Below are 72,089 nucleotides of genomic sequence, written 5' to 3'. Positions count from 1 at the left end.
GAAGCTCAAAATTCTCATGGCAAGTTTTTGCAACTCCTTACCCTCTCCAACATAACTCTCCCACCAAACAGCTATCAAAAACAAATGTATATTATAGTTAGCATAAACAAAGTATGCTACACAAGTTATTGCTTTATGATGAATACAAAGTATATAAATTATAAAGAGGTACTAGGTTGTTTTTTGTCTCTAGTATTTATTGCCATACTCATTCCAAAATGTCTCCTAGTTGCCTTGGATTTTTCAAGTTGTTGATCAATTAAAAATCTTGTCCTTCTATTAGGAACCATTCTTTCAATGGTTTCATATAAACCAAACAACACCTCACTATCCAGATTGAAATTCTTGTCATAATGGAACCTAACCAAACAACAGATAAGACAATGTCATTACTTACTAAAGTGCATAAAACTTAAGAGAGTAAGAATGCAGTTACTTACTTAGGATTGAGATACTATTTAGCTGCGTAGAGAGGTCTATGTAGTTGTAAATTCCATCTAGTATCAATGATCATCCACACTTTCTTATACCTTGACTCTTGCTTTTGAAAGTTTTCAGCATTTTGCTCTTTGGCCTGTCGCAATCCAAAAATTTCCGATCTCGCGACTAATGATTTAGACATCATTTTAAAAGTCTCATCAATTAAGGAATGCTCGGACGCCAGACTAATCCTTAATCAATGGTTTTGAAAATAAGTTCATGGAGTCGCCACCAATGTTTTACTCAAAACATTGGAAAAAGAAAAGATTTTTAAAAGTCCAATAATGACCTTGATAACCAGAATTGGGTTCGGGGGTCGGTTACGTGTAGGGAAGGTATTAAGCACCCCTACAACGCCCTAAATTGGTACTCTATGATGAAGATAACATAATAAGAATTAATAGTTTAAATATTTAATCCCCTTTATTAATGATTATTTACATGAAAAGTAAATTACACGGTGAACCCTTAAGATATCTACATAATTACGTTTATTATAGTAATAAATAAAATAAAAGAAGAGAAAGATAGAACAAGAGATTGATGAGTAATACCTCGTAACAAGCTTTATTAGATCTTCAACTATGGAGGTTTTAGGTGCTTTGTGGCAACCTTTCACACTACAATGCCTCACAAAATCTCAAGAAATACAAAAGAGAGGGAGAAAGAGAAAAAAAAGAGAAATTTCGTGCTCTAAGGAGTCTGGACGAAATTTTTTGAGGTCCCGGAGAAATGAGCCCCAACTGTCTATTTATAGACTTCAGAAGGGGTCCAGAACGACCCGTTCCAAAATCGGAACGGCCCGTTCCAGTAGTGAGAATAACACCTAATTTCTTAGACCGGAACGACCTTGGAACGACCCGTTCCAGATTTAGGAACGGCCCGTTCCAGCCCCATTCCAGTTAAGCTTTTAGCCCTTTTTTGAGTGGTTTGGAACGGCCCGTTCCAATCTTGGAACGACCCGTTCCAATTTCAGAACAGCCCGTTCCAAATTAGGGTTTTTGGCCTTTTGGGAGCCTCGAAACGGCCCGTTTTGGACCTTGGAACGGCCCGTTCCGATTTTGGAACGGCCCGTTCTGGGCCAATAAAATATTTAATTTGTGCTTTTGGGCCTTCTGAAGTCCTGTCTTCTTGTTGGCATGCTTCGGGAGCTCCTTCCCTTCGTAACAGAGGTCCATGTCCTTGTTTGTATGCCCCCGGACGAAATTGGGTGTCTACAGCTGCCCCTCTTTACTTGTCCTTTGGAATAGTAATGTGTTGCTTTTCCAAAGGCAAGGAAAGACGTAGACATTTCATCCGGGTCTTCTCTTCGTCTCTTTGGTGCTTCTGCATTGTTTCCCTTGTGATAATGTGTTCCTTTATTTGTTGCTTGTTGAAGAGGGAGTATATGATGAGCTTAGCCTCTTCAGGCTGGACTGATATTTAGGGCTTCAGCCGGCCCATTGATGGAAGCTCGACGGAAATCCCGATTTTGACTTCAAGGAACTCGGCGGTACCCTCGTTGTCGTTCACTAATTTGAGAGGCTCGAAGGCGACTCTCAACCAAGTTGTGCTGATTTTTAAGGCTTCAACGGACCTATGGTGGGAGCTCGACGACGGTCCCGATTTTGACTTCGAGGAACTCGGCGGTACCCTCGTTGTCGTTCACTGATTTGAGAGGCTCGACGGCGACTCTCGATCAAGCTTGGCTGATTTTAAGGCTTCAACCGACCTACGGCGGGAGCTCGGCGGCATCCCGATTTCGACTTCGAGGAACTCGACGGTACCCTCGTTGTCATTCATTGATTTGAGCGGCTCGATGGTGGCTTTTAATCAAGCTTGGTTGATTTTAAGGCTTCAACCGACCTACGGTGGGAGCTCGGCGGCATCCCGATTTTGACTTCGAGGAACTCGGTGGTACCCTCGTTGTCATCCATTGATTTGAGCAGCTCGATGGCGGCTCTTGATCAAGCTTGGCTGATTTTACGGCTTTAACCGACCTACGGTGGGAGCTCAGCGACATCCCGGTTTCGACTTGAGGAACTCGACGGTACCCTCGTTGTCATTCATTTATTTGAGCGGCTCGACGGCGGCTCTCAACTTGGATGATTGTTGATATCCTTTGAGGTTTGGATGATTGTTGATGTTCTTTAAAGGAAGACCTTTGAAATCTTGGGTGGATACTCGACAGTGATCCTTCTTCGATTTAAGGTACTCGACGGTACCCTCGTTGTTGATTTGTGATGGAAAATGCCCCAAGGAGGATGGGCAAGATGTACTTGATGTGCCCATGTGTTGATGGGCGATAGATGGGTGATAGGGATTCTGGTGTTTTCCCTGCCATGTGAGTATTGTGATGCCTCTCCAGGCGTCTTCTTGTTGTAGGTTTTTTTTCATTTCTTTGTTTAGCTTCGGCTTTTTCACATTTGAAGCTTGCCTTTTTCTGTTATTTATTTTAAATGCTTCGACTTTTTAACATGTATGAAACTTGCCTTTTTTCTGTTTTATCTTTTGTTATCATCATTGGTGGAGGGATCCCAACCCATGATGATGTCATCTCCTTAATATTTATTGATGAGTATTATTTTGTAAGCCACTCCTGGCTTTGGTAAGGAAACCATTCTTAGTCTTGGCATTCTCTTGAATCATCCTTCATTCAATTGAGGAGTAGGGCGTGATGACCTCTTCATGCTTGTGGACTTGATTATTCTTCCTCGTCTGGTTCTATCCCGTCTTGCTGTTGACATGTCTTTTGTTTCTTGGTGGCTATATGAAACCATTTGTATGGAATGCCCTTGTTGGGGCTATGCTTTTTGACATGACCTTGGCTTTAAGGCACTGTCTAGTTGTTGATCTTTTCTTCGAGTGCTTCGACCTCTTGATTCCTCCGACAAGGGGGGTGGATAGACACACACAAAGAATGCAAGAATGCAAAAAAAAAATGCGAAGCAGGAATGGATTGGATTTTTTTTTATAAATAAACTTATACCCTTTTGTGCACGCTTGTGCCATATGCATGTTATGCAATGATGCTTCTATGCTAATGCTTAAAATGCAAATTTATTTTTACTTTCAAGAAATTAATCTATGCGCATTGATCAATGACATGGACTGGTAGCCTTTAACCTTGTCGAATTCTGTGTTGCTTCTTTGAACCTAAGGTTTGTGTAGTTCAGCCCTCTCGCTTGTGCTGGATATGATATGTTAGCCTTTAGATTAGGTGTACCTAGACTCTTTTCTAGGACACCTCCATCTTCTCCTTGTGAGTGTTCACTGTGCATACTCCGTGTATCTCTCAAATTTATCTTAATGCCATATAGGTCAAGAGGAAAGAGAGGAAGAGGATATATATATATTTTTTGTAAAAGTTTTGGTAGAAAGGATTTTTTCAAAAATGGTTTATAGAAGAATGGTTGGCCGAGGTAGGCTAGTGGTTTAGGCTGATGAACAAGCACATTCAAAGTGAGGAAATCATTTTTCGCGTTAGCTTATTATTTCCTTCAGAGTTAAGCGATGACTTGGGATTGCATATTGATTAAATGATCTTCTCGAGCCGCCTTTCGATTTTCAGCTCGGGATGCTGCTTTGTCCTAACTTTTGCCTAGGTTACTTGAGATGTGTTCCCTAGCGGACATTTTCTTTTGATCCTTATTTTTGCCTAGACTACCCTTGTTAATTGTGGGTTGCCTAGCAGATCTTGCCCTAACTTTTGCGCAACCCCCTTAGTGGGTTTCCTGCCGGGCCTTTGTCTTTGTAGCATTTGTGATCATTTTTCATTACTCCATTAGAGGGGGATGCCCCTTGCACTGATTTCATTTGGGATTTTATCCATAAGTCATGCCAAGTTTGATTGATCTTTATGTTTTTTTTTTGTATAAAGCCATTGTTTTTAATGACGTCCTTATTTCAAATGTACTTGTTCATTTAGGGTTTGTTGACGAGGCTTAAAGTAGATAAAAGGGAGAAGAGAAATGAAGTAGAAAAGTGTATGGCATTAAAATAGAATTGTCAATTTACACGTGCCCATTTAATGTAGCTTGAGGGCCCGGGCATGCCCCAAGTTCGTGATTTGTACACAAAGAAAAAGAAGAAGGTTTCCCCTTAAAGAGGCTTAGGTCATCTAACTGTAGAGCTAGTCCTCCACTTGCTTGGATGTGGCGCTTCAGAAGATTTCGTGTAGAGGGAGGGCCTTTGGCTTCTTCTCTCATGAAGGTTTTCTCAACCCGTATCTTTCCTGAGGTGTAGGAATGGGTAGAAGCGATGATAGAGCTTTCTATGAAATCTGAAGAGGAACATTCAAGCTGTCTCTCGATTTTCAGCTCGAACAAACATTGCCTTTCTCTTGATTTTCAGCTCGAACAAACATTACTTCTTCTTTTTTTTTGCCTAGAACGCCCTTTGCGGGTTTTCATTCTAGCAGCTTCTTAACAAGCAATGCTTCTCTCTTGTTGAAATCACCTTTTGAGAAAGCTCTAATCGTTTTGCCTTAGTGTTTGAGAGATTCGTCATCCTCGGGTTCTCTTTATTAGCTTGCAACTCGTTAAGAGTGTGGATCCATCCATTCCCTTTGGATTTCACGGTTGCACGACACGGCTTTATCCTCTTAGGGTAAGAGTTGGCATCTTAATGATTGTGGAGTTCTTTACCCTCAACTCTTTATGCATGACTTGTTTCCATTACTTCCGATTAACGTACATAGGTTAATTTTCCTTTTTATTCTTATTTATTCTTTTACAAGGAGGGATATGTTCTAAATGAATGCAATGCAGAATGTAAAGAAAGTTGAGAATAATAAATATCAGTCTCATTGATTTGTTTATTTGTGAATGCTCAAATAGATTTCAACAGTATTAAGTGAGAATCTATATTAGATTCTAAGAAGACTTACTTCAACGAACATATCAAAGCAAGGGCCCAACCATAGTATTTTTTTAAAAAATTGATTTGGGCCTTTTCTTTATAAATCAGATACTGTCGTATATTAGAGCATTCACTTTTCTTAACTTTCTACACATACGTCAACCTAATCCTCCTTAGCTAATAAAATAAAATGAATGAAATTAATGAGCTAATCTAGAATGCATGTCCTTTTTTTTTTGCCGAATCTTTATCATGTTTCTATTATCTAAAGGGGAATGATGCATGGTAAAGATGAGACTACCTATATTAATTTTTATTGATTCTTTTTTTTTTTTACAAAAAGGAAACTACCTATATGATGTTAATGGAATGCTGACCTAAGAATGTACAAAAGGGGTATAAAATTTTATTATTATTTTTTTATATTATTTTTTGCCTATTTGAAAATTCCAATCCACTCTTATTAGAACAAAATAATACAAACAAATGCACACACATATGCTCAATCAACGTACACCCACGAATGATCATGATCAAATCCTTGGTTTGTGGTCCCTATCAAGAAAAGTGCTTTGTATAGGATGGTTCTAATCTCACTGGTCTTTAAGGCCCCCAAGGTGCCCCCATTATAGGGACCCAGTATCTCTGTCACCGTCACCTGGAAAACTCTAAGGTCTGTCGCAATATTTCGGGCTAGAGTAACCGGTTATCACCTTGAGTGTGATTTCCGACAAGGCTCGCAGGCTCCAAGGCCAAACTTGGGCCGGTCGTACATCAACCACTCCCTATGTTTAATACCCTCATGCCCCCGGGTGTAGGGGGAACTGTTGTGTGCAAAGGTTTGTGTACAATTTTTTTTCAAACAGGTGCAGAATTTAAATAAGCAAACAGATATCAAAGCCAAACAAAGAAAACAAACAAGGTAATGGGGAAAAATATTTAAATTATTTTTTATTTTATTTTATTAACTTCATCAATTAAACGGGTCTGACACTCTTTAAACGTCCCCAGTGGAGTCGCCATCTGTCGCAATCTGAAAATTTCCGATCTCGCGACTAATGATTTAGACATCTTTTTAAAAGTTTCATCAATTAAGGAATGCCCGGACGCCAGACTAATCCTTAATCAATGGTTTTGAAAATAAGTTCATGGAGTCGCCACCAATGTTTTACTCAAAACATTGGAAAAAGAAAAGATTTTTAAAAGTCCAATAATGACCTTGATAACCAGAATTGGGTTCAGGGGTCGGTTACGTGTAGGGAAGGTATTAAGCACCCCTACAACGCCCTAAATTGGTACCCTATGATGAAGATAACATAATAAGAATTAATAGTTTAAATATTTAATCCCCTTTATTAATGATTATTTACATGAAAAGTAAATTACACGGTGAACCCTTAAGATATCTACATAATTACGTTTATTATAGTAATAAATAAAATAAAAGAAGAGAAAGATAGAACAAGAGATTGATGAGTAATACCTCGTAACAAGATTTATTAGATCTTCAACTATGGAGGTTTTAGGTGCTTTGTGGCAACCTTTCACACTACAATGCCTCACAAAATCTCAAGAAATACAAAAGAGAGGGAGAAAGAGAAAAAAAGAGAAATTTCGTGCTCTAAGGAGTCTGGACGAAATTTTTTGAGGTCCCGGAGAAATGAGCCCCAGCTGTCTATTTATAGACTTCAGAAGGGGTCCAGAACGGCCCGTTCCAAAATCGAAACGGCCCGTTCCAGTAGTGAGAATAACACCTAATTTCTTAGACCGGAACGACCTTTGAACGGCCCGTTCCAGATTTAGGAACGACACGTTCCATTATAGGAACAGCCCGTTCCAGTTAAGCTTATAGCCCTTTTTTGAGTGGTTTGGAACGGCCCGTTCCAATTTCAGAATAGCCCGTTCCAAATTAGGGTTTTTGGCCTTTTGGGAGCCTCGGAACGGCCCGTTTTGGACCTTGGAACGGCCCGTTCTGGGCCAATAAAAATATTTAATTTGTGCTTTTGGGCCCTCTGAAGCCCTGTCTTCTTGTTGGCATGCTTCGGGAGCTCCTTCCCTTCGTAACAGAGGTCCATGTCCTTGTTTGTATGCTCCCGGAAGAAATTGGGTGTCTACATGGCCCTATCAATTGCTTCATAAAATATATGGCATGGATGGTTTTGAATCACCATCGACAAGTCTTAATACTTTCACTACAAAAAGAAATACTTATTACCGACAGACTTTTTTCCACGGATAAATATCCGTCTGAAAAATAACATTACCGTCAGATTTTTCTGACGGATATGTGTCCGTCTGAAACATAATTGATTCCGACGGATATTACCCATGGATTTTTTTCGTGGAAAAATTATGATGTTTTAGACAGATATTTCCCACGGATTATCTGTCTAAAGAGGAGGGTTCAAACGACACCGGTATAACTTTTACTAAGTGTTACACTGCTCAATAACTTTATATTAAATGTGAATTTTGTAAATTCAACCGTTAGATTGAAAATTCATATTACTTTATATGTGTATATCAAATTTTGTTAAAATTGAACAACAACTTGAGGGTAATCAAAGTGTTCATATTTTGGTATATTTTGAAATAAATATATTATGTCAATTTTGTTTTATAAGAATGAAATATCAAATTATCTTGAATTAATATAAAATTTTGTATATATGATCTAAGAGTAAAAAACTTTTTATCTAACGATTGGATTTACAAAATTCACATTTAATATAAAGTTATTAAGTGGTATAACACTTAGTAAAAGTTACACGATGTCGTTTGAACCATCCTCCTGTCTAAAACATTGTTCATAAAAAATGAAAAAAAAAATCGTTGGTAACTTTAAAAAATTAATGATAAAAGATTAACAAATTAAATTCTTAAATACTTAACTAATTTTCTCATGCTAATTAATTTACCATACCAACTATTATATATATAAAATTTATAATTAAATGATAGTATAAAATAATAATTTACTATCAATATATTTTAATATTATATAGTTAATTTTATTTAAATTGAGAAATATATAATTAATGAAATGATATTGATGCATGATAGTCTAAAATTAAAAGATAATTTCTTAACATTTATAATAATTTTACCAATTTTGAACTATATTATTTTTAATAAAACAAGAGTATTATTTAATATAATTTTAAAATATTTTTTTTAAAATATTATCAACAATACCCACAAAATTACCGACGTTATTATCGATGGATGTATCGTGGGTATTTATTTTTTTATTAATAATTTATTTTAAAAATAATAAAATTAATTCATAAGTAATTATTATAAATAAAAATTAAATTAGATATCTGTGGATAATTATTTTTTATTAATAATTTATTTTAAAAATAATAAAATTAATTCATAAGTAATAAAAATTAAATTAGATAATTAACCACGAAATTACCCACGAATGTATCCACGGGTAATTATTTTTTATTAATAATTTATGTTAAAAATAATAAAATTAATTTATAAGTAATAATGATAAATAAAAACTAAATTAGATAAATTTTTTTTTAAAAAATATAAAAAATTATTATAGTTAAAGAAAAGTCTCTAAAAAGGCTATCATACAAGAAAAACATTTGTGCTTTATATATAGAAGTTAATTATTCTTTGATTAGTTACTAATTTCATTTAATATATTTTTATACAAATTTTAAATATGATTTATTGATTTAACTATAATATTTATTTTTATATATAATTTATTATAAATTTTAATTATAATATATAAAAATGTAACTTGTGAAATACACAAACTAAAATATTAATATTTTTAATTTAGATAAAAAATTATAGTATTATATTATATTGTAATTTGTGAAATATACTGGAATGAGAGGGATCTAAAGATTGTATAAGTATGAGATTGTATAGTTAAAGATGACTTAAATGAATTAATTTGTACTATTTATACCAATGAGATGCATCTACTCTTTGGTAGCTTATTCCTTAAGAATTTTACAGTTAAGTGTGCTTGACATGTGGTAATTTAGGGATGGGTGACCTTTTGGAAAGTTTTCTAGAAAAATGTGCAAGTGACGCAAGGCACGCTAAAAGGTCTTGTGTTAATTTGTGGAGTTTGTGAGGTCAATCTTTAATCCTAAAAGCATACGAATATCTTGAAAAGGATTACCCATGGAGAGCTCTGATTGGTGAAGGGTTCTGACCAACGAGGAATTGTGTGAAGTGTCATGGAGTGGAGCTGCTGAAAGGTCAGATATGAGGGATGGTTGCATTAAATAAGGATGTTATTTAATATAATTTTAAAATAATTTTTTTAAAAATATTATCAACAATATTCACGGATAAATCCGTGGGTAAAATCCATGGGTAAATTACCCACAGATAAAATCTGTGGGTAATTTCATCGGAAAGTTACCCACAGATTATAATCCGTCGGTAAATGTTTCAGACGAGTAATTTTTTGAAGAATTATTATCCGTATGTAATTCGTCGAAAATGAAGTGTTACTCACAAATTTTTTGGATTACCCATGAATTTTGGTCGTATGTAATTTCAAAATTTCTTGTAGTGTTTTACAAGTGGAATCACACACTTTAGGCAATATTTGATGGATCTCCAAAATCTATTATCACTTAACACTAGGTTCATCACAAACTTAGGCTCACTTTTACTAGCATATGAACTAGAAGCCCATTCCTCTGAAACAAACATAGATGTAATAACAGTCTTTTGTTGCATAATGCAATTTAATGTAAGAAAAGAAGTTGCAAAATCTTGTTATAGTTGGTCTTGCTAATTCTCTTCCCTTGGAATGCTTTCTATACAAGTTAAGAACCCAAGTTTTCCTATAAATGTAAGTGGTGATTTTCACTTAACACTAGGTTCATCACAAACTTAACCTCACTTTTACTAGCATATGAACTAAAAGCCCATTCCTCTGAAGCAAACATTGTAATAATAGTCTTTTGTTGCATAATGCAATTTAATGTAAGAAAAGAAGTTGCAAAATATTGTTATAGTTGGTCTTGCTAATTCTCTTCCCTTGGAATGCTTTCTATACAAGTTAAGAACCCAAGTTTGCCTATAAATGTAAGTGGTGTTTTTTTTTTTTTTTGCATTTGTAATGGTAGTGTAGGACACCAAAAGCTCACCAATATCCTCAAGAATTAGATCAAGGTAGTGAGCTGCACAAGGGGACCAAAATAATTTAGTCCTTTTGTCTTCTAACATTCTTCCTGCTGCCACAAGGTTAGAGGCACCATCGGTCACAACTTGCACCATATTGTCCTCCCCCATTTCTTCCACCATGTTGTCCAACAATTCAAACATTTGTCTAGCATCTTTAATTACATCACTAGTATCAACAAATACCAAAAAAATAGTCCCACTTGGACTGTTAACAAGAAAATTAGTGAATGACCTCCCTTTCCCATCGGTCTAACCATCACACATCAAAGTGCATCTCCATTTCTCCGATTCACTCTTATATTTCTCTAGGTTCTTTTGGATGTTATCAATCGCTTTCTTCAAGAAAGTCACCATCACCTCATGATAAGTAGGAGACTTCAAACCCCTACCATATTCTCCAACAAATTTCAACATTTGGATAAAAAGTGGACTCCTTACCAAATTGAATGGTAATGCATTACCATATATGCAATTACAAATTGCTTGAATGACAACATCCCTATCTTTCAACATTGCATTCATTGTCTTTTGTTTCAAAACTTTGGAGTCCCCTTCCTTTCCTTTACCAACAAATGAGTCCATTGTTCCTTTCTTTGCACCATTATCTTCATTTCTTACTTCTTGAAAACACTCAAGGCTATTTTCATCTTTCTTCTTTTCTCTACTTTCTAATAGCTTGGTAAATATTTCTCTAACATCATCTGGAACACTCGTGCAAACAACTACATTTTCTTTTGTTCCAGCAAGATGATGTTTCCTCCTTGCTATCCCACCTTAACAAATATGAGAGCAAAAGTTACATTTCAATTTAAGTCTATGTTGAGGGATACTTTCACAATACTGCCACATGATATCTGCATCCTTCTTCTTTTTTTGTTTGACTCATTCTTCAACAGTTCAACTAGACAATAGAGTCGACAACACAAAACATAAATAACAATAGGGCCAGCAACAAAGCACAAAAAATAGGGGAGGGGACAGTAGGACCAGCTAGAAGAAATAAGAAAATAGAAAGCAAGGGAGGGAAGTGGGGTGTGGACCACTAGTGGGAGAAAGTCAGCACAAAGAAGATAGTACTGCAGAAGACAACAACTGGTTACGCACTAACAGTCCCTCATGTTGCCTTGTTAAGGAAGAGATAAAATAAAAAGGTTTGTGTGTTTTTTATGAATATAATAGTGGGTGACTTTGGAGGGAAGGAATTGACACTTTTAAGCTCTATTCCACCATTTTTTTTAAAATGTCTTTTTTTGTGGGTTTTTAGAATCGGGTCGCGCATGACACGAATCTGTTTTCAGTCCCAACCTACCAAATAGGAATCACACTATACAAAGGGGAACTGTGATTCAAGGTGCGATTCAACACCAAAAATGATTCAAGTTGCGATTCGCATCGCCAAGACCCATAATCGTACCGTTACGATTAAAACTGCTTTAAGTTATATCAAAATATATAATTCAAAATATCCACCAATTAATCACTATGGCTATATTATATCTACCAAAATATCCACCAAGTCAAAGCAATTTGAGTCATAACAAGAATTACAATGTTCAAATCATATAACTAACTAAATAATCCATCTTCAATCATCACTAGGTGTAATAGAGTAGGTTGAATAAGCAACATTCGGTGGAAAAACATTTGTTGCAAAATAAAACAAAAAAAAACTTAGTTATCAATTACTGATCAAATTATAATAAGTATATAATACAATAATTTAGTATAAAATACATATAGCTTGTTAATTTGTTCAAATTTGTCCAACCCCTCAAAATCTTCATTTTCACTTGAAAACAATGATTACAATGTACCTTTAAGCCAATCATGCATGCAAATAAGTACTTCCATCATTTTTGGTGTAAGAGAACGATACGGATTGAAAATTCTTTTTGTGATACTAAGGGCAGATTTAGAAGCCATAGTAGAAACAGTTATAGCAAGCAAATATCTTGCCATGTTTGCAATATTTGGAAATCTACCCAAGTTGAGCTTCCACCAATTCAAAATATCCAAATCTCTGTAACTCTCTTCTAAGGCTTCCTCCAAGTATTTGCTTCATTTAGATTTATTAGAGCCAGTTGATTGAAAAAAATGGTTATAACTATGAGGATCATCACTACCTCCTTTACTGAGTCGAGTTCCTTGTAAGTTAACTTTTGCTTCATCTCTTCCACCATTGTACTCTTCAAAATATCATATTAGACTCTACTTTTTTCTTTTAAATTAGATGTCATGTCACCATCAAACCTTTGATTAATCAACAAATGCATGAATTGCAGTTTGTATCTTAGATACAACACAAACAATAAGTACAAACATATTTAAACAACTAGCATTTCCCAGATACATTATATTTCTTCTTCATATTTTCAACATGATCATATCCCTAGAATTATACATTTGATTGATTTTCTTGCCAATTCCAAAGGCCTCAAACATTTACATATTGCTAGTTACATAAATTGATCTAGACATACGCAAAGTAGAATTATAATTTTTTTTAGAAACGGTGGATTGCACATATGAGTTCCCCAATCACCATATGGAGGAACACTATTTACCTTTTCTCGAGCTCTTCAAAAGCCTTGTGAAGTTTCAATGCAACCTCTAACATCATTTAGGTGGAATTCCATCTAGTTCCACATCAAAGCAAACAAGACTTTTATATTCAATATTTTGTTGCTCAACACATTACATGTCCTGAATTTAGACAACCTAGTAGGAGAAGATCGTATATATTTCACAACACCACAAATTCTCAAAATAACATCAATGTTATCTTTAAAACCTTTTTTCACAATCAAATTTAGAATGTGCACACAACAATGCATGTGAATATAATCTCCCTTCATAACTAAACTATTCCAAGACATTAGCCTTTTTTTATATTAGATTCCAACATCATTTGATGAGGTGTTATCAATCATCAAAGTATGAACACGATTCAACACCCATTTACTCAAGCAATGTTCAACCTTCTTAGCTATGATTTTTCTTATGTGATTAGTGACTTGATAAAAGTTTAACATCTTCTTTTATAACTTCCAATTGTCAAGAAATGAGTAGTTAAGCACATATAACTCAAATTTTGAGATGAAGCCCATGTGTCTATGGTGAGGCAAGCCCTTTGACAGTATTAAGAAAGAAAATTTTGCAACTTTTCTCTTTCACTGTCCCAAAGTTAAAAAATATCACAAGCTAGAATAGTATGTGAAAAGACAATAAGAGAGGGTATTACAATACTCAAAACTCATGAAAAGCTTCATGCTCGATTCATCAAAAGAAGAACACCATTGTCGCAAACATTTTAACGATTGCAATTTTGCATGCTTGTTGGTCAATTTTGGGCCTTGCCAAGGAAGAAGAAGAAACCATGGTTCCAGATAAATCTAATGTTGTCTTTTTGCTCACCTTTTTATTCAATAAACCCTTGCATCTATGTACATGATTTCACATAACATTTGTTTCATTCTCAAACCTGATTAATGTATCACAATGGTTACATTTAGCCTTTTATTTATGTTGGGCTTCCTCAATGAAGTGATTTCATACATTAGACCGGTTCTTGTGCCCTTGAGAGTCACAAGGCAATATATTTGCTCAACTAGATGTTCTGCTATGTTAGAAACTAAAGTTTCATTCAGCTCGACCATGTAGTTATTTTACAATAGAAAAGAAAAAATAGTAAGAATTACACATGCTAAATTATACTATACATTTAAAAAAAATGGCAAAAATCTAAGGAAAATAAAAACAATTAGCACATATAATGTATTCATACATTGTGAAAATTTTCAAGATAGAAATAATAGAACCAACAAATGTATTCTAAGTACAAATACATAATATGTGTCTAGTGGTACTTTAAAATAGTCCAATCAAATACATAATTAAAGTCATAACCTGTATAGGCCAATGATTAGATTGCTTAGTTATGAGTACATCCACGTGCTTGTGTAACAAACTGTCACACGGTTAACAATTTTTCCCACCAAATGAAGGCTATTCAAAAGCTATGCGCCACTGAGTATTATTTGAATTTTCATTACTCACTCCCCTTATCATATATTGGCTTGAACGCTTTAGAATGTATCCAAGTGACCACCACTAATTTTAATTATCCTTGACACGCATTGCCAATAAAAAAATTGTCTCTGTTGTATCAGTTTCTCCCTAGCAATTCCAATTCAAACACCTTCACTATTAGACAAACCAATAGTCTAATCATGTTCTAACAATTAAACAAATTTTGGTGAACTAGCTAGCGACAAGGAAACAATAGTGTGCTTGTTAATTCTTTTGATATTGAACTAGCAATTTGAAATAACAACCTGCTAAATGTTGAATTTATGAAACTTTCCATTTTACCTTAAAGTATCTTGTGACTACATTTATTTTATGTTTGCTAGTTTCATTTGTAGTGTCATGGTTAAAATGATGTTTACTAATCATACTTAATCTAAATCGATAAACAATTGGGAGAGGGAGGGAGAGAGATCAATCGCATAAAATTATAAGATAAAAAAATTGTCGCGTTGATAAGAATTAGAGTTTATTTGAATACAAATTTAAAAATATTTCTTTAGGATTTTTTTATTAAAAAATAATCTTTACTTTTAGTAAAAAAAAAAAATCTAAAAAATATTTTTAATTTATATCTAAATAAGCTCCTAAACAATGTTAATCATATTGCTATCCACAATAGTTTTCATGGACTTGTGATTATACATCGAGTGAAAATCTCCATATATTTGTCCCGAATAAGTATATATATGGTTGATATTATAACTATTGTACTGGGAATATCGCATCGACCACGTGAAAGGGCACGTGACTATTCATTTATTACCATCGAGATTCGTGCTTGTCTTGACTTGAGCGTCGGAGTGTCTTTTACAGGTACCCTCCTTCTTCGAAACATCTATCTAGAGCTCTCGTTCGGCCTTCAGAACTACTAGAAGATTACGAATGTGTCCTTAAACGGGTACAACTATAATCATATCACTATGCACAATACTTTCATGGATATGTGATCATATACAAAGTGAAAGTCTCCATATACTTGTCCCAAATAAGTATATCGTTGAGATTAAAAGTTTATGAAATCTAAAGATTAGAATTTTGTGTTTGATAAATGATCGTTACATTATATTGTAATATTTTTAAATTGAAAAAATATCTCCAATTTTTTTGGTTTGTGTTTGACTGGGGTTAACAAAATAAGAAAATTCAAAATAAAGTTTTCAATTCAACGTGAAATTGAAAATAATTTTAGTTAAAATTGACTTTGAAATGATTTGATTTTTTTAAAGAATTTTTAATTCTAAAAACAAGTTAATTAAATCTCAGTATAATATTTTTTATTCAGTTAAAAAGTTAAATAAAATTGTTTCAATTCAAAATCAAAATTTCAGCGTGAAATAAAATATCTGAAAAATATTTATTGCCTCTTAAATACTTTGTTAGAATTCAGTTTCTAAATATTGTGTATAGAAAAATATTTGTTGGAAGAGATTGATATTTTAAATAAATATTAGTATTTGGAAAGATTAATTCTTAGCTTCTAATTAGGGGATTTGATTTTTTTTTTAAAAAAAGAAGACAACAACATTCTAAATCTAACTTGTAATATGGAAGTGCTCAGTTGTTAAGCAACATCAATATATATCATTTTCAGTTTACCTACCTGATGATGTCTTGAAGAAAAAAAAAACAGTACTTTCATGATATAATTTAATTTGTTAATTTTCCATTTATTTGAAAAAATGCTTTCAATACTCTTTACACAATTTATTCTTAACATATTATCATTAATTGAGTTTTATTTTAAGCATCTATAATGGGAGTTGCTTATAAGTAACTCCCAACCACTTTAAATGAGTCTCTGTACTACGTCACTCATAAGCAATTTATATTATATTTTTATAATTTTTGCTTCAATGGAAATTACTTATAAATACTCCTACTTTTTTACAACTCATATTACACTTTTTGACACCTTACACTACACTTTATGATAATTTTTTATAAAATTAATTATTTTGAATAATATATAAATATGAATAAAAAAGAAATTACATAATAAAAAAATTATAATTAATAAATAATATCTATATCTTATAAATAAAAAATAACCACCATATTTTGTATTTTGGTGAATATTTTGTATAACACAATCCATTGTTTTATATTATAGTAACTGTATGAGATGCAATGCAATTCTAATCTGAAGCCTAAGGGTAATTAAATTGATAGAAAAATAAATCTTTTGACAGACACCATTCATTTGATCAAAGAAACTAAATATAAAAACAAATAAAAAACGTCGCTGGATGTGCTCTTAAGCATTAATCCTATTATTAGACAAAGAAAATGAGAAATGAATGAGTGCCGGTTGTTCAGTCATGACTCATGAGTGAGACACGCATAACATTTACTCAAAATAGTAAATAGTGTAATGGGTGGCGTCTTTTAATTTTAAATATTATTTTTGGTATATAATTTTCCTAATTTATTTGAGAAATATGAATATTGATTTTCTCATGTTTTTATTTTTGTGAATAAAATTTTATCTATATGCATTCCTTTATCTTTATGTTTATTAATGGAGTAATGATGTGGTGTAGGTTTGTGCATCAAGAAATTCTTCCCACTCTTATTTTAATTAAACAAATAAATATCATTATTTTAAAAATAAATTCAAGGTTCAAACCCTTATTTGGTCTCTTATAATATTTTTTGTTTTAATTTAGTCCCACTTTAATTTTTGGTTTCAATTTGGTCCCTAATAATTTAAATTATTACAATTTGAGACTTCCGTCCAAATAATTTAAACGGAGTTAACTGTTGGTCACGTGGATGCCAGGATGCCATGTGGATGCATAGGTAGATGCCAAATTTCATGAATACACCTGGAATTAGAACGGTCCGTTCTGAAACCAGAACGGTCCGTTCTGAATCCAGAACGCCCGTTCTGCATGCACATGATATGTGTTAATTTTGTAATTGGAACGGGCCGTTCTAGTGTTAGAACGGGCCGTTCTAGATTCAGACGGCCCGTTCCAATTCCAAAATTTACACATTAATAATATAACCAGAACGACCCGTTCTAGTTCTAAGTATATTCGAGAAATTTGGCATTTATCTACGTGGCATCTACGTGGGATCTACGTGGCATCCACCTGACATCCACGTGACCAACAGTTAACTCCGTTTAAATCATTTGGACGGAAGTACCAAATTGTAATAATTTAAATTATTAAACTAAATTAAAACAAAAAATTAAAGTGAGACTAAATTGAAACAAAAAAATATTATAAGAGATCAAATAAAGGTTTTAACCTAAATTCAATTAATTAAAATGATGTCATAATTCCTAATCATATATACCTTCATAATATTTTTTTGGTAAAGGCTTTTTTTTTTTTTGGTAAAGATATACCTTCATAATATAAAAAATACATTTTTTCTTCATAATTTTAAGAAAACGACGCTCCACACGTGCGACAATTTCAAAACCCCACCAAACTCGCGCGTTAAGCTTGGAAGAGAAAAGGGTTTGGTTAGGTCGTGATTTCGCACAGATTCAAATTCTCTGCGATCTGACACCATCCACGATCGTCGTTTTCAGATTCTCCTATTCCCAATTCTGTTTGGTCTCTATCAATTTTTTTAATAAAGTTTGGGATTTGAGGGTTTTGGGCGATGAATGTGGGTGACCTCAACAAAGTTTGGGAAATCAGAGCACTGAAGAGGAAACCCGCGGCAGATGAAGCCACCAAAATGTTGGAGAAGATCGCCAAACAGGTCCAACCCATCATGCGCAAACACAAATGGAGGGTCAAGCTTCTCTCTGAATTTTGGTATTTTTTTTTAATTTTAATTATGTCATTCGTTTGTCTTTTGTATTTGTTGAAATGCTCGGATGAACTTGAATGGGACTGCTTCTTGTTGGTGTATGGACTGAAAAAAATGACTTGCCTTTGGTGTTTTGTTGATGGGTAATGAAGAGGAATTGAAACAATGGAGTTAGGGTGAGTAAAGTTTTTATCTTGGAGTAATCACCACTTTAATCACTAAAGATATGTTGGTACTAAATTAACTGCTTCTGTGTTTGGAACATTTTAGTTTGTGTAATTGTTGATTTTATTGAAAGTTTTTTAATTGTGCATTGGCAGAGTCGGACTTTTTTTTTTTTACCCCTTCATATTTATGGTTTTGATTTCGTCTAATCAAAACTTTAAGAGAATAGTTTGAATTGTGCTTTTGCTTAAACATGACAAATTGCTTTTCCATTTGGGAAATGAAATGAATTTTGATATTGGTTGTTTCATTATTTTGAATTTTCTTTTTTTGTGGAATGGCTAAAGAACTAGTATGCATGATTGTAGCCCGGGCAACCCGCGTCTTCTGGGGTTGAACGTTGGAGCTGGTATACATGTGAAGTTGCGGCTACGGAGACCAAACAGGGATTATGATTTTTACCCGTTTGATCAAGTGCTAGATACGATGCTTCACGAGCTTTGCCATAATGCCCATGGTCCTCATAATGCCAACTTCTACAAGCTCTGGGATGAGCTTAGAAAGGTTTTCCTTGTTCCTCTGATGTTGTTTTAATCTATGCAAAATGATATTTAGATTTCCTGCCTTTTGAAATGCACTCTCTCTGCTTTAGAGAAATAGCTTCTGGGTTTTATGAGGGGTTTATTTGTCATATTTCTGTAAAGTGTATTTTTTATCGGATTTTTTTTTGCTTCAGTCCTCAAGATTTTCTCTTTCTTGCTCCACAGAAAGATATTATCACACGAATCTGATTGTCAGGGTTCGTGTTCTATGTAAGGATCAAATTGTTATGAGCTACGTGTACTTATTGAAATTCACATATTGTCAATTTTAATTGATGAGAAATCTATTGGTTTTTGAGCATTTTTATTAACTAACAAAATAATAGTAATAGAAATGAATGCATAAATAAATAAGAAAGGAAATGAAATAGGATAACTTTATTTTCCTAGTAATTTATCTTCATCTTCTGCTCATGCTAAAAAATTCATGTTGGTAACAGGACAGACATTTACAGGATCCTTTCCATATAACATTCTCTTTGATGAATTGTGTTTACTTTTAATAAAAAATATTTTACAATGGGAATTTCTATTAGAATAATGATTGAAAAGTTGGTTTATTGTTGCTTATGATTGTTCTGAATATCTATTTACAGCTGTGGATTTTTAATGATTTTTTTATTCTTAAACAAGTTATACAAATTATGCATCTTGCATTTGTTTATTTGTCCTTCATATGCATCAATGTTTTTAATGATGCATAGGAATGTGAAGAGTTGATGGCTAAGGGAATAACTGGCGCAGGAGAAGGGTTTGATCTTCCAGGAAGGCGTTTAGGTGGCTATTCTCGGCAACCTCCACTTACCTCCCTCCGCAAAACAGCGCTGGAAGCTGCTGAAAAGAGAGCACAACTGGGATCTCTTCTTCCATCTGGACCAAAACGCCTAGGTGGTGATAGTGTTATAATGGAGGCACTTACTCCTGTACAAGCTGCTGCAATGGCTGCAGAAAGGAGATTACAGGATGATCTATGGTGTGGTTCTCAATCTTGTGAAAATGTGGATCACAGGGATGTTGATGATGAAGTTGATGAGAACATTGTGCATAAGGGGAAAGATGTGGGAAACTCAAGACTAGCAGATAATTCCACTCTACCTTCGAATCTGTCATCTCGAAAAAGAAGTCAGGCTATGGATTCAAGTTTACCTGTTAACTCATCATCTAGTGCTGCTGAATTTGTAGATTTGACTATGGATTCAGCGAAAATTAGATCTGTCATGGAGCATCAAACTGGATCTAAACGAAGATGCTGTGAATCTGAAAGCATTCCACATTCTCAATCCAATTCTCCCGCAGCATCTACTTCAGCAAATTTGTCAAGTGTGTCTGGGCCACTATCTGGTGATAATAGAACATTTCGTTCTGAAGAATCTGGAATGTGGGAGTGTACGATGTGCACTCTTTTGAATAAAGTAAGTGTATCCAAATATACTGCATTCATCATTACAGGCTTTATTTTTTCAATTGTTACAAAGTATAATAAAACTATTTTACAGTAGAATTTACTCATGAAAGTAAACTATTTTTTTCACTTTAGAAGATTAAACTCCTCTTAAATTAAAACATAATTAGCACTACCTATGGCCATATAGCATAATGTCTTTTCTAATGTATGTGAATGATGCTGGACCATTGCAGAGTTTGGCTCCTATATGTGAATTGTGTGGCACGCAACAGCCAAAAGATGTTAGTACCAAATACAACACCTGGTCTTGCAAATTCTGTACGTTGGAAAATAATGTGAAGGTGGAGAATTGTTCAGCCTGTGATCAGTGGAGATACTCTCATGGCCCTCCAGTATCAACCAGGACACCTAGCCTTGGTACTTAGCTGAACTGTGTACTTTGCTTAATGAGTCAGTGTTGATTCATTTTTGACTGTAGTATTTGGAAAATTGCATTACTTTCTCCACCTATTTAATTATGGTTGATTATTCATTTTTCTATGCAACTCTTTATATAAGATTTAAAACATATTTTTCCATTAAGGTGATAAAAGAGACAGGATAGAAAGATCCTTGAACTCTAGCATGAAGAACGTGATATGGGAGAATGCTAGGCACACCAAACTCTTGATATATATGCTTTTCCCATTAGTTCTAGTCCCTCATATCTCACTATTGGTATATTTTTTAGATGATCGTGATCTTTGTTGTGTACATATATATGTCAGTATTTTTCACAAAAATTCTTTTACATTTTTATGGTGGCTAGTTGTCAATTAAACAGGATGAACCAAAGAAAAATTACAATATGAAGGTTAAACATGTACAAATAATCTCAGTTCTAACAATTGACACAATTTGTGATAACATAAACTTGAACAAGTCACTCTCAATTTGCTATCCTCATAATAATAGACCAAATTTGTTGTGAATCATTCTCTTTAATATATCTAAAGTTATACCTCGTTTAATATACATTCCTTTTGTTGGTCCATCAAATGTTATACCTTGAGAACTTTCATACATCTTTCTAGTGTAAATATAAGCTATAATTTGATTCATAATATCTTAAAAAAAAAACAAACAAATAATTAGTACAAATAGCTATAATTTTTATTTCAACTACAACAAAATTTGACTCACAAATTTCAATCAGAGCTCCACCTATTATACTTATTGCTGTGATTTTAAATGTGAACAAAACGTAACTGTCAGCGGGTGTTTATATATTGCAAATGTCGCTATGGACCATGCACTCACTGTATCGCTATGGCCCATAACGATATCATTTTTTTTATAATAAAATTTTATACTTATTTCTGTGTTTTTTTTTCCAATTAAATCAAATAAATCTAGAAAACATGAAAATATATTAAATATCAAACGCAGAAAAATAAAACTATAAAATAAATATTAAAAATAATTTATACAATAATTATGCAAAATATAAATTAAAATAAATTAAATTAAAATACATGTCGCTATACATGCCTTTTTATTTATTTTTACATATTTTCTTTTTATTTTAAATAACAATTTTTATATTTTATTTTCCATATTTAATTTATCAATTCTTTTTGAATTATTTTATTTTAAACTTCTATTTTTATTAAGTTTTGTTTTTATTTTTTTTTCCTTCACTTAATTAAAATATTATATTATTAATAAAATATTATATTAATTACATTAAAAAAATATATTATGTAAAGGTGCTATGTCCCATAGCGATCCTGTTGTAAAATGTCCCAAAGGTATAAATAGTTTCAAAACAATCCCATTTACGTAAATAATTTTTAAAAGTGTTCCAAGTTGGTCAATGAGCCTATGATTAGGCCAATAGTTGCACACCAAACTGTTGATATATATGCTTTTCCCATTAGTTCTAGTCTTCATATATCACTATTGGTATTTTTTTTTTTTAGATGATCGTGATCTTTGTTGTGTACATATATGTGAATATTTTTCACAAAAATTCTTTTACATTTTTGTGGTGGCTAGTTGTCAATTAAACAGGAGGAACCAAAGAAAAATTACAATATGAAGGTTAAACATGCACAAATAATTATTAATCTCAGTTCTAACAATTGACACAATTTGTGATAATATAACTTGAACAAGTCACACTCTCAATTTGCTACACTCATAATAATAGAACAAACCGAACCATTTCTATAAATAATCAGTACTCTTATCACTTGCCAGTGGCACTTTCGTTGTAATGGCTCTCACAAGATCAACATAAAGTGGAAACTGGGCTATAGCATAGAAAGTCACAGGCATGCAAGTGACTGCATAAATGAGGATTAGAATCTGTTTGTATTTGTCATCAATCACAAAGAAATGGCCCGAGCAGAAAGTTGCAAACAATGCGGTAATGGATAAGAAAAGTGAACTTAAGCCGAGAAGCAATTTAACTGGCAAACTTGTTCTGAAGTCTTTGATTTCTTTTCTAGAAGTGAGTATAGACAGGAACATTACGAGGGCAGTGACGGAGAAGCATAGCCCCATCAATGAGAACAGTGCAAATGCCTGGAATGCAGGCCTTCCTTTTAATGCAGGATCACCTGTGTCAGTGTTGACACCACCAGGGACAGTGGTCGATGTAGCAAAGGAAACTCCGGCAAGGAGTGCTGCCACAACTGAGCAAGATTCTGATGTGTCCTTGAGCCACTCACTAGCATCTTTCACGAGTAATTTATGTGAATCTTTGAAGATTTCACCTGCGATTTTTTCCGCTTTGTTGGTTCTAATTGTGAAATGCTCCGGCGCTAGCCCCTTTATGTACTGCTTCATGTCAGAATCAAAGGGTGAAAATATGTTTATGTTGTTGAAAACCATATCAGATTAGTTAACTAATCAATTACTGGATAGTGTGTGCCTATGATAATGAAAACAGACGAGTGAATGGCAAAAAGAAACGAGAAAATGGCACCAACAATAATCTGTCTGAAATCTTTAGAACAGACAATAGTATTTGAAGATAAAGACTCGTATCATTTAATAAAGTTCTTATCAATTTTAATAATAAATGAGTTTAATGGATATACACAACATAACACTTCAAAATTAATTTTAGTGTGACTTTTAGGATGATTATTATCAAAGTTAATGAATTTATAATATATGATAGTTTGTAATATAATGAAATTTTACAAAAAGAGTAAGAATCTATTCGATAAATTTTAACTCCACTTATAAGAGAGATAAATAGGAAGAAAAATTAAAATGAACTTTCATATAAATTAAAATTAGTTTATGTATAAGCTAATGTGTAGAAGATTTCTCCTAAGTTTTGGAAGAAAATCTTTTTTATTTTTAACTTCTATATATAAGTTAGTTTTAATTTATAAAAAAATTTATTTTAATTTTAATCCCTATTTAATTTTTAGAAGTGCGTCTGAAAAAGTTTATCCAATCAGTTTCATTAATATAGTATATATACTAATAATGTAAAAGGTTTTTACACCATATCATTTAATCACAATTATTATATATAATAAGTTTGTTAACTTTTATATTAATAGGATATATCAGAAATTTAGACAAGTTCACAATGTGAAAATTTCTATGATGAAAATACATAGAAATTAAACTCTCAAGAAAAATCTCAAACAGTGTGCTGTTAGTATATATTCTTCTTGCATTACATACTAAGTCGCACAAGGTAAAGTTGAAGTTGCTGTTATCATAAATATATGTACCTGAAACCATTTGATATGCCACATCATTTGCAAGGCAGCACCAGATATCATCCAACCCTTATTGGTTCGTGACGCTGCCATGTGTAACACAGTGTTTTCTTGGTCATCTACACCAATAATTAGGTTATCCCATAACTTTGTTGTTGGATAATCTTAAATTTCTAGAGATATCCGAGATATTCGAGATATCCAAGATATCCGGGATATCCGATTTAGTTATCTGGAATTATTTGATTTTGAGTTATTTGGTTTCAGATTAGATAAGATAGTTTTTTGGTAAGTTTTGATTTGATAAGATATTTTATTATCTTCTTGTTAATTCAGTACGTTGTACAATGGCTATTTAAAGGCCATCTCTTATTCAATAAAAATCACAGTGAGTTGCTACGATCACCCACAATTTTAGTGTTACTCGTCTCTCTTAGTTTTTCTACAAATTGGTATCAGAGCTATATGCTCTGAGTGCCGAGTGTGAGGGGAAAACAGTGTGCGCCTGTGAAGGGGGAAGAAAGAAGAAAGAGAGAGTAATGGCAAAGGTTGTGAATGGAATGACCGTACCACAACTGTCAAAGAAAACCAATTATGATAATTGGTGTTTACAAATGAAGACCCTGTTGGGTTCCCAAAGTCTATGGGACATAGTGGAGAAGGGGTTCCAAGAACCCGAGGAGGACGAAGACCAATCTGTGGCTCAGATTGCCACATTGGAAAAGACACGAGTGAAGGACAAATCGGCTTTGTATTTTTTGTACAATGCCGTGGATGAGTCAGGTTTCGAGAAGATTGCAAACGCTGCATCTTCAAAGGAAGCATGGAAGATCTTAGAGGTTGCGCACAGAGGTAACCACCGTGTCAGACAGATCCGACTTCAAACTCTCCGAGGAGAGTTTGAGAGTTTGAAGATGGAGGATAAGGAACAAGTATCCGAGTACATAACTCGGGTGGAGAAGGTGGCTAACCAACTAGGAAGGAATGGGGAGCCAATGCCAGCAAGTAGAATTGTGGAGAAAATCTTGAGATCATTAACAGATGATTTCGAGAGTATTGCATGCGTAATTGAGGAGTCAAAGGACTTGTCAGTTCTCTCAGTGGAAGAGCTCGCTGGGTCACTCGAAGCCCACGAACAAAGGAGGAGGAAGATGAAGAATACTCTTGATCAAGCATTACAGGCGCAACTTGATTTGAATGAAACTCGGAACACTCAGGGCCGAAGATCAGGAGGACAAGGACGAGGTGATCATGGAGGACGAGGCAAAGGACGAGGTGATCATGGAGGTGATCAAGGACGAGGTCGAGGACGAGGTGACCATGGAGGTGGACAAGGACGAGGTGATCGTAGCCAAGGAAGTCAGCCGAGGTCCGAGGTGGAATGTTATAAGTGTGGCAAACTCGGCCACTACGCAAAGGAATGCAGATCGGCAAATTGCTACAACTGTGGCAAATACGGTCACATAGCAAAGTATTGCCGAGCTAAAAGCCGAAGTGAAGAAAAAGGGAAGAATCTTCTCACAGAAGAAGAGGACGAGGAAGCAGGAATTTTGATGATGACGCAGAGCTCGGAGACCAAGCTACGTCCGAGTTCTGCCTCCGAGGTCCAGCTAAACTTGAGTTGCGTCGAGAGATCAACAATTGAGCCTCCAAGCTCATATGAGAAGTCAGAAGCCGAGCTTGATTCGAGTTGCCTAAACAACTCGATCTGGTATTTGGACACTGGAGCGAGCAATCATATGTGTGGAGAAGAAAGTTTCTTCAATGAACTCATCAAGGTAAAGGCTGGATTCGTGTCATTTGGGGATGATTCCAAGGTGGCGGTAAAAGGGCGTGGAACCATCAAGTTTATACAGAAGGATGGACGAGTTGGAGAAATAAGGAATGCCTACTACGTTCCCGAACTTAAGAGCAACATCTTAAGCATGGGGCAGATGATGGAGAAAGGCAACTCGGTTCTGATGAAGGATCGAGTGCTTTATTTGAAGGACAAGCATGATCGTTTGATAGCCCGAGTGGAGATGAAAAAGAATAGGATGTATAAACTGGAGCTGAACATCCTTCAAAATAAGTGCTTGAAGCTGGACGTGAAGGATGAAGCCATGATGTGGCATTTTCGTTTTGGGCATTTAAACTTTGGAGGCTTGGCCGAGCTATCAAGGAAGGAGTTGGTACTCGGACTACGTGGTGTTGAGTTTGACAAGAAGTTTTGTGAAGCGTGTGTACTTGGAAAGCATACAAGGACAAGTTTTCCGAGCTCGTCCGAGCACAAAGCGAAGGAGCAACTTGGGCTGATACACACTGACTTGTGTGGACCAATCTCTCCAGCATCTTTCAGTGGTAAGAAATATTTCATCTCTTTCATAGATGATTTCTCTCGAAAGACCTGGGTATATTTTTTGCAAGAAAAATCAAAGGCATTTGAAGCTTTTAAGAAGTTTAAAGTCATGGTGGAGAAAGAGACTAACAAGCAAATTAAAGCTTTGAGGTCGGACAGAGGTGGAGAATTCACATCGGCAGAGTTTATGGAATACTGTGAAGAGCAAGGTATAAAGCGTCTTCTCACAGCTCCATATTCACCACAACAAAATGGAGTAGCTGAAAGAAAGAATCGTACTATTCTTGAAATGGTCCGAACCATGCTTAAAGGGAAGAATATGCCTGAGAAGTTTTGGGCAGAGGCAGTACAGTGTGCTATATATATACAGAACAGGTGCCCACATTCAAAATTGGATGATGTGACACCTCAAGAAGCATGGAGTGGACAAAAACCGAGTATACGTCACTTCAAGATCTTTGGAAGCCTTGCTTACGGTCATGTTCCAGCTCAGCTCAGAACGAAGCTTGATGATAGGAGCAAGAAGTACATTTTGATCGGGTATGATGAAAAGGCAAAAGCCTACAAATTGTATAACCCTGTTACAGGTAAAATTCTGGTAAGCCGAGATGTCCAAGTAGATGAGGAAAGTGAGTGGAGTTGGAGTAACTCGGAAACGACCTCGGGGAGCTCGAACTCTGAAAGGGAGAACTCGGAGATAATAGGGAGAAGCTCGGATAGGACCAATGAGCATTCCGAGGAAGATGATGAACCTGAGCAACTTAGAACTCAGAGCTTGCAAGACATCTACAACTCCACTGACGAGTTACATGTAGTATGTCTATTGACAAGAACAGAAGACATAAAATCTGAAGAGGTGGTACTTGATGAAAGATGGAAGAAAGCAACGGATGAGGAGATCGGATCAATTGAGAAGAGTGAGATGGGAAGTAAAGCTGAGCTAGTTGAGGAGTTTAAAGAAGTGAAGAGGGAGTTTGTGATGACCGATTTGGACATCATGAAGTACTTTCTGGGTTTAAAGGTGGACCAAAGAGCAACGGGTATTTTTGTGTCCCAAAAGAGGCATCGGCCACCTCGACGCAGGGGGTGCTGGACGTTGCATGGCTCGCGGGGCCATGGTACACAGAAGAGTATCGCGCTCGGGTGGAAGAAGCATCGAAATGAAAGAAGAAGGAGAAATTTAAGATTATGGGGGAGTTTTGTTGGATAATCTTAAATTTCTAGAGATATCCGAGATATCCGAGATATTCGAGATATCCAAGATATCCGGGATATCCGATTTAGTTATCTGGAATTATTTGATTTTGAGTTATTTGGTTTCAGATTAGATAAGATAGTTTTTTGGTAAGTTTTGATTTGATAAGATATTTTATTATCTTCTTGTTAATTCAGTACGTTGTACAATGGCTATTTAAAGGCCATCTCTTATTCAATAAAAATCACAGTGAGTTGCTACGATCACCCACAATTTTAGTGTTACTCGTCTCTCTTAGTTTTTCTACATTTGTTTCCTTCTCTCCAAACTTTTTTCTTAATGCCTCAACAACACGGGTTTGCCTGTTCTCCACTGCTACATGCAACACATTTTTCTTATTTGAGGTAGTTTCATGTACGGAACTTGGTATTTTATCTATAAGCTCATTCACCATTTCAGTTATGCCATTTTTCGCTGCCACCAAAATCACTGTCTCCTCTGTGTCAATATTCGCAGCCACTGTCTTCTCTTTGGGATCAGTATCTTCTGCAAGTTGCATTTTTAGATTTTCCAACAAGTTATGTTGTAAGGAAATTATAAGGCCATTATTCAACTATAAATATTGAAACCAAGAGTTTGTTTGAATTTTTTTTTTCAAACTAAATTCCTGAATGAGAAAAATAGTAAATCGGAAATGCAAGACTAAATAATTAAACCTTTTTAGCTAACACTTATAAGAAGATTTTGGCAGTTATATACAATATAAATTGCTTAATCATATATATTATTTATTTTAGAAGGTCTTGTTGGAAAATCTTAAATTTCTAGAGATTCCGAGATATCCGATTTAAGTTATCTGGAATTATTTGATTTATCTTTTGTGTTATTTTGTTTCAGATTAGATAAGATGGTTTTTTGATAAGTTTTGATTTGATAAGATATTTTATTATCTTCTTGTTAGTTCAGTACGTTGTAAAATGGCTATTTAAAGGCCATCTCTTATTCAATAAAAAATAACAGTGAGTTGCTACATTCACCCACAACATTAATATTACCTCGTCTCTCTTTTTTTTCTACAGGTCTCACATTAACATTATATATAAGTAGTTTATTACATTTTATATTTATGGTAAAATTTTAAACAATTCTTATTAAATCTTTTTATGGATATGATTTACTGATTTCTTAATTTGATGGAATAAAAATGATTTTTTTTATTCAAAAGTTACCATACCGAATCTTATATAAGATACTGAGTTTAAATATACCGTAAGTCAACTCAAATATATATATATATATATATATATATATATATATATATATATATATATATATATATATTATCTTCATGCATATATATTTATGTCCAATTCACAAAATTGAGGTGAAATATATTATAATACTATAATTTGCTTCAGTAGAATTTGTGTCAATCATATATGATGATCAAAAAGGCAAATAGGCTATTAATTCATTTTTCCTGTAATTTTTCTTCTTCTTTTTTAAGTATTTAATAAAAAGATTATCCAAATAAAATCAATAATTGAATACGTACCTTTGTTGAAAGAAATGAAATCTGTTTCAGAAGTACCCACGTCCGATGGTGGTGGACTTCCACTTCCCATATACATCTCATAAAGGTTATTCATAAATTCTTTTAGAAGTTGATTACTCCATAGCTTTTGTTTCATCTTCTTAGTGTCTTCAACCCCTTAACAAACAAACAAAAAAATATGAAAAAGAACACTATTAAAATGTTTGAATCATATGTAACAAAGGCAAGCGAACATTGCAACAGAAAAAATGTTATATTCTAATGGTAAAATGTTATAGTTGATAAGCTTCTACACCATGGTATACATTTTGTTAAGTAAAAACTAAACTGTTAGTGTAAACATCATTTGTTTATCATGAATAGTTGTAAACTCTTGAATCAATATAGTATCAAATTTGATTAATGTGGATTAAAACAAAACACTAATAATATAATAATACATTACACTAACATGGTGGTGATAATGTCCTGTACAAGCATAATTGTCTAATTAATATATATTTATTTATTTATTTGATACATTAATATAAATTATAAAATATATCGATGATGTAGACATACAATGTATTTGATGATAAAAAGCAAATAGGCTATTAATTCATTTTCCGTGTAATTTTTTTTTCTTCTTTAAGTATTTAATAAAAAGAGTATCCAAACAAAATCAATAACTGAATACGTACCTTTGTTGAAAGAAATGAAATCTGGTTTAAAAGTACTGACGTCCGATGGTGGTGGACCTCCACTTCCCATATACATCTCATTAGGGTTTTTCATAAATTCTTTTAGAAGTTGATTACTCCATACGTGCTTTTGCTTCATCTTCTTAATATTTTCAACCCCTTAACAAACAAACAAAAAATATATGAAAAAGAACACTATTACAAAGTTTGAATCATGTAACAAAGGCAATGAATATTATATTAGAAAAAAATTCAAGTCTCACATCGATTAAAAATAAGATAATTAAATAATATATAAGTAAGGTGTAATATCCTCACTTTATAGACCGGTTTTGTAGGGTTAAATTAGGTCTAAATTCACTTATCTAAGATGATATATCCTAAAGGGCCACGACCATTTATCCAGGTACTAAACTCAATAGTATTAGACGTGAAAGGAGTGTATTAGAAAAAATCCAAACCCAATAGACTCAAAATCCATTATTCTAAGACATTGAAAAAGAAAAAAAAATGTTATATTCTAATGGTAAAATGTTATAGTTGATAAGCTTCTAAACCATGGTATACATTTTGTTAAGCAAAATCTAAACTGTTAGCATAAACATATGTGTTTACCAAGAGGGTTTAATTCATGTTTTAAACTTTAATCAATACTTATCAAATTTGATTCATGTGGATTAAAAAAACACTAATAATATAATAATACATTTCACTAACACATTAATAAAAAAATATATCGATAATGTAGACATACAATGTTTAATATTAACAATTTAATTTCTATCAAACCCAATTATTCATACTCATTGTGACAACTTAATTAATTTTCATGACTAAATTTTTTTCTGTTAAGATATAGAGGAGACAAACGTGCATACCTACTCCCGAAAGGCCAAGAGTATAAATGTATGCAAGCCTCACAAACTGAAGACAAGTAACACAATTTGGTGGAACAACCTCATGAACTGAATCTTCTGGCATCGATATTTGACATTGTTGATGTTTTTGTTGAGCTTCTCGTTCCACTTTCTTGTTTCCTGATGCAGAAATTAGAGGTCTCAAAGGCAGTTTGCTTTCATTGGTAAGAAACAAACAGCGGTATCTCAAATAGATTTCTTATATAGTATTAACCATCAAATTAAAATCTATATATGGTGCATAAAACAAATAATTATATATAGAGTTAGTTCATACGAATAGGGAATGATAAAGTATATCCCACACATTAAAATTCTTACACATTTATAAATTTTGATTAAAGCATATTTTGATATAAGTTAGAAGTGTTTATGAGGATTTATCTATTAGAATAGAGATTTTTTTATCGTAAGTCCGTTGACATCTTTAAGATCAATTCATTAGAATTATTGTATCTGAGATATTATTTATTTTGACATTCACTAAATCATCATGATTTTATTCTTGAAAAGACGTTTCGATGGATTTGAAAAGAGAAAGTATTTATATATAAATTATCCTTAATTTTGATTCTTAAGTAATGTAAGAATTTTAGGCATATCGAAATAAGAGAAATTCTTAAAAGTTCTTCTAAACTTGTATCTAAACAAATTTTTTTGTTTAAGGTTAAACCATTTTGGTCAACCCTTGTCATACCTTATATTCATATATATCATTAGCTTTATTCATCTTATAATAATTTCATGAGTTGTTATGTTACCCTTAGAATGATACTTGGTAAATAAGTGCATGGTTTGATCACACCAAATAAGAGAATTTTGTCAATAACAATATCATTAAAGCCCTTAAATTATAAAATTAACATAGAATTTCTCCAATTTCATTTTCCTTATAAAAAAAAATAAGAGTTTCCTAGTCCACCTATATGTTTTTCTTATCTAAGAAAATAATAAGAAGCAAATAAGGAGAAAAATCTATACCAAGAAAGATAACATGGGATGCAAATCACATACCAAGTTTATTTAAAAGAGAATTCATTACTTCAGCAAGATGTCGCACTTGAAGAACAAGTTCCTTAATCAACTTTAGAAATTGATCATAAAGCTGATAACATGTGTCGTAGTTTCTTGGAAATTGATTGTTTTGATCAGGTTCATCCACTTTTTTGTACATTTCCTCTGCTTTTTCCACGTTTAGAGTTTCTGCAAATATACCTCCAGGAAGAAAATAATATAAATCAAAATACATTTAAAACTAATGCTAACGAGAAATACAATGAATTCAAAATGGGTAATAAGTAGCATATATTTTGTTTGATATTAGGGAAGAGATTAATTATATATATATAGTATAATCACAAAACTTAATCATGACTTTGTCATGTTTAAATTCAACATGCATGAGAGGATTGATTTTATAAAGAAGATAACTTACTATAATAATATTATTGATACTTTCTCCAGTTAGAATTAAAAATTTACTTTGATAACATATATTTGCAATAATTAAGACAAATATCGTTAATATACGTTTATGTATAATATTGATGTGAAACTTTAATAGTGTTGTACCTAAGTTTTTTTCATTTATAAAACCTAAATCGTTTCAAATTGATGAAGGATTGAAATGCTTAAACAAACTAAAAATGTTAATGTTAGAGTGGTATATAACCATGTGTACTGTAGTGTAAGAACTTCTGGGACTTACAATGGTATAGGATAGTCTTCCACCATCGCAGATTGCTTCCACTTTTGAAGGCTGAGGGCCTAGTGGCAAGAAGTTTGAGAGGACTGAATCCCTCTCTATTCTGAACGTCGTTAAGTTTAGGATACTTGTGCATTATTATAAGTGCCAAATCTGTTGCATCATGCGAAAACAGCACCGAAAATCATGAGCACATTAAACAAAGAGAAACGTGAGGCCAAGAAATGTGACAGGAAATAATTTCCACTTATTTGAGAATGTAAAAAGTGTTATTGATTGGATTTTGTTTTATGAAAAGAAGTGTGAAAATCATGTATGTTGCTTTGCATGCAAGAAATATTGTTTTAAATGAGTGAGGGAGAAGCAAAGCATGAAATATGCAAAGTGAAAAGGTTACCAAAGAATTCTCTCCGAATGGCACAGTGAAGAATACTATCCCCATTGTTCCGTACGAGATCTTTGCAATAGTTAGCACCTTGGGGCATCAAGGAACAAAGATACACAAACGTTTCTTTCTGCCACGACAATGCAGCATGGAACAGTGGTGTCTCTCCCTCGTTGTTGTGAATCTCAACCAAATGCTTCCTCTCATTATTCTCTCCTATGATCAACTCGCAGATATTCTGGAACCCCCTCGTTGCTGCAAGATGAAGAGGAGTGTCCCCTCTCTCGTTCCTCGATTCAAAGGCCTTGCTCATGTCGTGCTCTGTGATTGCTTTCACCACACTCTTCACCACTTCTTCCTTCCCCTCGTTCACTGCCACGTGGAGTACGGTGCCTCTGCTTTTGTTGATCTTCATCCGGCACAATGCCTTGTTTTCTTCCAACAATATGCCAGTCACTTCTTTCCACTTTCCTTTCATTGTTAACTCGCGAAACTTGTCCCCTTCAATCGCTTCTACTTCTTCCTCCTCCTTGTTTCCGCTTCCATTTTTCACCTTTTCCACTTCTGCCAAGAGATTCAAATGCAAGTACGCAGAGTTACTCATATATACAAGGAATTACTTAGCGTATAAAATAATTTTATAATTATCTATTAATTTGAATTAATAAAATAAAGTATTAAATAATTTTAATTTTTTATAAATTTAGAAACTTAATTTATACATTAAAATTTTTTAATTCAACAATGTAAAAAAAAAAAATTTAGATTAATTTACTCCTAAAATAAATAGATTCTTCCTTTATATATATAACACAAAAAGGATAAGAAAAGAAATAAAAAGTTTTAAATACAAATGTAACATGACATATCCACATAATTTCATAAATTTTAACTTTAGTAATTACATGATAAAATTAATAAAATTATAGAAATAAAATAAAATAGTTTTAGAAAAAATATCAAAAAGAGACTCATAAGTAGTAATTCAATGGTCCAACATGTTAGGTCATATATACTAGATTTTGAAAAAAATTGTCTTAATGATCAAATATGATAGATAAAAACAGTCAATATAAATCACTTATTTAGAGATTTGACACCTATCCATGGTATTAATTTGACACTTAAAAGAAGTTTCTTCCTTAGTAATTCTACATATATATATATATATATATATATATATACTAATTTGGACCTCACAATGCCTTTGTACTGATCTCTCATTTTGAGAAGACAATCACCATTTCACAGCAAGAGGAAATTATATTATGTAAGAAAGATTAAAGTATATACACAACAGACAGAATATACATGTAACATATATTGATCATCCATGTAATATGTTGGTGCGTATAATAATTTTGCAAGCTAGTTGTTCTACTTTTTCGGTTTTGATAGTGCACTGCATAAATATGAAGGAAATAAAGCTCAGGATTACTATTCACATTACCTTCTATCGTGGACATTTGGTCTTCATCATATTGTTTCTCTTCGAAATTTTTCATGTTACTGGTTGTGCATGCAAGGTTGAAACTGATATTTGATCGGTGCGTGAGATGGTAAGTGATAATTTGCTTATATGTTCCCAACCCAATTGGGTGTCCCCTTTTATATACCAAACCTCTAAATCAGATGCTTGTTTGTGTATTTCAGTGAATTGGAAGGTATATGGAAAAAAGTGATAAAGAAGAGAATGATCCATAAAGAAACATGCTTCGCTTTTTTAAAGCAGTAATGATATTTTGTGTGTATGAGAAATTGATAAATATTTTAAGTGATGATATTATTGATGTAGAATATTTATGGAATTTTGTAATTATTAATTTTTTTATTGAAAATTTGATTATTTTTAGTGTGATTTTTTAGTTAATTACTTTTTTTATTTATAAGATTTAAATTTAAGATTTTATTTAAAATTTGTAGTTAATGCAGCTCAAACCAACCACATGAAAACTTATGGGATTAAATAAGTGTTTCATCCCTTTAAATCGTCAAAAAATTTATTTTAGTATTTGATTTTTTGCATTTTTATTTATCAATGCAAGTTTTATGGGGAACCTAAAAATAAGTAACAAAAGAACAAAAATTTAAACTTACATCATTTAATATTAACTAGTGAAAAAAAAAGGTATTTTATCTTTTAATTTAATTATTCGTGTCAATATAATAGTGTGTAGTTATTATACATTTAAAAAAAATTGTAATCTTTCATAGTCTTTATATAATAATTTTTTATTTAAAATGTTAAAATTGTTTGAAATAAAGTGTATATGAAAACATAAAAAAATCCCTTTATATATATATGTATAAATTAAAAAAAAAAAAAACGGAGTTGAAAATGAGAAAAAAAAACTATAAAAACTAAATTAGAAGTTTAAAATTTTAGAAGGACAAAAACATATTTAATTAAAGAGAGATTATGTGTATATATGTTTTGGAATTTTTTTTTTTAAATACCACTTATATTCGAAGTCGATTAGGAATTATTTTTTATAAAAAAATATTTAAAAATTTAACTTGAAGTTGTATTTTAGAAAAATCAAACTCTTGAACATTTAAAACAATTTTTAATATTTAAAATAATTATTTTGAAACTCGATCATTTGAAAGGTTAATTTCAATTAACAATAATATTTATATATTGATAATATATCAAAATCAAATTTATTATGTTAAAATTCATATTTAAGATGATCAAATATTGGTTCTCTTAAATAAAATACATGTAAGATTATTTTTATTCCATTGATATATAGTTTGAAGTCATTACACTAGTAATATAATAAAGTAAAACTTTTTATAAAATATTATTATTTCTCCTTTTTATTATACTAATAATCTTATTTTATATTTTACTCTTTTACTCATTCTCTTTTCTCCATTAATTATTAAAATAAAATATGAATATAATTTACTGTTACATATATCGTATATATTAGAATATCCTGATTTAGAGAGTGACTAATCTTCATTCTAAATTTTGTCTTTTTTCTTTCCTTTGAAGAAGTTGTATTTTTCACTACTCTCTAGAAACTTTTCTCACAGTCATTTCAAACGATTATCTTTTTATCTTTATTTGTATAGTTGACATTCTTAATCATTTATTTTTCAATTTATTATTGTTTATCTATATCGTTAAATTGAATTTTATATTTCTAAATTATAAGTAACTAAAAATATATCTCATTATAAATCACTATAAATGTCATTTGTATATTTTAATTAAATATATTCATTTATTATAAATTTTAATCATAATATAATTAAATATTAAAAAATTATTTATTAAAATTTTAATTACATAAAAAATATCTATTATGTATGTAATCAAAAGACTAAAATATTAATTCAACTACTAGTGCCCATCTAATAATGAAAAATTTGAAATAATATACACTGTCGTTATTATAATTTTGATGAATTGGAAAAATTAAAATACTAATTTATGATAAAATAAAATATAATGAATTCGATCGGGATGGGACCATTTATTTTGCATTTTCCTTTTTATGTAATCCCTTCTTACTTCCCGAGCAAGCGAATGAAAGTGGTTGTTTCTTGGGTGCTTTTTAATTTTTTTACTTTTTAACTTTAGCCTAAGATACATGTCGAAGCTTCATATAAAGTGTAATGTGTGGACTTCTTTTTTATTTTATTTCTTAAACTTTAACCTAAGATACATGTTGAAGCTTCATAAAACGTGTAATGTGTGGACTTCTTTTTTCTTTTACTTTTTTTTTTTTTTTAACTTTAACCTAAGATACATGTTGAAGCTTCATACATAATCGTGTAATGTGTGTGCTTCATGGTCCCTTCTCGGGAACATGGCTCCAAATACGACATAATGAATGACATGCATAAAATGACGTATAATTTATTCAATTCTATTGATGAATGGTCGAGATATAAGAATAAAAACAATTTTATACGAGAAAAGAAAAAAGAAAAAAATAAAGTTGAGGCAAAATCTAAGATGGTGACGGGTAGTATTTAGCTTATGAGAACTAATAAAATAAAGTGTAATTCTTATCCATCTTCTCTGTTCATACTTATCTTCTGTGTTCATACTCCAATGCATATGACATGTCGGTAATATATATTATACCGGATAGTAGTTGATTAGGTCGAATACCCGAATACCCGACCTGGCCGACCCAAAACAACTCCGCCGAGGACGCTGACCACCTCGTACCTGAGCTGAACATGTCGGTGTGCTCGGCCAAGTCACGGACTTATGCCAAGACAATTAAGGAGAGGTTAATTTACGTAATGTGCCAGTTTAGTCCCCTAATTTTTTGGGGCCCAGTCCCTAATTACGACCTAACAAGAATCACTATAAATAGGACCCCAGTGAGGTACGTAACTAATTTTGAACTACCGCATTTATTACGCCGAACATTGACTTGAGCGTTGGAGTGTCTTTGCAGGCACCCCCCTCTCTCACTTCGGACTACCCGGAAAGGAATGAGAAGACCTAGACCCAGGATCAGACCCGCAATAACCAAGACAAGCAAAGTGTATATCCTAATACAGGAACATTTGGCACCCACCGTGGGGCCGAAGAGACGTTTTCAGCCCCTTTGAACTCTATCTGATTGAGACCGAGACATGGTAGTTACGCAAAGGACCATCAACATCGACTCAATCGATCCCTAACCCCGAGAACAATCTCGTCATGACTGGCCAAGAATGATACCTGTACGGAATACCTCAAACACAACCGGAGCCTGTAATACAAGAGGTTCGACCGAACGTCGACAGACCCTAGCCTGACCTCCACGATGACTTGCGCGCATTGCGCGAGGAAATGGCAGCCATACATAGACAGAGAGAAGTCGATGCCAGGGAGTTGGCCGAACTATGTCGGTAAAATGCCGAGCTTCGAAGTCTAAACCAAACCTACATGTCGTCCACTCCCACGCTCCTAGAGGAGTCAGCCTATCACGCCCCAACCGACCAGGTTACCCAAACATCGGTTACCTCTTTGATTCGTGGCAAGGCCGACACTACCACCCACTCGTTAAGACACCCTTTCTCCTGAAGGATAATGGAGGCGACCCTGTTGGACCACTGGAAGAGCATGTCGATCGAGAAGTATGATGGGTCTACCGACCCAGAGGAACACTTGAATGTTTTCCTGACACAAGCAACCCTCTCTACTCAAGACGATTCTACCTTGTGCTGAATATTCCCCACATCGTTGAAAGGAAGGGCTTTGAGCTGGTTCACGCGATTGCCGAGCTCTTCCATCGATTCGTTTAGTGAGTTGTCGTCCCAATTCACTCTTCAGTTCGCCACGAGCAAACCGTACAAGACGACCTCGCTAGCATTGGCGGGGGTTCGTCAAGAGAAGAAAGAAAGTTTGAGAAGCTTCATGGACTAATTCAACAAGATTGCCATGGAAATCGACGATCTCAACCCGGCCGTGGCGATGGACTGGCTGAGCACTGCCCTGAGGCCGGGGCCGTTTGTGAACAACTTGTGTAAGAAACCACCTGGTGATATGAACAATCTCTGACGCCGAGCTGAGAAGTACATGCAAATAGAGGAGTTGGCAGAGACTAGAAATCAAGCTAGGGCCGAAGAGGGATACAGCCGAAAAGAGTCCGGTTGAGAGCCGATGAGAAAAACGAACGCCGAGCCCTCAAATGCTCGCCCCCCGAGAGGACCACGCTACACAGCGTATACTCCCCTCAATGCGAGTAGGGCCAAGGTAATGGAGCAGGACCTTGCTTCGGAGATCCTTGTGATGCCGAAGAGGGCAAACACTCCCCCTAGAGCAGACAAGGCCAAGACATGCCAATTCCATCGAAATAGGGGACACTCGACTGAAGAATGCTCAGCACTGAAAGACAAGCTCGAGGACCTTATCAAGCAAGGTCACCTCAGGAGCTTCGTCACCCTCCAAGACCACCAGGAAAGAGGGAGAGACCATCACTCTTGCGAAGTCCCACAGCCGAGAGATCGACGCCACCGATCCCGTTCAGCCGAGAGGAGGGACCATTCTCAGCATTCCAGGGAAGACAGTGACCGACTAAGGAAGGTGATAAACACCATAGCTGGAGGCTTCGCCGGGGGAGGTTCCACCTCTTCGGCATGGAAGAGACACCTCCAGGCTGTGCGATCAGTGAATAGTGTGAATCAGCCGAAGACGCCGAGGATGCTGTTAAGTCTCAATTATACTTCTTTTTGGAAAAGACTTATTGAACAATTCCACTCATCTTATGCACCATTGCAAGATAATTATTCTCTTTTTGGTTCAATTTTTGTGCAGATATAGCTAACCCAATTTCATCTAACAATACCTTGATACACTTTATTTTTTGTGCAGGTATTGAGGGAAGAGTTGAAAGTTGAAGATCCACTAGATTGGAAATTAAAGGAGCTAAGGAGCAAGAGAAGAGTGACTGAGTCGGGCACAAAACTACCCGCGTCGAGCTTGAAAAGAACAGAGAGCCACTCTCTCTGCAATGCAGAAATGCGTCGGGCACAAGAAGACGCACCGGGTGCGCTCAAGACAGAGAGAAACTCAAACTCTCTGGAAGGTGTTGCGCCCGACTTAAAAGAAAATTGCGTCGGGCGTGCTCGAGACAGAGAGTAACCAAACTCTCTAGAAGGCCCTGCACCGGGCGCGGTAACCCTAATCTGATTCCCCATGTGGGGTTAGATGTAACCAACGATACTCTATTGTAATCCTTACGCTTTTAATGATATATACATGTTGTTCCATTCATTGTTGTGTATGTTTCTATTCTTAATGCTTGCTTTGGATTGATTCTCCTTGCATGATATAGGTTCCATTGGGTATTGGAAAATAACCATTGAAACTAGCTATGAAACAAATGCCTAGTGGGGAAATGTATCTAAGAATGGAGCTTGGCCCATTAGTAGTCTTAAACCCTAACCCGTAATGCGGGTGTAGGTATTGGATACTCAAGGAATGATATTCACTATCCGCACCTAGGCTCTTGCTCTAAGGGATTAGGTTTGAGTAAACTTATGGGTTGACTAAGCAATGGATGTAACAAGAGATTAAGGATTCATTAGTGTGACGTTTAGTGACATCTGACCCCACAATCTTACAAAATCATAATACCATTTCTACCCTTTTCCACTCACAAACAAATACTTTTATAGTTTAACATTCCAATAGTCATAACCTTTAATTCACATTTGCATGATAAACTATGAAATTGGAATTATTCTTTAGTCACGAATAGTCAATAAATGCTTATTTTACCTACTAGTCCCTGTGGATACGATATAATTTACTACTTGAACGACCGGTATACTTTCCGTGTTTGAGTCCGTTGATATAATTAAAATGATTTACAATGATAACAAAAGTAGTTTCAACGGAAATCTCAACAAGTTTTTGGCGTCGTTGCCGGGGATTAATAAGGCAATTTAGTATTTATAACTATTTGTGACTTGTTCCTTTAATGTTATTGTTATTTTTAAATTTAGCAATGAATTCTTTGGGCTGACTTGTGCACTCTAGTCTTTTGTTTTCTCTTGTATGCAAGGTACTATTCGAACTAGAGGTACTACTTCTTCTGAGCCGCTGTTGAACAATCCTGAGATTGAACGCACGACAAGGAGGAATAATAGCAACAGGAGGAGAAGGAGGAATAGAGCAAATCTAGTTGGCCAACCAACCACTCAGATTCCTGAAGTTTTTGTCTCTGCTATTCCTGAGTTCACTATGGAAGGTGGAGGTGAAGGTGGTGCTCACAATGAAAATCCAAATCGGAGGCGCACTATAGGTGATGCTTTCACCTACACTAGCCTGAGGGAATTCTCTAGCATTGTGAGGCCCACCATGAATGACAGACTAGCGAAAATGAAGCCCGCACTCCTACAGCTTATCAGCTCTCATCAATTTTCTGGCCTGGATCATGAAGACCCACATACTCATCTCTACACTTTCTATGAGTTGTGTAGTTCAGTTGGAGTTTCAGGGGCTGATGAAGAAGCATTGTTCATGAGGTTGTTTCCGTTCTCTCTGAATGGGAAGGCTAAGGCTTGGCTTCATTCTCAGCCAAACCAAAGCCTAACCACTTGGAGGGATGTAGAGACTAAATTCTTAGCCAGGTTCTTTCCCCCTTCCATGAACACTAAGGCCAGAACTACTATTGCTACTTTTGCTCAAGGTGCGGATGAGCCATTATGTGAAGCATGGGAGAGGTACAAATCACTGTTGAGGAAGTACCCTAATCATGGTTTTGAGGTTAAGCTTCAAGTTCAAACTTTTTGTAATGGGTTACAACCTCAAACCAAGATGATACTTGATGCTACGTTTGGAGGGTCAGTTATGTTCAGAACCGTCGAGGAGGCTATCACCATCATTGAGTCTATGGCCTCCACAACTATTAGGAGCTAGCACGGTAGAAGCTCTTCACACAAGATGGGAGTTTTGGAGTTGAGTACTCAAGATGCAGTGTTAGCTCAAAACAAATTACTTTCCCAACAAATTGAAGCTTTGAATCAACAAATGGCTAAGTTACCTCAACAACTTCAAGCTATGCAAACTAATGCTCCTCCTATGCAACAAGTGTTATCATGTGATTTTTGTGGAGGTGACCACCCTAATGGTTATTGTGCCGGACCACCTAGTTCCCAAGGTGAAGAAGTGAATTATATGGGGAATCAAGGGCGGCAAAATTTCTCTCAACACCCCTATCCTCAAAACTCAAATCAGGGGTGGAGAAATAATTATGGTGGACACAAGCAGAATATGAATGCTTCATCAAGTAGCAGGCCTCCACATCAACACCAACACCCACCTTTATATGAGAGAACCACCAAGTTGGAAGACACATTGCGACAATTCATGCAATTGTCTATGTCTAACCAAAAGAACACTGATGCTTCAATTAAAAATCTAGAGATACAGGTGGGGAAAATAGCAAAGTAGCTAGCAGAGCAGCAAAAAGGTTCTTTCTCAGCCAACACTAAGCAAAATCCGAAGGGGCACCTGAATGTAGTATCTACAAGGAGTGGTCGAGAATTTGTGGTGAAGGAGAGTGAGAAGAAGAATGAGGGAGATGAAAAGAATGACATGGGTGTGGAAGATGATGCTAGCATTGATGAAGAGATCATCTTAGAGGGCCCAGGAGTATGGAGAAGGAGTGAAGGAAGTGAGATGGTTAAAGAAAATAAAATGAAAAACGAAAATGACAAAAAGAGTGAGAAAAAGAAAGAAATTAAGAAAGAGAAAGAAGGAGTTAGTGGAGAAAAGAAGAAAGCACCCATGGAGGAGAGGAGTATTGTAAAAGTGCCACCCACCAAGAGTCTTCCATATCCTCATGCCCCTTCAAGAAGAGATAAGGAGAGGCAATATGCTCGGTTCTTTGAGATTTTCAAGACCTTGCAGATTAACATTCCGTTCTCCGAGGCATTAGAACAAATGCCTACTTATGCCAAGTTCATGAAGGAGATCTTCACCAAAAAGAGGAAATATTTTGAAGAGGAGACCATTACATTGGAGGGGGGATGTACATAGTGCCATTATTCAGAAGATGTTGCCAACTAAATCCAAGGACCCTGGTAGTTTCACTCTTCCAGTCACTATTGGGAGTTTAGCTATTGGGAATTCTTTACTTGATTTGGGGGCTAGCATCAATCTCATGCCCTTATCTATGCTTCAGAGGATTGGTGATTTGGAGGTGAAGCCCACTCGCATGACTTTGCAGTTGGCTGATCGATCTGTGAAGTATCCTCATGGCATAGTGGAGGATGTTCTGGTGAATGTGGACCTTTTCTTGTTTCCCGCTAATTTTGCAGTGATGGATATAGAAGAGAACATTGATGTACCTCTCATTCTTGGCCGACCATTCATGAAGACTACAAGAGTTCTAATTGATGTGGATGATGGGAAGCTTAAGGTGAGAGTGAATGATGAAGAAGTCAGCTTTGATGTTTTTGATGCCATGCACTACCCCAAGGACAAGAGTAGTTGCTTCCGGGTCGATGTAATTGATGGCCTTGTTGAAGATACTAGGAAGCATGTCTCTTTTTCTACTCCTTTGGAGAAAGTCTTAATCAATGTGGTAGAGTACCTCCATGAAGAAGAAGATAAAGAGATTGACCGCCATTAAAAATCTTGCCGCGCTCCCCCGTCTGTTGGATTGCAAGCTCGTTCTGTCGCTTGCAAATTTGCCTTATAGGGAGAGGGGCCTAGAGAGTGAGTATTGCGTGTTTTAATGGATTGCCAGGGCTTGTGTAGTTGCCTTTTACTGATGTGCTTCTGTTTCTTGTCTGCAGGCATTATGGGGAAAAACTTGTGGCGTGAGCTTAAGCATCGCTACAATGTTGCTGAGCTCGAGGTTCCCGAGCTCTCGGAGAAGGATGCTGCCCCCTGAAGACACACCGAAAAAGGAAAAGGGGGGAGAGAGAGGTCGGGGGGACCTCCGCCCCTCGTAGTGCCGAGGAGGTGACCTCCAAAACTACTGTTGTTGATACGGTGGACCTTACTGAGAGTCCGCCAGCCAAAGAGGTTCCCTCAGTGGTTGCTGAGGAAATGGCTCGGACTGCTGAGCCTGCTGTGTCGGTCACCAAGGTGAGTGTCTCATTTTATATGCGCCTTTTATTTTGACTTGGCTTGGTTTATTGAGGTGGAATGGGTTCTGTTGCAGGTCGGGGTGACTGCTGCCGAGGTAGGTGACCGGGCTGCTGAGCAAGTTGCTCGAGTTGCCGAGGTGGTGAGTATCTTGTTTCCTTTCTTTTTCGATTGTCTTCTATTACACTTTCTGGTCGTTTGACCTGGGGCCATTTTTCGCAGGCAGGAAATGCCGCCGAGGTGGCAACGCAGGCTGCTGGGCTGGTCGCCCAAGCTGCTGAGGAGGGGGTTCCAGCCACCGAGCATGTTGTTCATGTTGTTGAGGTAAGTAGTGTTTGTCTATTTGTTTCTGTGGTTCTCCGTATGTCGTCTTGTTTGTTTTTGACATGGGACTGGTCTTCGCAGGCGGGGTCGGGGGTCCCTACTGTTGACTGTCAGGATGTCGAGCAGGGGACGCCGGTCTCTGCTGCAGCTTCGGCGCCGCCAGCAGGTTCGTCGCAGGGGCCTTCCCGGACCCAGTATCTAGCTCACCCCTTCGGGAAGGGTTTGGACAAGGTGCGGCTGGACCACGCGAGTGCTTCCGCCGACATGAACTCGCTGTGGAGCGCGGGGGTGACTGCTGAGAAGTTCTTCCCTCAGGGCTCGTTGAGCTCCGACGACCAAGGATTGATAGACGAGGTTAGTCCTGAAGACAATTTTGATGCCGCCCAGGTCATGCTGTAGAGGGTTATGGGCATAGTGGGCCATTGGAAGCCGAAGTGGAGCTAGCAGCGGGAGGACCTGGCTAAGCAGCAAGAGGATCTGGCCAAGTTGAGGGGTCGACTTCGGCCGTGAAAGGAGGCGAACAGGATCCTGAGGGAGGAGAATAAAGTTCTCAATGCCTCCGTCGGCGAGGCGAAGCGGCGCGAAGCTGAGCTCCGGTCTGTGCGTGGCGATCTTGCCAGGGTACAGAAGTCTCTAGAGATCGCTTTGCGGTCTAATGAGACTTACGCTACCCAGGTGGGGGAGCTGCAGCGGCTCGCCGCCTTCTCTCGAGGCCGCGTCCGTTCCTTGGAGGACGAGGTGACGTCCTCTCGTGGTCAGGTGCGGGCTCTGGAGGACGTTGTGGCCTCTCTTAAGGGAGAATTGGCGGCGGCGGTGGCTGAGGAGCGCCTCCGTAGCGAGGTCATTCTTGGTGGCCGTGAGGACGAAATTACCACCTTGACGGCAGAGCTTGCGGAGCTAGCGATGGGGAAGGCGGCCACGGACAAGAGGCTCGCGGAGGTCGAACGCTCCGTTGTGGTCGAGCACAAGAGAGGCTTCCAAAAGGCTGCTCGTCAAGCTCGGCTTCTTGCTCCCGGATTCGACTTTTCTTCCATGCACGTGGAGAAAGTCGTCCGTTTTGGGAGGTTAGTCAAGGAGGACGATGTCAACGACAGTTCTAGCGGGGGTGCTTCAGCCTAGGCCGCCTTTGTAATAGCTTGGTTTATTTTTCTTTGTCTTGAATTGATGTACTGAATTTTGAGAACTTTGTTTGTATATATATATATATATATTTTGCTCTATCTTGTCCGTATTTGCGCTCAATTTTGGCTGTTCGCGCTGTTTGAGGCACATGTTTGTTATATGGTTTTGTATATGGTGATACTTCTACCTTGAGTTGGTGAAGTCGAGGTTCGTATCCGACCTTAGGCGTTGGTGGGATTCGGGTTTGATCTTAGGTTTGAGCAAAATGATTTAGCTAAGGTTCGAACTCGACTTTTAAGTGGGGGCATCGAGGTTCATACTCGACCTCGGTTTTGAATAAAACGAAGTTTTGGTGAGGTTCGTATTCGACCTCGGATCCGGATGCTGTGGCTCGTGCTCGGCCTCATATGTTAAGGGAGGTTCAGGCTCGACCTCGGACTTCTGTTTGGGTGAGCGTTTCTGTGGAGGTTCGATGACCTTAATTTATTAGCACCGAGGTTCTTAACCGACCCCAAACCGGAATGTAGTAAGTTGGATGGGTGGTCCGTATCCGCCCTTAAGTTTAGGGTCATGTATGTTTTGTTACGGTTTGAACTCGACCTCAGAGTAAGTTATTAAGGTTTGAACTCGACCCTTGGCAAGAGCGTCGAGGTTCGTATTCGACCTCGGAATTTGCGAACTGGTTCGATTAAGGTTCGGAATCGACCTTTAAAGAAAGCATTGGGGTTCGTACTCGACCTCGGATTTGCTATTTAATTGAGGTTCGAACTCGACCTTTAGCGGAAATGTCGAGGTTCGGATTCGACCTTAAATTTGAGATATGCTATTTAGTTAAGGTTCGAACTCGACCTTTAACGAGGGCGTCAAGGTTCGTACTCGATCTCAGGTTTGAGATAGATTATTAAGGTTCGAATTCGACCTTTGACTATCGAGGTTCGTACTCGACCCCGGAGTAACGTGTTTGAGGTTCGTGCTCGACCTCACTTTGAAATAAACGGCATAATTAAGGTTCGAATTCGACCTTTAACTGAGGATGTCGAGGTTCATGCTCGACCCCGGATTTACGTGTTTGAGGTTCGTGCTCGACCTCACTTTGAAATAAACGGCATAATTAAGGTTCAAATTCGACCTTTAACTGAGGATATCGAGGTTCGTACTCGACCCCGGATTTACGTGTTTGAGGTTCGTGCTCGACCTCACTTTGAAATAAAATGACATAATTAAGGTTCGAATTCGACCTTTAACTGAGGATATCGAGGTTCGTACTCGACCCCAGATTTACGTGTTTGAGGTTCGTGCTCGACCTTACTTTGAAATAAACGGCATAATTAAGGTTCGAATTCGACCTTTAATTGAGGATATCGAGGTTCGTACTCGACCCCAGATTTACGTGTTTGAGGTTCGTGCTCGACCTCACTTTAAAATAAACGACATAATTAAGGTTCGAATTCGACCTTTAATTGAGAATACCGAGGTTCGTACTCAACCTCGGATTGACGCGAAAGAGGCTAGTTTAACTTCGAGTTTTACAAAAGCAATGGGTAAGGAAATGGATTGAGCAAAACTTATAATTTTATTGATTTGTTCTTGTGTGCCTCATTAAAAACCCTCTCGGTCAGGGATTGAGGCGGGAAAAGAGTGCACATCTTGTTCGTACATTAAAGAAGGACGGGATCTAGTGGGTTACGGCGGGGAATCCCTCTTGCTCTCCTTGCTGGACGAGGAAATCCTCAGACTTTCGGCATAGCATTGCCAAGCTGTCTTCTGATTTGCTTTAACGGAGATGATCTTGCCGTCGTTCCCTGGGAATTTCATGGTAAGGTGCGGAGTGGATACCACCGTGCCGAGATGATTCAGGGTCGGCCTCCCGATGATGATGTTGTAGGAGGTGTTAGCTTCCACTAGGAGGTATCGAACCATGATCCTCCTTGCATCTGGGGGCACTCCGAAGGTTGTCAGCAGGTCCACGTATCCGCGGGTGTGAACTCGTTCGCCTGCAAAGCCGACTAGGGGCTCTGTGTGTGGTTGGATGAGAGAATGAGGGACGTCTAGCCTGAGAAACGTTGACCAGTACAGGACGTCGGCCGAGCTTCCTTGGTCGATGAGTGTCTTTTGTACTTCCCAGTTGGCGACCTCCACTACGATGACCATGGGATCATCTTGGCTAGGGCTAATGCTTGCGTAGTCCTCGTCGGAAAAAGAGATCGGCGACGAGCTGCTGTGCGGGATCGAAGCGGTAGAGTGGGCGCAGTTGATACTTCAAAGGTGCCTTTTCCGGGCTGAGCTGCTGGCGCCTCCTACAGCGAAGCCGCCCACAATTGTGTTGATTACTCCCCGCAAGGGGGCCGATTCCGTCTCTTGAGTTATTTCGGCCTGAACTGTGCCACTAGCATGTTGCTGGGACCCTGTGGGTAGGTCCGCGCGAGCTCCTGGCCCGCGGCCTCTCCCTCGTCCCCGGCCTCCAGAGCCACCTCAGTGACTTTGCTATCGTTGGACGTACTGGCCAAGGTGGCCTGCCTGGATGAGTTCTTCGATGCGATCCCGGAGCGTGCGACATTCCTCCGTGGTGTGGCCATAGTTCCTATGGTATCGACAGTGCTTGGACTTGTCGGCGCTGTTGGGCGTGTGGCCGGGTGGCGGAAGGGCTAGTAGGTTATTGTTGTTGGCTTCCTCCAGGATGTGGACTCTTGGAGCGTTCAGAGGAGTGTAGAAATCGTACCTCCCGCCTCTGTTTGCTCTGGCTGACTTCTTGAATTGGCTGTCATTATTGAATTTCATCTTGTCTTTGTGACCCTGTTCTGGTTTCATGGGGTCTTTTCCGTGAACCTGGTCACGGAAGGCCGCGTGCTCTTCCATCTGGATGTAGCCGGCGGCGCGGGGCGCGCAGTTCGTCCATGTCGCGGGGGGCGTCACGGCATAGGCTGTCAACGAATGAACCGGGTTTGAGTGCCATGAGCATGGCGTGCAGGGCGACCTCAGGGTTCAAGTTCCGGATTCTCACCGAGATGCTGGAGAAGCGTTCCATGAAAGCTCGCAGAGGTTCGTTGTCATTCTGCCTGAGGTTGGCCAAGGCGGCTGAGGTTGTATGGTGAGGTCGGCTGGTGGCGTACTGTGCCATGAATCGCCGTACCAGGGTGCCAAAACTGTCGATGGATCTGGCGGGTAGTTGGGTGTACCAGTGAAGCGCAGGTCCCTTGAGCGAGGTCAGAAAAACCCTACACAATATAGCGTCACTGTTAGTGTAGAGGTTTACCTGGGTTGTATATGAGTCGATGTGCTCATCGGGGTCCGTTGTGCCATCGTAGTGGTCGAGGTGGAGGGGCTTCCACCCGCGGGGCAATGGGGTCTCCATGATGCCGTCCACTAAAGGATGACGGCAGAAAGGTTCTTGGCCCTCGGAGACATGAGTGGGGGCTCTGCTGGTACTCTGCCCTGATTTGTGCGTCGATGCGCGAGATCGGTGCGTGGCAGGCCGTGAAGTTGGTGCCTTGGTCGTCGCCCGGGATTGGGAGGCTGAATGTGCCTCTTCCTCATGAGTGTCGCTCTCGTGCGGAGGTTGTTCGGAGTGGTGTCGAGGGAGCTGGGCGCGAATGCGCTCATTCTCGGCACGTAATGCTGCGAGGTCTGCTTCATTAGCGGTCTGCATCGCTGCAAGGTTATTTTCGTGCTGGGTGCGCATGTTTTGAAGGTCGGCGTCGTGTTGCTGTCGCATCTGCTCAACTTGGTCGATCAGCCACCTTAGGGTTGCAGCGTCGCTGTTCATGGTGATTGAGTGGCTTGCGTCGTCTGTCGCTCGTCTGATATGGCTTCTAGTAGAAACCATGCAGGTGGCCGATAAGAGCTGTCTTGATCGGCCCCACGGTGGGCGCCAAATGTTCTTACCGGAATTTGGTCGTAGAGGTGACCCGTCCAGTAAGATCGGTGAGCCTCCTTTGCCTGATGTATTGGTGCTCCAAGATGGGGGAGGTACCTGCAAAAGAGACTCCGATGCCAAAGTTAGGGTTTGTATGAATAATAGTCTCATATATATAATGCACGTACCTTGAAGTGATCTAGGTCTGCCTTGGGCTTTGGGCTTGAGGTGAGATGTATCGTGATATAGTGTAATGTGATATAATATGATATAGTTGAAGGGCGGATCTGGTTTGGGGCGAGATCCTCGGAATTAGGTGTGATTTGCTTAAATACCGGGCTGACGTCGTCTAGCTCGCGCTTGAGGTTGTCTCGCTTTGCCAATCCGGGCTGGGAGCCCGGATTCGAGGTACGGATAGTACAGTTTATTTATTGATTGATGATATTACATTTGTATTAAAATATGAAATAATTTGTATCTATTATGAAATATTTAAATTTTTATTAATAAATAAATAAATTTAGTTATATTGATTTGATTGACTTATCCCAATCTAACTTGTTCATGATTGAGTTAAGATAAATTGGATTAAAAAAATACACAAATTCAATTCAACCCAATTTCTCATCCTTAATCAAATTTGAAATTTTATATGATGTGTTATTAATGTTTCTTTCTCTCATGAAATAAAGTTTTAAATTTTGTTAGCGATACATTCGGTTAAATACTTTTTGTGAAAATACTTCATAATCTGTGGTATAAATTGAACACACAAAAATTATAATATGGTGTATAAATGATATAAATCGGACCAATTAGGTGCACTTCTACCGGCAGTTTAAATATATCATTGACGATTTATTTAATAAAATATTTACTTTATTGAAAGTGTCACTACAATAAAATGAACTTTTAGTAATATTTAATATGATTTTTAATGGCAATAAAAATTGTTGCAAAATATTTTATCTACATTTTCATATTAGCCACATTATATGTAGCTGCAGTGGTTCCTATACTTAGTGGAATCACACTAATAAATTAATGAACTAAGAAAAGATATTAAAACTGGATAACTCATACATACAGGTGTATATATATATATATATATATATATATATATATATATATATATATATATATATATATAATAACTAAGTTTCTATGAACAAAACATAATCCCATATATGTACAGTCATCCCAAAAATAATATCACCCTAGTGCCGATCAAGCACAGACATTACAGTCACCTAAAATGGTAACTTTAATACAAGGATAAAACTCCACTTCTCGCAGTGGTCACCTTAACTCCAAGCTAGCCCTGATCTGCTCTCATACAATGTATGATCATCGCAATCCATCCACATGGAAACAAAAGGGTAAGCTAGAGTTCAATAAACAACCATACAAGTCTAGAACAATAATCTATACTACTTAATCATTCAACTATCAATCATGAAGTCAAACACCATACACTTCATCATAATAGTAATCATACAATAAAATGCAACTCATGACAGATACAATGCATATCAATCATCTAATGCATCGTCACGCATTCACCTAGGAGATCTCCCTAACAGCAGAGCAGTATAAGTGACATCTCAATCCTACCGAAACCACCTGATCGAAGCTGTATCTGGTCAAATAAAATAATTAAATGCAGTACTAGGAAGTTGTCCTAGGTCGTCTCCCAAGGACCATTTTTCTCTGTCAAAGGCTTAAACACGAAGTGGGGGGGGGGTTTGGTTCAGATTTTTCAATTTATAACACAATAAAAGTAGATAACACAACAAGTAAAATAGATTGGCTCCTTGTTCAGATTGTAACTCTCTTATCCTTGGTTCACAATGAGATTACTCTGTTAACCACTTAATCATTGTTCCATACGAGTTAACCAACTAAGCGAAGATTAACTCAAGATTTCCCTACACGAATTAAGCAAACGTATACAACATCAACCTCTTCACAGATTAAGCAACGGTGGCATTGAGGACAACCCATTAAGCACGGACACATTGATACAGAGGTTAAATGAAAAATGACCAAGTAGAACAGAGATATACAAACATACCCAACCTCAAACAAAGATTACAATCCATAACAAGAAGCCAACCCCAAGGATTTTAGCCTTCCATTAAAACAAAATTGGATATAGAAACAAAAATGCAAGGAGAGGAGAGCAAAAAGAAAATGGATAATTTGTATTCTTCAATGCAAGGGTTCAAATACAAAACATAAACTGCAGATAAGAGGAGAGGAGAGCAAAACGTAAACTGCAGATACAAGAACAAAGAGCCAAAAAGAGAAAAACATAAAAACAAAGAGAAGGAAGGTGTCCCCAATGTGGTCACATCAGATGGGGGCTGCATGGTGCCTACCCTAGGACACTAAAATCCCTAGAAGAGTCAAAATGGGCCCCCAAGTCAGGTTTGACCCGAAAATACATAAAATAAACGAAAAATAAAATAAAACAAAATGCTGATGTGGGGCCGATGTGGTGCTAACGTGGCATTTATCTCTTGAAGTCCAAAAATAATATCTAAGCCCAAAAATGCTTTACAATTAACCTGAAAATAATTAATAGACAAAAATTATACCAAGTGAATTAGAATTAATTAAAATTCGAATTACTGGTGCAATGAAGCCCAAACAGCGAAACTGTACAATTAATAAGTGATTAAGCCCAAATCAACAATTAAAATAAGTACAGAAAGATAAATAAATAGGGGAAAATAATGACTCATCACCACCCCAACCGTTTTCACGTACAATGCGCCTGCTCGGTCATAGCTAAATCATGATCAATATCATATATCATATATTACCCATGGCCAATCCACCATCATGATCAATATCATCCTCATATGAACGTACACACATGTTAGATCATATTTAAACATTCATACATATCATTACCAAGCATACATATGAATCATACACCACCATATCTCATATATCATACATACATGATCAAATCTTTAACTTTAAACATGCATAAGCATCATTTTCAACCAATATTTCTAAACATATTTATGCCCGACACAGCCAGCTTGCGGCCGGCCTAACATCCAACCCGAGAGCTCTAAGGCTCATTCACGCCTGGCGCAATCAACTTATGCTTGACGCCATTCAAATAGAGACTCACAGGAGTCTCCACGCCCGGTGCGCCTTTCCTACGCTAGGTGCCAAATCAAACAGAGACCTCCAAGGGTCTCCACGCCCGGCACACCCACCCTACGCCCAGTGCCATAACAGTAAAACACCATCCAAAACACTATCTGATATTGCGCCCGGCGTGGTTCTCTTCACGCCGGGCATGAACTCATCCAGAGACTCCCACTTGCAATCGCGCCCGGGGTGACTAACCTCGCGCCCAGCGTGATCAAGAAATGGTTACTCCGATGAATGCACGCCTAGCGCCAAGAACATGTGCCCGACGCAAATTCATGCAGCAACCTCCCAAAACTTAAAAAATTCCTTCAAAACCTGAAAATCAAAAGATTTTCACCACATGCAATCCATGCAATATAATACTTAGACTCCATACAACTAGGAAACATTCTCAAATTCAACATATACCCACCCGATGCATCAAAATCACCAAAACCCCCCATTTTTCCCAAAACTCTAAAAAATGAGCAATTTCTCCAATCTAACCATGGATTCTCAAAATTCATGCATCAATTGTGTTCCTAAACTCACATTCAACTAAACAACATACATTCTAGCTTTCCTCACCTGAAAATTGGCTCAAAACAGCTAAGAATTGAGAAGAAGAAAATTCTCCCTCAAAGCTCGTCCCGCAAACTTCAACCCACCAAAAACAAGCTTCCTAACCTGAATCCCAAGAAAAGTTAGAAGGGATTAGTGATCTAGAGAAGAAGAAGAATCAAACAGAGAAATTTGGGAGAGAAAGGAGCTCATGGCCTCAGAGTCCTTCTCTCTAAAACTTCTCTCTAGATTTCTTTGAGAATGAGCTTATGAGGCTCTATTTTCAGAGAAAGCCTTATGTACTCTTCTCTCTAGCCTCAACTAAACCTCTGAATCAACTTACTACGTTACAATATTTAACGGTAATTATTCTGTATGTTGATAAATACCCTTATAATGGTCGAAAAAAATGTACAAGTTTTTGTGACATTTTTTTACAAGGATTTAATATTTTTTTACTATTGTCACTAAAAGTTTAAGATTTTTTGCTATTGTCACTAAAAGTTTAAGAAATGATTCGTAATACTCTTTAATTACCTTTTCATCAATTGAACTATTGGAATATAATTATATTTTAATGAAATTGAACAATAATAAATTGATAATTAAACTATTTTTATTTTCATAAATTTCAATATATATATATATATATATCATGTTAATTTAGAATAAATTGGATTTAAGGTAATGGGAAAGAATAAATAATTTGATTTCTTTATTTAGTTTGTTATGAAGAACCATGTACCAAAAAAGATTATGCATTAAATTAGTAAATATGAATATATACATGTTAATTAGTAATTTAATATGCACACTTTTTAATTGAAACTGAAAATTAAAATTTCAAGTAGATTATGCTTAAAAAATTATTTTATTATTTTATATTAAATAATTTATTATTTATTAATATCATCCATTTGAAAATAATTTTATTTATTTAATTAATTAATAGCCTTAAAAATTAAATTATAGAGGTGGATTTTGTACTGTAATATTATTCTCCATTATTTGGTCTCTTCTTCATCAATTGAACTATTGAAATTTATGAAAACAAGAATAGTTTAATTATATATCATGTTAATTTAAAATAAACTAGATTCAAGGTAATGGAAACTGTAAAGACCCGTCAGGTCTCACACTGTCTATAGCATCCAAATACAAGTATAAAAATAAAATCTCACTACTAAACAATTATATATATATTGAGGATACACAACTAAAAAAAATCTCATACTATATATAACTAAAAGTAGGGAAATAATATCCTATACAACAACTAGGTAGTCAAAAGCTACCAATCAACTAAATACAATGTCAGCCCTCCTCCTGAGTCCCAACGAAAAAAAAGCTCACCTAGTCTAGCAAAGTACTTACTCCTGATCTGCTCGCATACCAAGGTATGGTCATCACAGTCCCAACCACATAGGGAAAACATGCTAGGGTAAGCTCACAACAATAAACATAAAAAATAGCATCAACATATAATAAACAACAATATAATTCTACCTTCAACTTACAACTTAAAACAACACAACATCTACAACAATAGATATACAATATCATCTACTAGCAACAACATTTTCAACACATCACACTTTATTCAAATTGGCCACTTGTAATCGGTATAGCTCGACCTGACCCTTATACCGTGGTCACTTCATACATGTGTGCCTCGACCTTGCCCACACACGAGACCAACCAAGTTCTAGAGGAGAGAAACACATCATCCACTCCAAGGGACAACTTTCCAAGGAGGTTTTTCAAACAAATTGGGCTCTCAGAGCACCACAACTATCTCAATTTTCATAATGGGATGAGCAACTTTAAAAAACTTCTCCTCTAGTCCTAGTGATCAACAAATCATCACAACACAATCACATAGCTCAACTATCAACTCATTCATACAACATTATAAACAACTTCAATGCAACAACCCATGCAACATCAACTAATGCGCCGTCACGCATATACAACTAGGAGATCTCCAACAACTGAGGTTGAGCAGTCTAGGTGGCATAAACCCTATCGAATCAAACGTTTGACCTATCTTAACCAGATCAGGTATAGAACATCATTAGGAACTCCGAAGAGAACCAGGTATAGACAATAATAGGTGATTTCTTAGGTGTGCCACTTAGACTCGGAGGTCCAGTACTACTGTTAGGACAGAAGGGTTTGGGTATGAGCCTACCACGGCCTTGGCTAGCATCACCAATCCAAATATGGAGTTAGCCCACCCACTGTCCTCCAAGTACCATGCACCCTTCAGTACCTAGTCAAAGACTACATCTCTAACTAGATACCTTACTCAAATTGATCATTCAACCATGACATGGATCGACTACTTCTATGTCGCCTACACAGTACTAAGGGATTCAACTTTAAAACAACTTTCAACTTAATTATCTCCTTAGTACTATGTATCTCAACATAGGACATATATCTTCACCATATGTCCCCAACTTTTCAACTTTACTACAATAAGCAGCTTTACAAATTTACAACAATAGGCAACTTTTTACAAGTTTACAACTATAGACATCATAACAACTTCACAACTATAAGCATCATAACAACTTTACAACTATAGGGCATGATAATAACTTCAGCAACTTTAAGGCAACTTTCAACTTTACAGCTATAGGCATCTTTATGCTACTTAATTAAACAACAAGAGCAACTATAGTCGACATAAAATCAACTTTACAACAATGAACTACTTCAACTCATACATCTCAACTTATTAATAATTCAACAATAAATAACATAAAAATAACTTAGTTTCACGAAATACACAACATATAGCAACTTTTACAACATATCACATATTATCAACACACAACATATAAACAACTTAAGTCAACAATTACCCAACTCATCTTCATCAGGCAACTTAGCAACTTAACCACGTTATAAACAACTTCTAAAACACAAGAATAGCTACATGCAACCACTAATTTAAATCAATCATCTCTTTTTCTTTCAAACAACAAAACCCAACTTTTTAACTCAATCCGCACCAAATAAGTCAACCATTTTATGAAGCTTACCTAACCTGAAGATTGGCTCTAAAAGCCAAGAATCTGAGAGGAAGAAGAAGAAAAAGAAGAAATATCTGAGCTCAACTCTTGAACTTCAATCCTCCCAAAAATAAGCTTTCTAGTATGAAATTCAAGGAAGATAGGAGAATTAGTGACCTAGAGGAGAAGAAGAGTTATACAGAGAAAGTTGAGAGAGAAACGAGCTCACTGACCTAGAGTCCTTTTTTCTAGAACCTCTCTCTAAAACCTCTCCTCCTCATCTGCACATAGGTCCTATTTGTAGAAGTCTAGGAGTGGCCAGAATGGCCCGTTTCGAATCCAGAAAGGCCCGTTCTAGACTCTTTCATCATGTGTAAAATTCAAATGCAGAACGGCCCATTCTGAAACCAGAACGGCCCATTCTGGCACGTCTAGAACGGCCCGTTCCTAAACCAGAACGGCCCGTTCTGGAGTTAAATTTAACTCACAACAACCACGTTTGGAATGACCCGTTTCAGTCTAGGATTTATAAGCTTATTTAGTAGTATGGAACGGCCCGTTCCAGTTTGGGGACGACCCATTCTAGGCTACTAAATCACCCTTCTTTTAGTAAATTGGAATGGCCCGTTCCAATTTTGGAACACCCCGTTCCAGTCTACCAACTACGTTACAAAAACAATAAGTAATTTGACTTCTGAATTATTTAGTTTGTTATGAAGAACCATGTACCAAAAAGGATGATGCATTAAATTAGTAAATACGAATATATACATGTTAATTAGTAATTTAACATGCAAAATTTTTAATTGAAACTGAAAATTAAAATTTCAAGTAGATTATGCTTAAAAAACATTTTATTATTTTATATTAAATAATTGATTATTTATTAATATCATCCATTTATAAATAATTTTATTTATTTAATTAATTAATAGTCTTAAAAATTAAAATATAGAGGTGGACTTTTGTACTATAATATTATTCTCCATTATTTGGTCTCCTAATATTTATTTTGTTGAATATATGAATCTTTCATGTCCCTTTCTTTTAATACTAAAATTTTTAAAAAAATTCTTATATACTTTAAAACTTATCTTAAAGAATCTCAATATTATTATTCACTAATTATTATTTTTATATTCAAACAAGGAGCCTAAATCACAACCAATTTCTTCCTCGGATCAAGAACTCTTTGTAAGTATAAACAAACAACTACCCAAAAAGTCAAAAGATGAATCATCATCAAATAAAAAAGGCTCATTCATAGAGAAAGACATCTATACAAATTGTTGACAATTCCTCAAATGGAGAGCCAATTCTAATTCAAAGTTTAAAGAAATCAAACCAAAGAAAAAACAATTCAATAACCTAACACCAAAAAAGAAAATTACCAAATATCCATTTGAATAGTGACCTGTATTCATTTTAATATCATTTTTGTTTCATTGGTAGATTCTTATTTTGTAATGAATTTTTGGCTTCAATAATAAATTCTTATCTTTATCTACATTCATCTCAATTTCACTCTTAAAAACTAATTTTACGTAATGTTTATTTTTGTACATAATGTCAATATTTATTTTTAATAATTTTTGAATGTAGAAGTCACTACAAAAAAAACACTCATTAGCGATGGACTTTTTTCCATGGATAAATATCCGTCTGAAAAATGACATTATTGACGGATTTTTCTGACAGATATGTCTCTGTCTGAAACATAAACGATTCAGACGGATATTACCACGAATTTTTTCCATCTGAAATTTCATATGGATATTACCCACGGATTTTTTCCGTGAAAAAATTATGATGTTTCAGATATATATTTCCCACGGATTATCTATCTAAAACGTTGCTTGTAGAAAATGCAAAAAAATCTGTCGGTAACTTTAAACATTTAATGATAAAAAACTAACAAATTAAATTCTTAAATACTTAACTAATTTTCTCATGCTAATTAATTTACCATACCAACTATTATATATATAAAGTTTATAATTAAATGATAGTATAAAATAATAATTTACTATCAATATATTTTAATATTATATAGTTAATTTTATTTAAAATGAGAAGTATATAATTAGTGAAATGATATTGATGCATGATAGTCTAAAATTAAAAGATAATTTCTTAACATTTATAATAATTTTACCATTTTTGAACTATATTGTTTAGATAAAACAAGACTATTATTTAATACAATTTTAAAATAATTTTTTTTAAAATATTGTCAACAATACCCACGGAATTACCGACGTTATTACCAACGGATGTACCTGTGGGTAATTATTTTTTATTAATAATTTATTTTAAAAATAATAAAATTAATTCATAAGTAATTATGGTAAATAAAAATTAAATTAGATAATTACGCACAGATGTTTCTGTGGCTAATTACTGACAAATTTATCCGTGGGTAATTATCGACAGAAAAATTCATGGGTAATTACCGACAAAAAAATTACTACTAGAAAAATGAAAATTAGAGACAGAAATAATCCGTCACAAAATTAAAGAAAATCCGTCACAAAATTATTAGTGACGGAATTTGTGACGGATTTTGGGTCGTCACAAAAAATGGCGTCACAAAATATTTAATGACGGAAAAATTCAGTCTGTCACAATTAGTGACGAAAATATGCCGTCACTAACTAATAAATTTTCCATCACAAATTACTTAAATAAATGTTAATACTTGAGTAAAATTCTATCGCAATTTGTGACTGCCTAAGAAGTCGTCGCAATTTGTGAGGGAACTCATTCGTCACAAACTGTGAGGGATTCAAAATCCGTCACAAATTGTGAGGGATTTAAAATCCGTCACAAAATCTTAATTTTTTATTTTTACGAATTTTTAAATAAAAAATAATTAAATTATTCCAGATTTATTAATTAGACATTATATATTACTTTCACTTTTTTTTTCTAATCTACAAGTATTAAATATTAATTTTCAGATAACTGGCAGTTGTAAGATTTGAACCCCTTACCTTCTACTCATTCTAACCTTAACACTCCTTCTCCAACCATCTGAGCTACCTTATCAATTTAGTACTTATTTAACAATATATATATAAATATGAAAGAATATCAATTTTTATCACAATAATATCAAACATCATTAAATGTGACACCCTTACTACCCCAACACATAAATTATAATAATAAAATTAATGAATAAATTTTTCTTTTCAACGATGGTAAAAGGGTTCACATAAAAATCTTCACAATTGTTCTTCAATATCCAAAATGATTAAAAATAAAACTTGGAAAGTAAAGCTTAAGAGTTTACAAATTGTTTTCAAATTAATATTACAATACCAAATCCATATAGATATTTTGTCCTAGAATTCCTCTGCCCCGATGTCACAATATCATAACATTTCCCCATAATATAACTGTTGGCATTCTAGATGCCACTTGCAGTTGGATCTTCTTCACCTAAAATATCCACAATTTATACGGTGAGAAGAAAACATCTATATGCAAAGCACATACAAACACACCACAATGTAATCTCATCATAACTCATTACTTAATAAAATATTTATATATCATAATTTATCAATCATTCATCATCTTCACATCTTCAATTCACAATTACATCAATCCATCACAATCAACATAAATCTTACAATTAACATTATCAACTTCACATTCATAATTCACACTAATCACACTATGTCAAGGTCACGCTACCCTTTTTCCAGCCTAGGGCCGTGCTCACCCCTGACATAACACTGTGCCAAGGTCACGCTACCCTTTTTAGTAGCCTAGGGCCGTGCTCACCCCTGACATAACACTGTACCAAGGTCACGCTACCCCATTTTAACAACTTAGGGCCGTGCTCACCCTTGGTCATCAGTACCACAATCACATGAGGGAAATGAGGGGCCTTTTTATAGGCTTTTTTGCTCACCTACCCGGAACGGCCCGTACTCAAAGCAGAACGGCCCGTTCCGGAACCTTCAAATATGAGCAAATTCTTCCACTAGAACGGCTCGTTCCAACTAAAATTTTTTAGGCATTTTTCTTTTTCCGGAATGGCCTGTTTCACTTTTGGGAACGGCCCGTTCTAGAACAATAAAAATGGGAAAATTTCTTAATTTGGAACGACCCGTTCTTAAATCAAAATGGCTCGTTCTCGTAGTCTGGAATGGCCCGTTCCAACTTTGGAACGGCCCGTTATGGGCTATTTTTTTTTTCCAGGATGTTACAATTCTCCCCTCCTTTATGAAATTTCACCCCCGAAATTTTACAATGGTAGACTCCTCGCTTCTTACTTCTAATTATCATGCAACCTTATCACCATACGTACTGATGTACAACTCTACCAATTCACCAAGGAATGTAAATTATTAACAAGGGTAAAACAAATAAAGTTGGCGAGTCTATCCACTATAACCCAAATAAAATCAATCTCTTAAGCATCTCATACAAACCTATAATTTAGGTCCATCCACTAACCATCTCACTTCCAAAATGGGACGTCTAAGTGCTACAAAATCCCTAAAGACTTCTAGAATACTAACACGAGTATACAATTTCTCTACTCCTCTTTTCAGCTTAGGTCACTACACTTGCGCTGCGCCACTCTGATACATCCTAGTAGCTCCTAAATAAATGTCAAGAGTACTCTTATGTCCTTTCTCTAAAGTCATCTTTCTTAATTCAAGGTTACTAAGCACCCAAGTTTGTTCTTGCACCTCAAAACAACGTCTATTTCTACTCATAAATGGTTATCCATACTTCTACCAATCTTCTCCACTTGGTTCCCTAAGAAAGGATCTGACTCCTAGGCTTCTCTAATCTCATCCATTAATTCACTAGTCACTTTCAACATAATCAATTCAATGCTCCTAAGGATAATCTCAAACACCAAGCATAAGTCTTTAAATTCTTCAATCAAATCCAACCCTTAAATTATCAAAAATGATATATCAGAGGTCATCATAATCAAGATTTGCCACAATATTAGTTTTACTTCTATAATCATTTCTAAAGATCAAGCACCTAACCGTAAGTACACTCGGTATTCATATCAGATCTCTAATTTCACCACTCCATCTACACCCAAGTCATACTTTTATTCATCACCTTATCCTATAGCCTTATATCTTGTCACTAAAATGAATCAACTAATTATACTTCTCCAATTTCCTTCAACAATCCATTCGTTACTCAAGTCATACTTAGTTTCACACTACTAGGAGTAATGTCACAAGTCAAACTCAAATCCCTAATTTGAGTCCAAAGATCCATCTCTCTAATCATAAAGGAAGATAAATATAAAGGTTTCCTACTCAAAACATCGGTTACCACAATGGCTTTACTCAATTAACAACTAAGTTTGAAATATTAGTCCTCTAGAAATTTAAACTATCTCTTTTGTCTCATAATTTAACTCCTTCAGTCAACAAATAATTAAGGCTCTAACGATCAATAAATACCTCAAGCTTAGAATTATATAGGTAGTGTCAACCGTTAACTTAAAATCATAAGTAAGGTAATTCCTATGATGAGTTTTCAATTGCCTAGAATCACAAGCCACTACCTTTCCTTCTTGCATTAACATTCCACTCAAACCTATTTTAGAAGCATCACAATAAATCACAAAAGTCTTACTAAGGTCAGACAATACTAAAACAGGTGTACTAGTCAACTTTTCCTCAAGGGCCCGGAAACTATCCTTGCATTTACTATCCCATACAAACACAAATTCTTTCCTAGTCAAACTTGTCAAGGGCAATGCTAACTTGGAGAATCCCTCTATGAATTTTCTATAGTATCCAGCCAATCCAAGGAAGCTCCTAATCTCACTAGCTGACTTAGAGGCAAACAAATTAAGTCAACCATGAATTCTCTACCATCAATAGTCAAAGGACACTTTGGACAGACATCAGAAGTGATCACTGAACCACTAGTAGGTGTCTCTACTATTAGTTCAAAAGACAAGGGAGAAACAGGTAATTTAGACACACACGTATGTGATATAAAAGAGTGAGTCGCACCAGAGTCATATAAAACGATTAGAGGGGTTCCATTGATGAAACACATACCCTGGATTAAACCTTCGAATTGATTAGCTTCAGCACCACTCAAGGCAAATACTCTTCCTGAGGCTCTAGATTTGCTAGCGTTCCCTCCAACCTCTGTTGTTCTTTTCTTATTCTTGGGGCACTCCCAAGCTTTGTGTCCCTTATCGTGACAGTTGTAACATGTTATCACTCTTGGTACCCAACACTCATATGCCTTATGACCTGGCTTCCCACAGTTGAAGCAATTATCATGTGGAATAGAACCCTCACTCCCCCTTCTAGATATTTGGCTAGCCATTGGAGATTAACTCTTTGGTTGCACAGAATCTTGATTATTCACCTTAAAACTTGAATCCCCAGTAGACTTGGTGTAAGGTTTACTCTTGCCCGAAGCACTAGAACCTGTAGCACGCATAGGATCTCCAACTCCCTTGTAAAATATAGCACATGCATGGTTGTCACGATCGTAGATTCTACTCTTGTTGACAAGCGTCGGGTAGTGATAAATCTCTTGATAATTGATGGCTGTCTTTATCTCAGGATGAAGGCCATTCACGAACTTAATACACTTAGCCCTTTCACCACCCTCACCATGGTAATGAGTACAATAGTGAACCAAAGCATCAAATTTTGCAGCATACTCTGCCACTGTATCATTCCCTTGCTTCAGCTCAAGAAATTCAACTTCCTTCTGACTCCTCACATCATCCGGGAAATACTTCTCAAGGAAGACCCTCTTGAAGTTGTCCCAATTCAATTGCATTCCTCCATCAATCACCCTTTGAAGTGCTCCCTCCCACCAAAAATGGGCATCAGCAGTTAACATGAAGGTAGCCAACCTCACCCTCTGAGTGAAAGGACACTCCATGGCATTGAAAATCTTCTAGATCTCCATTAGCCAATTAATCGCAACATCTGAGTCATATCCTCCTTTGAAAGTAGGTGGACTATTTCGTTGAAATTGCTCCAACCAGTTAGGAGCAACTTCAACCCTATTGTTACTCACAGCTTGTGCTAATGCTTGAAGAGCATCAGCAATCGCACGATCATTTCTACCAGCCATAATCTAAGAAAAGAGTACACACAATCAAATAAACAACAGACATAATCAATCATCATGCTAGCATAAATTTCACAACTAATTCATTTCAATCATTCAACTATCACACAAGCACAGTAGACTCATAACTCACGGTCGATTAGATCGATCTGCTCTGATACCACTAAATGATACACCCTTACTACCCCAACACATAAATATAATAATAAAATTAATGAATAAATTTTTCTTTCAACGATGGTAAAAGGGTTCACATAAAAATCTTCACAATTGTTCTTCAATATCCAAAATGATTAAAAATAAAACTTGGAAAGTAAAGCTTAAGAGTTTACAAATTGTTTTCAAATTAATATTACAATACCAAATCCATATAGATATTTTGTCCTAGAATTCCTCTGCCCCGATGTCACAATATCAGAGCATTTCCCCATAATATAACTATTGGCATTCTAGATGCCACTTGCAGTTGGATCTTCTTCACCTAAAATATCCACAATTTATACGGTGAGAAAAGAAAACATCTATATGCAAAGCACATACAAACACACCACAATGTAATCTCATCATAACTCATTACTTAATAAAATATTTATATATCATAATTTATCAATCATTCATCATCTTCACATCTTCAATTCACAATTACATCAATCCATCACAATCCACATAAATCTTACAATTAACATTATCAACTTCACATTCATAATTCACACGAATCACACTATGTCAAGGTCACGCTACCCTTTTTCCAGCCTAGGGCCGTGCTCACCCCTGACATAATACTGTGCCAAGGTCACGCTACCCTTTTTAGTAGCCTAGGGTCGTGCTCACCCCTGACATAATACTGTACCAAGGTCACGCTACCCCTTTTTAACAACTTAGGGTTGTGCTCACGCTTGGTCATCAGTACCACAATCACATTATAATCACAAATCTCACTATGTCAAGGTCACGCTACCCTTCAGCCTAGGGTCGTGCTCACCCCTGGTCATCAGTACCACAATCACATCTCATTCACATACCACACATCTCATTTCATAACTCAAATTCATATCACGTACACAATTCCTCATCACATACACAACAGATAAGCCCAACAAGATAAGGGTTTACACACCCATCAAGCAATTCACATCAAGATCATCCATTCTTAACAAGTAATATAGCAATAACAATCATAAATTAATATAATAATCAATAGAATAATCAATTTAATATAAACAGTAGAACCCCTAATTATTCCAACATCTAACTCACAGCATTTTCCTACAATTTTGTTCTTTCTCCCAGATCATCATTCCTACAATTTAGCATTTTCATAAACCTCAACAGATATAATTTTAATGGAACTAATAATTCTCCAAATAAAATAATTATAGAATTAATCATAATCCTAAGGGATTCTTCCTCTACCCAATTCCCTCATGTAACTCTACATATAAATAATCCCCATTTCCCCCGTACCTGGATAAGCAGGAGCTGAGGCTAGAGCATAACTTTCTCCCCTAGGCTCCTAAAACAAGCAGTAGAGAGAAGGAAGAGAGAGAGAGGGAAGGTGTGAGGATTTGAGGGAAATGAGGGGCCTTTTTATAGGCTTTTTCGCTCACCTACCCGGAACCTTCAGATATGCGCAAAGCAGAACATACTCAAAGCAGAACGGCTCGTTCTGGAACCTTCAGATATGCGCAAATTTTTCCACTGGAACGGCCCGTTCCAACTAAAATTTTTTAGGCATTTTTCTTTTTCCGGAACGGCCCGTTTCACTTTTTATGAACGGCCCGTTCTGGAACAATAAAAATGGGCAAATTTCTTAATTTGGAACAACCCGTTCTTAAATCGAAATGGCCCATTCTCGTAGTCTAGAACGGCTCGTTCTGGACTATTTTTTTTTTCCAGGATGTTACATTAAACATCATTAAACATCAAACTAATAAATTTAAAATAGATTCATAATTAAAATCATAATATAATTTATTTTAGAATTTTTATTTTATTAAATTAATTGAAAATTAATTATATTTTATCACTTTTTAATCAAGTGAATGAATGATAATGAATTAACAAAATTTTTAAAATATATTTTAATTGAAAGTATATTTTAGTAAATATTTGAATATAAAAGTATTTTTATAAATAATTAAATGAAAAATATATTTTAAAATTTATTTCTCTCATAACACCACTTAAGTAAAAATTTTCAAAAAAAAACTAAACTTATATTTGTTTGCATTATTTTTCCAAAAAAAAAATAAAATAAAAAGAAAAGATCAAACCTTTTGATAATTAAGTCATCTAAAAATTAAGACCAAAAAATAATGTTGATTGGACCAAACTACCCAATACGTACGGACTGAGTTCAGTGTGATATTCTCCACAAAAAAGAAAAGGACAATAGACTCCGAAACTGTAATGCATAAATAGAATTTGAAAATTAAAATAATTTATTCGAAACGGTTTCACGAGGAAAAACGAAAAGAATAAATAGTTGTTTAGATTGTGAAACTTGTAATCAATTACTAAAACCTTATATTCGATTACTAGATGATTTTATAAATTTAACTTTAATTCTAATACTTATAATCCTTTAACTAATTTTTTAATTAATAAAAAATATTATAAATAATGATTTTTTATAATATTTATTAAAATTATACATGTAACACTTAAATCCAAAATAATGATCAAGTGCCATAAATTCTCCAGCATCAACCATATTGCATTCACAGATATTGATCTGCTATATTAGAGTCACATCTTTATTAATTTATTAAGGAATGTTTTTACTTTCATATATTATTTTATAAATTATATATTATAAATTATCATAAATATTTTTTAAACTAATTATAAAAATTAAAAGAAGTTTAAATAAATGCAAATAACAATGTATTACAAAGTAATAGTTTCATCTTTGTATTAAAAATATATTATCCTTCTCTTTTTCATCTATCTTTTAACATAATTGTACAATAAAATTTTTTATTTTGAGAGGGATACATAATCTCTCACAGATTGTGACGGAATTTGTGACGGAAAATAATTTTTAAAAAATATCCGTCATAGAATCCGTCACAAATTGTGAGGGATTCAAAATCCGTCACAAAATCCTAATTTTTTATTTTTACAAATTTTTAAATAAAAAATAATTAAATTATTCCAGATTTATTAATTATATAATATATATTATTTTCACCTTTTTTTCTAATATACAAGTGTTAATTATAAAGTGTATTATATAATATATATAATACACTTTATAATTAATTATATATATATTTTTACCTTTTATTAAATATATAATATATATTAAATTATTCCATTTAAGTGTATTATAAAGTATGATGATAATATTTTTATATATTTATTGATAGACTTAATTGTACTTTTTATTAAATGATCAAGTACAGTGAATTTTCTAGCGTCAACCATTATATATATATATATATGTATGTATATATATATAGTTATATATAATTATATATAATTTATAAATATACTTTGATATATTTATTTTTAGCTTTTTAGTTAAAATGCAAATTAATATTGTCTTTTTATAATTTCATAAGTATTTTTAAATTAAAATCTTTTTCCTAATTCATATTTTATTTTCTTATAATTCAAAATGACAACTTATTATTTAAATTAATTCATTTCTTATGTTAATTTTTAATCTTTTGATGAAAAAAATATTTTACTTTCATAATTTTTTAATTATTTTTTTAGCAAAATATTTTTTATTTATACATAATTCTTAAATATAATAATTGTGCAATAAAATTTTTTATTTTGAGAGGGATACATAATCCCTCACAAATTGTGACGGAATACAATTTTTAAAAATTTTTTGTCACAGAATCCGTCACAAATTGTGAGGGATTCAAAACCCGTCACAAAATCCTAATTTTTTATTTTTACGAATTTTTAAATAAAAAATAATTAAATTATTCCAGATTTATTAATTATATAATATATATTATTTTCACCTTTTTTTCTAATATACAAGTATTAATTATAAAGTGTATTATATAATATATATAATACACTTTATAATTAATTATATATATATATATATATATTTTCACCTTTTATTAATTATATAATATATATTAAATTATTCCATTTAAGTGTATTATAAAGTATGATGATAATATTTTTATATATTTATTGATAGACTTAATTGTACTTTTTATTAAATGATCAAGCACAATGAAATTTCTAGCGTCAACCATTATATATATATATATATATATATATATATAGTTATATATAATTTTATATAATTTATAAATATACTTTCATATATTTATTTTTAGCTTTTTTAGTTAAAATGCAAAATAATATTGTCTTTTTATAATTTCATAAGTATTTTTAAATTAAAAGTTTTTCCTAATTCATATTTTAATTTCTTATACTTCAAAATGACAACTTATTATTTAAATTAATTTATTTCTTATGTTTTAATTTTTAATCTTTTGATGAAAAAAATATTTTAGTTTCATAATTTTTTAATTATTTTTTAGCAAAATTTTTTTTATTTATACATAATTCTTAAATATAATAATTGTACAATAAAATTTTCAATTTTGAGAGGGATACATAATCCCTCACAGATTGTGATTGAATTTGTGACAGAATATAATTTTTAAAAATTTTCTGTCACAAAATTATTCATTAAATTTTGTGACGGATTTTTGTGACGAAATATTTAGAGAGGAATCAAAATCCGTCACTAAATCCGTCGCAATTTTTTTTTTATTAGTGACCTTGTTTGTGACGGAATTGTTAGAGACGGAAATTTTTCCGTCACAAAATCCGTCACAAACTCTAAAAATAAGTAGTCCGTCACAAAAGTCGTCACTATTAGTGACGACATTTTATCCATCACAAATTTTAATTTTTCTAGTAGTGTGGGTAATTATTTTTTATTAATAATTTATGTTAAAAAATAATAAAATTAATTTATAAGTAATAATGATAAATAAAAAGTAAATTAGATAAAAAAAATTAAAAATATATAAAATTCTTCTAGTTAAAGAAAATTATCTAAAAATGTTATTGGACAAGAAAGACATTTGTGCTTTACATATAGAAGTTAATTATTCTTTGATTAGTTACTAATTTTAATTTAATATATATTTATACAAAATTTAAATATGATTTATTGTTTTAACTATAATATTTATTTTTATATATAATTGATTATAAATTTTAATTATATATAATAAAAATGTAACTTGTGAAATACACAGACTAAAATATTATTATTTTTTAACTTACATAAAAATTATAGTAATATATTATATTGTTATTTGGGAAATATACTGGAATGAGAATGAGAGAGATCCAAAGATTGTGCAAGTACAAGATTATATAGTTGAGGATGACTGAAAAGAATTAATTTGTACTATCTATACCAATGAGATGCATCTACTCTTTGGTAGCTTATTCCTTAAGAACTTCACAGTTAAGCATATATACTTGACATGGAGTAATTATTTAGGAATGGATGACCTTCTAGGAAGTTTTCCAGAAAAATGTGCGAGTGACGACAAGGCATGCTGAAAAGTCTTGTGTTGATTTGTGAGATTTATGGAGTCAATCTTTGATCTTAAAAGTGGACGAATATCTCAAAAATGGTTACCCGTGAAGGGTTCTGACCAACGAGGAGTTGTGTGAAGTGTCATGGAGTGGAGTTGTGAAAGGTCAGATATGAGGGATGTTGCACTGAATAAGAGTGTTATGTAATATAATTTCGAAATGATTTTTTAAAAAATATTATAAAAAATACTCATGAATTTTATTCGTGGGTAATTCTGCCTAAAAGTTATCCACGGATTATAATTCGTCTGTAAATGTTTCAGACGAATAATTTACCGACAGATTATTGTCTGTCTGTAATTTGTCATAAATAAAGTGTTACCCACAAATTTTTTAGATTACCCACGAATTTTGGTTGTTTGTAATTTCGAAATTTCTTGTAGTGAGTATGAACACAAATTTGTAATATAATCAACAAAAAAATAATATATAACAATTACCATATATTTATTTCATATCTTTATATTTCAAAATAGTAGTTATTATATTACAAAATTTTAATTTGCATATATTATAATATTATATAAAAATAGAAATTTTCAATAAACTACGCAACGTGCAAGTCCATGTCTAGTTTTTTTTAATAGTCTTATCTCCTACGAGATGTGGGACTTGTAAAGTGAGAATTATTTTTTACTTACATATTTTTTAATTATTTTATCTATAGTCGATGTGAGACTTAATTTTTTCTGAATAAATAATTGTTACTAATAATAAATTTTGATGTGATGTAAATATATTTTTGGTGGTTATTATATATTATACATCAATATTTTTATTAGATAATAAAATTGAGACAATTAATTTGTTGTCGTTAAATAACTATTGATAATAATAAATTTTGTGGTAGTGTCATTCTATTAATTTTGAAAAAAAAAATAGATGGATGATTTTCATCAAATTTTTTACAATTTTTTCATTTAACTTTTATCTAATATAAAATTACAAACGCATGATTTAATCAATTTGTGTGAAAAGTTTGTGATAAATATGCATCAAATGTGACACCCTCTACCCCAACATAAATATATAATAGGTATAAACTATATATATAAAAACTTTCATAGTTTGATATAAAATAATTACCTCAAGAATTATAGGGTAAAAGATGCACATTCACAATTTACAACTATAAGTATCAAATTGTCAAGAAATCATAATAAAACAAAGATTACAAATTAATTCCAGTAAAGGTGGCGAAGCCTCCTAGTTAGGAACCAATTTATAATCTTTTGTAAAATCATATGACAAAAACACACTTTAAGCATCTAACATAAAAATTACAAAAGAAAAATTAAAAATAATAATATCTTAAAAACAAGTCTAGCTAAGCCCGATGTCACATCCTATTAGAGCATGGCCCACTGAAGCCTTTAAGCCTCATCACAAATATCCTCATGATGATGATCACCTGCAATATAAATTTAAACATATACAAGAATAATAAGGGAGTGAGAAACTTCTCACTCAATTTCAAATGTAGAAATAAAAGTTAAATAGCACACACACAATATAATACACATATATAATCAATATCACATATATGTTCATATATCATGCAATGATTTTATTGACCCGACTCACAAATGCATGCATGTGGCGCCATACGGAAGTTTCAGAATTTATCACTGGTGACCCAAAGGTACACCTATCACTGGTGACCATACGGTACACCTGGTTATATCACCGGTGTCCATACAGCACACCTTGTTAGCATGTTACGTCACTGGTGTCCAGAAGGCACACCTTATTAGCATGTTACATCACTGGTGTCCCGAAGGCACACCTTGTTAGCATCACTGGTATGCGGCCTCAGCAGCACACCTGGAATAATATGTGCATATGATGCATGTCATACATTCATTGACTCAACACTCGACTTATTACATAACTTAGTACATCATATTATATTCTCTTAATCATAGTTTATCTCGATTGTCCATTAATCCAGTTCATTAGTCCAATAATCCAATAGTCCAATAGTTCAACCGTTCAAGGGTCAATAATTCAATGGTCCAACAGTTCAAGGGTCCAACAGTTCAAGGGTCAATAAGTCAAGGGTCCAACAGTTCAAGGGTCACATAGATATCATATATTAGGGTTAAGGAGTCTCAGACTTCCTTCCAGATGATAGATTCCAATTTATAAATTTACAGGAGGCTTAGCCTTCCATATCTTTATTTATATAAATTAACAGGAGGCTTAGCCTTCCATTCAATGAATATCTTTATTTATATAAAAATTATTCATTTTTATCATTAATAGTATATTTATTATTACTACAGACAAGAAATCAAGTAATCCAAATAAAAAGCAAAACACATCAATAACGCATATTTCATTGAAACAAACAACAGGCAAGGGATCGGGAGCCAATCCAACAAACAACTATCTAACAATTATTTCCACACCCCCAAGCGAGGTTTCCCACTCCCCCCTTACTTGGAATAAATTGAAATTTGGGCAGAATCTCCTCCTCTTTTTCCTTGATCAGAACTAGGGCAGAATCTCCTCTTCTCTCTCCTTAAACCAGAACTCGGGCAGAACCTCCTCCCCTGAATTCCTCTTTCTCTCTTTCCTCTTTTCTTTCCCTTTCTCTCTCTTTCTCTCTCTCTTTCTCCTCTTTATTTCTCTAGAATTTCCTTCTCTCAAGTTATGAATTTCCTTCAGCCCCAAGCCCCTATTTATAGAAATTTTCGCCACCTAACCCAGAACGGCCCGTTCCAAATCTGGAAAAGGCCCGTTCCCAATAAAATTTTTTAGTCTTTTTCTTTATTCTGGAACGGCCCGTTTCACTTTTGAAACGGCCCGTTCCGGGCACGAATTAGGCCCAAGGCCCAGCGAAAATTGGGCTGTTACAATACTCCCCTCCTTTAAGAAATTTCGTCCCCGAAATTTATGTAATGATAGACTCCTCGCTTTTTACTTTCTAATCCTTATGCAACCTCACTATCTTACTGATATACAACTCTATCCGTTTCACCAAGGAATGTCTAAGGATAAGACAAGTAAATTTGGCGAGTCTATCATTAAAATACAAATAAAATCAATCTCTTAAACGTCTCAGAAAAACCTACAATTAAAGTCTATCCATTCACCATCTCACTTCCAAAATGAGACGTTTAAGTGCTACAAAATTCTTAAAGACTTCTAGTATGCTAACCACAAGTATACAATTGCTTTACTCCTCTCTTCAACTTAGATCACTACACTTCCGCTGCGCTACTCTGATACATCTTAGTAGCTTTTAAATGTCAAAAGTATTTTCATATCCTTCCTCCAAAATTATCTTTCTTAATTTGGGTTTTCATCCTAGCGGGCCTATGCAAGCAACGTCTTCAAGCATAGTATGGTTCTCCGTGATTTGGGGCCCACTTTCCGATTTTGTCCTTTCGAGTTGGTAGCAATTTCTTCATTACCAACTCTCCCTCATGGTAGACTCGAGGGTGGACTTTCTTGTCAAAAGCCTTTTTGGTCTTCCTCTGATAGGCTTGACCATGGCATATGGCGTTCAACCATTTTTCTTCAATGAGGTTCAACTGGTCATACCGGCTTTGAACCCATTCTTCCTCGGAAAGTTTTGCTTCCATAATTACCCTTAGAGAAGGTATCTTGACTTCGACGGGTAGAACTGCCTCCATCCCATAGACGAGGGAGAATGGAGTAGCTCCTGTAGATGTGCGTACTGAAGTCCTATAACCATGAAGAGCGAAGGGTAACATCTCGTGCCAGTCTTTAAATGAGGCAACCATCATTTGCCCTATTTT

At 35.0% G+C, this 72,089-nt stretch overlaps 4 protein-coding genes across 8 annotated transcripts; 1 reads left to right on the top strand and 3 right to left on the bottom strand.

Moving 5' to 3' along the window:
• Positions 1 to 18,020: 18,020 nt before the first annotated feature.
• On the top strand, positions 18,021 to 22,907 carry LOC109788846 (zinc ion binding protein). 3 transcript variants are annotated; one of them, XM_029269339.2, is made up of 5 exons: positions 18,021 to 18,359; positions 18,888 to 19,083; positions 19,826 to 20,533; positions 20,760 to 20,943; positions 22,768 to 22,907. In XM_029269339.2, the coding sequence occupies exons 1-5, from the start codon at positions 18,202 to 18,204 to the stop codon at positions 22,782 to 22,784; spliced, it is 1,263 nt and encodes a 420-aa protein (XP_029125172.1). In that variant the 5' UTR covers positions 18,021 to 18,201; the 3' UTR covers positions 22,785 to 22,907. The 3 variants fall into 3 exon arrangements, with proteins under 3 accessions (XP_029125172.1, XP_020203271.1, XP_082924694.1); XM_083068568.1 differs by lacking the exon at positions 18,021 to 18,359 and adding an exon at positions 18,383 to 18,530; XM_020347682.2 differs by lacking the exon at positions 22,768 to 22,907 and having other exon boundaries at positions 18,022 to 18,359; positions 20,760 to 21,064.
• LOC109788840 (uncharacterized) lies at positions 22,604 to 34,978 on the bottom strand. Of its 3 annotated transcripts, none has more exons than XM_083068566.1 (9): positions 34,480 to 34,971; positions 33,042 to 33,593; positions 32,648 to 32,797; positions 31,954 to 32,154; positions 30,901 to 31,059; positions 30,023 to 30,181; positions 29,343 to 29,498; positions 24,267 to 24,373; positions 22,604 to 23,349 (listed from the first exon to the last, which is right to left on the bottom strand). In XM_083068566.1, the coding sequence occupies exons 1-9, from the start codon at positions 34,532 to 34,534 to the stop codon at positions 22,735 to 22,737; spliced, it is 2,154 nt and encodes a 717-aa protein (XP_082924692.1). In that variant the 5' UTR covers positions 34,535 to 34,971; the 3' UTR covers positions 22,604 to 22,734. The 3 variants fall into 3 exon arrangements, with proteins under 3 accessions (XP_082924692.1, XP_029125171.2, XP_082924693.1); XM_029269338.2 differs by having other exon boundaries at positions 24,267 to 24,340; XM_083068567.1 differs by lacking the exons at positions 22,604 to 23,349; positions 24,267 to 24,373 and adding an exon at positions 27,715 to 28,333 and having other exon boundaries at positions 34,480 to 34,978.
• An 11,741-nt stretch (positions 34,979 to 46,719) lies between these two features.
• Positions 46,720 to 47,187, bottom strand: LOC145955100 (uncharacterized). Its single transcript, XM_083069800.1, has one exon. It carries the CDS (start codon positions 47,185 to 47,187, stop codon positions 46,720 to 46,722), a length of 468 nt encoding a protein of 155 aa, XP_082925926.1.
• Positions 47,188 to 61,968: 14,781 nt separating this feature from the next.
• LOC109788844 (uncharacterized) lies at positions 61,969 to 62,532 on the bottom strand. The gene is made up of 2 exons (XM_083069799.1): positions 62,443 to 62,532; positions 61,969 to 62,382 (listed from the first exon to the last, which is right to left on the bottom strand). The coding sequence occupies exons 1-2, from the start codon at positions 62,530 to 62,532 to the stop codon at positions 61,969 to 61,971; spliced, it is 504 nt and encodes a 167-aa protein (XP_082925925.1).
• Positions 62,533 to 72,089: the final 9,557 nt, after the last annotated feature.

This window comes from Cajanus cajan, chromosome 2 (assembly GCF_000230855.2).
Source record: "Cajanus cajan strain Asha chromosome 2, NIPB_CcT2T_4, whole genome shotgun sequence".
NCBI classification, from domain to species: Eukaryota; Viridiplantae; Streptophyta; class Magnoliopsida; order Fabales; family Fabaceae; genus Cajanus; species Cajanus cajan.
This window is presented reverse-complemented; position numbering and strand designations above follow the sequence as displayed.

What these genes read in the sequence shown, in the direction of transcription:
- LOC109788844 (XM_083069799.1), bottom strand. Translation starts at nt 62,532, where the DNA reads ATGGAGTGTCCTTTCACTCAGAGGGTGAGGTTGGCTACCTTCATGTTA. An exon ending in GGGAGGGAGCACTTCAAAGG is followed by an intron (nt 62,383 to 62,442) that starts GTGATTGATGGA and finishes TTCCTTGAGAAG; the next exon opens with TATTTCCCGGATGATGTGAG.
- LOC145955100 (XM_083069800.1), bottom strand. Translation starts at nt 47,187, where the DNA reads ATGGTCATCGTAGTGGAGGTCGCCAACTGGGAAGTACAAAAGACACTC.
- LOC109788840 (XM_083068566.1), bottom strand. Translation starts at nt 34,534, where the DNA reads ATGAAAAATTTCGAAGAGAAACAATATGATGAAGACCAAATGTCCACG. An exon ending in CCAAATGTCCACGATAGAAG is followed by an intron (nt 33,594 to 34,479) that starts GTAATGTGAATA and finishes ATCTCTTGGCAG; the next exon opens with AAGTGGAAAAGGTGAAAAAT. An exon ending in GAAGACTATCCTATACCATT is followed by an intron (nt 32,155 to 32,647) that starts GTAAGTCCCAGA and finishes TTCTTCCTGGAG; the next exon opens with GTATATTTGCAGAAACTCTA.
- LOC109788846 (XM_029269339.2), top strand. Translation starts at nt 18,202, where the DNA reads ATGAATGTGGGTGACCTCAACAAAGTTTGGGAAATCAGAGCACTGAAG. An exon ending in TCTGGGATGAGCTTAGAAAG is followed by an intron (nt 19,084 to 19,825) that starts GTTTTCCTTGTT and finishes AATGATGCATAG; the next exon opens with GAATGTGAAGAGTTGATGGC. An exon ending in TGTGCACTCTTTTGAATAAA is followed by an intron (nt 20,534 to 20,759) that starts GTAAGTGTATCC and finishes GGACCATTGCAG; the next exon opens with AGTTTGGCTCCTATATGTGA.